Genomic DNA, 68,928 nt, shown 5'->3' on the forward strand with positions numbered 1-68,928 from the left:
TACGGTCCCTAAACTGATGGCTAGCACCATCTATAGGAAAATTCCGGTTACTTCTACACCTGGTATATCAGTAAGCAATATGTTTACAATCTGATTAACGACAGATTAACGACAGATTCGAACAGAATCTGTCAGCAGATCCATACTCAAGTGTCCATAATCTGCTGTTGATCTATCAACAGAGCTTGCTGACAAATTCTGACAGCAGATTAGCGGCAGAAAGCGTGCAGGATCTTGCAGTATATTCCATTCAAATACATTGAAACGACAGGTCCTACTCGATTTCTACCGACAGTCTGTCTTCATAGTTTGCCATCAGATCTTGTTACATTTCTGCTAGCAAACTGACAAAGTCTGCAGCAGACGTTGTGCAAAACTTGTTTTTGCAGCTTTGGCTATCTGGGATAATGTACATACAATGAAATATCAATATAGTATAATCAAGGAAATATATATTTCAATCAAATTATTATGACAAAGAATGATAACATTCTGTAAATATAGATAAACGTTTCAACGCTTGTGATTATTTTTACATTAGGTATGTTATATATCTTAACATTTTACAAAAGCATAAACTTACGTAGAAATATAAAAATCTGATGTACTAAATGCTGAATTAAATTTCCAGTAGAAAAACAAATTCGATTTTCAAAATAAAACAATTATATTTGTACCAAAAAAGTAATATAAAACTGAGAATGTTTGTTTATATGCTATTCCGCATCGAAAGCATGTTGAAACAAATGACGCGAATCTTTGCATGAAACACAGTTTCTTTCTCACTCACTCCCCTTCGTTCACTTCTTAACGTCAACTATTTTAACTAACATCTTTCTCAGGCGATAAAATAAAATAAAGAATACTAATCACGTTAAATTCATTTGAATCATCCTGTTCTTTAGAGGTTAAGAGTGTCAAAGTAGCATTACAATTTTGACTCTTACTATTTATATTTCTCTCATGGTTCCATTGAAATAATTCGGTGCATCATGTCTCTCTTACGATTCGTAGTTTCCTCGCGTTGTTGTTTCAATTCCATGAATGTAATCATTTAACACGCGATACCGACAATGAAGGCGCAAAGCTTCGTGGAAACATCGCGGAACAATGTAATTCCAACGTCAGAGACGTTGTGCTTGTCAACGCGCATTGATAATCGATTATTCATCCGTGTAACGTTATTCTGTTTGCTATCTTCGACAAGCAAAACAAAGTGAAAAATTTTATTTCGATTTACTGCCAGTAGATCCCTGACAACAAATAGGCGCGATATGTCCGTTCACAAAACGTTGCACGTTATGTTCTTGGCAGGTGGCTCGCGCTTTTGCCGAGGGGGTGGTTTTCCATTACCGGCGCATCCGCTTGGCCATGAAGCCGCGCGGCGACGGGGTAGGTGGCTGCGTTCGAAATGTCGGTCAAGGAGAGCCGCGCTCTTCGGATTCTCCCTTCAGTGTGACGCGCGACCTAATACCAGCAGGATCGACGCCGCCCTGTGTGAAGCTAAACGCGACGCGTAGAACAGCCATGCGAGAGACCGGAAAGTTGGAAGGATCGATTGAACCGAAAACCGCCGTGACAGCAGCAGAAGTCTAAGCGAACCGGCGAAAAATTGACAAGAACCTTGATGAGAGAATCCACGAGAAATTCGAACGATATTCCCAGTAAGGTTCTTTTCTTTTTGGAAAAAAATAGAGAGGGGAGAACAGGAAAGATCGACAAGGAACTGCTGAAGAATGGAATGAAAGAGGCAAAATTTTCGCGGCCGAAAATAGTCCGAAAATAGTGCGTTGGTCAATTTCGATTTACGAAAGGAAATAGTGCCGGGAAAGAGAAACTTAGGACGATATCAGATATCGCGATGTGAGTCGAAAATCACACTTTCGTCACGAACAGATGAATGCGAGACATCAAGGATCAAATCGATTGTGAGTAAGCTTAGAACGATAAGTGACATTGAAGAGCACAGGACGCGTGTGAATACGGGAAAGTGCGAGACAGTCGTTCTGAGAGTAAGAATCAAGCCAATTCGGCAGGGAGAATCATAGAGCTGCAAGATCTGAAAAGCCCTGTTGCGAATTAAATTTGGTCTACGAAACATCCAAAACATGACGACGTCGGCTACGAAAGTTGAAGGTAACTTTTTATCTGCGTCTCGTGCTGGCGCACCTGATTTATAATATTGAAAAGTAAATCGAGTCTCGCTAGGAAAGCACCTATTAAGGAATTACTAGTAATCAAAGAAAAGGCAATGAACCAATTACAGAAAAATGTTTCTCGCATTTCGTATTCTGAAATATTTGGATGTTCTTATATGTTTCAAGATTTTAGTAATCGGATAGCAATTCTCTTCAATTTTATTTAAAATTTTATTTCTTTAAATGAAATATATATATTGTGTGTGTGTGCTTTTCTATTTTTACGATATATATAGATAAATCATTTTTCGACGGAAGTCTTCCAATAATTCATTCAATAATTTCCATTAATGCTTAAATATTCATGTACTTCTTTTCGTTATGTAAAAGCTTGCATACTTATTGGCAGTATTTTTACAAATGTTGGATTTTTTTGAAAAGCATACGGGATTTACGGTAAATATCCATATTTCTTGTAAAAATTCAATAATTATCGGATATATTAATAAAGTCAACTTAGTAATTACCAAAACAGTAAAAGTCGCAAATTATTGTTAATCGAGGCAATCGGGAGATCGTTTATAATATTTCATTAATATACATATGAAATGAATGAATTAATATACATATGAAATATTGATGCCTCATAATGTATACTCGGTAATAAACGCGGTAATAAATAAGAGATTATAAAGTTTTTACGGATGAAGAAGACATCAAAATTTTTTAACAAATTTACTTTGGAAATAATTCTTTGTGGGAAATGCTACTTCCTTTTTTATACCGCTCTTGAAGTTCATATTTTTTTATTATTCATATAGGATGATTCATATAACTTGAGAAGTTTAAATATATAAAAAATAAAGAAAAATAGAAAGAAATATTTTAAACAAAAATTTTTGGGTTTGGAGGGCAGTATAAGTTAATGATCTTAACTTCGTTGTATATTTAATCAATAAAAGGTCATTTTAAGGTCAACTTCATTTTTTTATTGGAATAATGTAGTTATTTTAATACAAACTAATTTTTTCTTTTATTCTGCGTATAAAAGTAATAAATAAAAATCATTGTAAAATTAATATTTTTAGAGATATTTTACATTCTAATATTTTTCAATATAAAATATTAGGTCTAGTAAAAAGTAATCCATTATTTTTCCAATAGAGGGCTTTACTAATCTGTATCTCGCGTTGTATAAGTCCGATCGGATTACGCCAGATGGCGTTAGAAAGATAAGATTTCGTACTAAAAAAACCTCTCAGACAGTTTTGTAATTGCTTGACTCAGTATTGTTTGAGCGCGCGCCAAAGATGGACACCAGCAAAGAGAAAATACGCCATATTTTACAGTTTTTCTTCAATAAAGGCGAAAACGCAAGCCAGGCGGCTAAAAATGTGAATAGTGTTTATGGTCCTGATACTGTAAGAGCCAATCACGCGCAATTTTGGTTTCGACGATTCAGTTCCGGTAATTTTGATGTTAAAGATGCACCACACTCCGGGAGGCCAATTGTCGAAAATGTTGATAAAATAATGGAAATCGTCGAGTCCGACCGTCATGTAAACACCGTTTCGATTGCCAAGGAGCTAAACATTGCACAAAAAACCGTTTGAAACCATTTAAATGAGGCTGGATTCAAAAAGAAGCTCGATGTGTGGGTGCCATACGAGTTAACACAAAAAAACCTCATGGATCGAATTTTCATCTGTGAATCGCTGCTGAATCGCAACAAAATCGATCCATTTCTGAAGCGGATGGTTACTGGTGATGAAAAGTGGGTCAATTACGACAACGTCAAGCGAAAACGATCGTGGTCGAATCGCGATGAGCCGGCGCAAACGGTGGCCAAGCCAGGGTTGACGATCAGGAAGATTTTGCTGTGTATTTGGTGGGATTGGCAGGGAATTATCTACTATGAGCTGCTCCCCTACGGCCAAACTCTTAATTCGGACCTGTACTGTCAATAATTGGACCGTCTGAAGGAAGCAATCGCCCAGAAGCGGCCAGCCTTGGCCAATATGAGAGGAATTGTGTTCCATCAGGATAACGCCAGGCCACACTCATCGATAGTGACTCGCCAGAAGCTCCGGGAGCTTGGTTGGGAGGTTCTTTTGCATCCACCTTATAGTCCGGACCTGGCACCAAGTGATTACGACCTACGTATGTTCCTGTCTATGGCGAATTTTTTTGCTGGTGAAAAATTCGCCTCAAGAGAAGCTTGTGAAAATCGACTTTCCCAGTTTTTTGCCAATAGGGACGAGGGTTTCTATGAGAGAGGCATAATGAAATTACGTTCGAAATGGCAATAAGTTATCGAACAAAACGGTGCATATTTGACCTAAATCGGATCATTGTAAATATGATAAATAAAGCCTCCAATTTGATACAAAAATAATGGATTATTTTTTACTAGACCTTATATATGAAATATTGCATAAAATATTCACTTTTTCATAAAATTAGTTTGACATTTTTGTACATCGAATGGCAGGTGGAATTCATTGCTGTAAGTAAATATAAATAAATCTATCAAAAAATTAATTCTATTTTGCAAATGAATCAATGCACCAATGTGCAATGATAAATATCAATAATCTATTATTCTTATATTATTATACATATATTATACATAGAAAATCAAAGTGATGTTATCGAGAAATGAATACTTTATGAGATATTTTAGATTTTATTCTGGAAAATATAAGAATGAGAAGTAAAAAAGAAAATAAGTCTTATACAAAAAGCATTTCGTATACACATTTTACAGAAATTTATAAAGCAAATGGGTCACTGCATATCGTGTTATGGAACCTATAGAAGGGAGAAAAGCATTTAAAACATTTAAAACATTTAAAAAAGTATTTACTTATCGGTGATCTTATTCTAGTACTTTTATATACGAAATAAATAGGGAAATCTATTTGTTTAAAGAAATTATAATTTTATGAAAAGATAGGGTTGACCTTGAAATGATATTGAATTAGTAATTATTTAACGAAGTTAATGTGACGAACTTATACTTCCTTTCAAATATAACTTCTCTATAACTTTTATCCGAAATATTTCTTTCTATATTGTTTTATTTTTTATATATTTAGGCTTCTAGTGTTGAATGACTTATCCTTATATGTTATTATTTCATTGTTTTTTATTTATATTTTATTTGTATTCTTTCTATATTGCTGCTATATTACTAATCGCAATGATTCACCACATGTCGTGCGAAAAACATTTGGCGGAAAAAAAGCGTAAATTCTCTTTGTATGTTGGTCAGAAGTAATTTTTCTCTCGTGCATTTTTCCTTTTACTAGATAGTAATGACGGCAACAGACAAAACATTTCCAGCACAAATCGCTCCGCGCGGTCGCGAGAGCTAAGCTCTCGATTGTTAATTTACATGACGAAAAGTTTAAATCGCAAAATTAAAACGTCCCGCAGCCAATCGTGACAAAAATTTGGCTATTTAGGGAGAAGACGGGAAAATGACGGAAAAATGAGAGAGAATGACGCTACCTTAAGGAAAATACGATTCAGATATCACTCAATTTATTATGAAAAGGAAACAAAAGAAAAAATTTATTGTTTATGATTTGTTGCTTGGATCTTCTGATTTATGAAATAAAAAATTCCTGATAAAGTCTAGTCCACTAATAACTAAGAAAATTAACTGATGTTGTAATAGACAGAAGCAGAATGAGCAGAAATATATAATTTAAATGCATGAAAAACATTCCACTCCTATCCAATCAGATGGTCTTTTCAGTTATTAGTGGACAAAGCCTACTAGGAATACTGCTTAAAAAAGATGTGTTTGTAACAATTCTTTATAAGTGACATGGAGAACTATCGAAAACATTCACAATTAAAATAAATATTTAATTAGAGATATAGTATTTTTAACAAAAGATGTATAGGTCTTTTGATTTTTCTCCCTTCTTTAGGTTCCATAATACGATATGCAGTGACCCATTTGCTTTATAATTTTCTGTAAAATGTGTATACAAATGCTTCTTTTTATGTAAAACTTATTTTCTTTTTTTTTAACTTTTTGAAGTATAGCAAAATTTAATTATTTTAAAAACTAAATTTTTCTGTACAACATAATTTCTAATTCTTAGAAAGATTTCTTTTTGTATAGTTTTGTTCGAAAATAGAATAATTTAGCAGAATAAAATTTTTTTAGAGTTTCTTTTTTTATATTTTTGGTATTAATTTGTCATTCTGATTTATCGTATGTTTTTTGATATCATTATTTTTATAAGAAATATTATTCTAAAAAAATATTGACAATAATCATTTTTTCAGTAAAATTCGATTTTGAGTTCTTATATTTTCTGTAACTATTACAATGAAACGATAGGGAAGCGTGTGAAATTTTTAACCATTTTTAAAAAAGTAATTGATTTTTTTCAGATATTACGTCTTTTTTTTAAATACGACGATCGTTTGATAAATTTTGTAAATTTCCATGAGATGGCGTAATAATCTACTTGGTGACGTGACGCCTGGAAAGTTCCATTCTTCAAATTCCTCCAAGCCAAACTTCAGCTAGAAGTAACGCGTTGTTCACGTTCGGTAGTCATTTGAAGCGAGCGGTTTAGCAGTTGTCACAAAAATAGAAAAACACGATTTCCGTGATAAAATATTTTTATGTAAAGAAATGGACAGCAGTGCAGATCAAAGCCAAGTTAAACGAAGTTCATGGGAACTCTGCTCCTACGTTGAAGACTGTAGATTGTTGTATAAATTTAAAGGTGACTGAACCTGCGCTGAAGATGGAGTGCACTCCAGACAGCTAGTTGAGATCCCTACGTCGGTTATAAAATGGAAAAAATCCATGATATGATTATGGAAGATCGTTAAGTGAAGATACGTGAAATTGTTGAAATTGTAGATATCTTGATAGAACGAGTGCATAACATCCTGTAAAAAAAATTGCATATGAAATAGCTGTGTGCACAATGGGTGCATGATTGCTGTCAATCAAAACCATACGTGAAAGAACGTTTCAATGAAGTGTTTAACGACGTTTAAGCACAATTCGCAAGAATTTTGGCGTCGATTAGTGGACGAAACTTGAATCCACTACTACATTTCTGAGTCAAAGGAGCAGTCAAAGCAGTGGACAATATCTGGTGAAAATACACCAAAGAAGGAAAAAAGTAATTTATTGGCTGGAAAGATGATGGCTACTGTTTTTTTAGGCTTCCCAAGAAATTATCCTAATTGACTACTTGCAAAAGAATAAGACAATAACAGAAGAGTACTATGCAACATTATTGGATCGTTTGAAAAAAGAGTTGAAACATAAATAATTTTGTGGCCATAGACTTATTTACGACATAGAACGACATAGTCAAACACAGCATTTTAGTTGTATACGATTGTGTCGACTTGTGTCTTAGTTGGAAAGCATTGGATCGTGTACTGTGTTACACGGTGTCGTCTGTGAACATTGCTGGAAAACACTCATTGCTAAATGAAGTGGCCCACTATACATTCGAGCGGCTTTCTCTCTTGCACGCTCTTTAGTCTGATTTCACTGAAATTTTATCTGAATATTAATTGTGAACATCGTAAAACGGTATGAGATTTTTGTATTTATCTCAATCTATTTTACGCTCCTAATAGGCGTTAACACAAATGTTCTAAGAAAGGCACCCTGTACGATACTTCCCTTATAAATGCTTCACAACAATTGCAATCATCTTACTTTCAGAAGATCAAACTGCACGATTAAACACTCAGTTTGAAAACAGTGATGACAGTGATGATTAAGTTTCTCGTGACTAAGACTTACTTTTCACTGTTATTGTGTAGAATTAATACATACCAAAAGTGTTTTTATTTTTTTTCAATTAGTGATATTAGTTGCAATATTACACATTGTACACCATTTTATTTTTATTGTATATTTATAAACACTAGTAAATATTTATAAACAGCATTTTTAGTTTAATGTATTGTAACAATGCAGCGTTGCACCTTTCTCCCCACGGCCTGATCGAACATTAGTTGGGCCGTTACCAGTACTGCGTGCCACTTTAATCTCTCCAACATGCGAGCGTGCCGTATACCACGAGGCAACAGTGTACGCTACTATGTGACGCGCGCCGTTGCGTAGCAACGGCGCGACGACTGTCGCGCGAGATCCGACTATAAGCGCGCGTCGTCAGAGAGATAGACACCGATCCGCACCGGCAGTTCACTGTCGCACACCGAGCTCCCGTTCCTGACATGACGGTGAATTCGTCTTGATCTCCGTCTTAATCTATGCTCACTGAGATGGTGCATTCGCCATCTCACATAGAGATATAAGAATAGAGGGAACAAGCCTGTAAGTGGAAGTGATAGAGGTCAAGAGAGAGATGGATGCCGAGTGTCCTGTCTGTCTCTTTCTAGTCGAGCGCTGTGATTGGTTGTTACAATGAGCCGCCAAAACGACCACGCGACGTCAGGAGGGGAGAAAGCAGACTAAAATTTCGTTTTGTAAACATGCGTGCACATGTGTGTAGAATTAAAATTCGTTAAATATTCGAACGTTAACAAAATAATAATTGGACGCGATTTGTTTAAAAATGAGGCATTGTTTGAAATGCAAGGCGGAGTCTTATCCTGGATATAACCGCAGTTTTCACTCGTAAGAAAGTACAAACGTAACCTCAAATAATTATATGTTATTTTTTCCTACATTTAAAAATATATATATATATATATATACGTTCTGTGTATAAGTTTATATATAATTTAATCTAGTTTTGTATTTTATAGAATTTTCTATTTTATTATTGAAAATTTCATATATAATTCCGTATAATTATATCTAATTTTGTATAACTCCATATTTCTTTTATCTTATAATATGTAATTATATCAAATTTGTTATAATTATATAGAATTAGATAAAATCAGACATAATCGACTTTTCACCCTATTAGGAATTTCAAATATAATCAGATACGTATTTATATATGTTTGTATAATATTCAAATTAATATGGAGTTATAAACATCTGGATAAAATTGCGAATAATCGATAATATCATTAAATCTTATTATATGTAATTATATATAATTTTATATAATTACATATAATTAGATTAAACTCTTTTCCCAAATAGGAAATGAGTCTGCATTAATGAAATCTTGTAGAGAGATATAGAAAGAATAGAATGATTACGTCAATATTTATATGATGTAACAGTTTTCAGGTGGATATGTACCTCTATGTTATCGACGCTTATCAAGTTCATCATAGACTTTAGCATCCATCCCTTTAAAATTGAACCTCCTTCTTTTAATTAATGTAGCCCCAAAATAAGATCGAGAATGAAACACAAGGAGACGAAGTTATAAATTTTAGAAATGTTTATGATTAACCGTTAAAAAAATCCGCCTATACAGTGTTCACACCACATTTTATAATTACCTTGCATAAATAATGTCATATGAACGCTTTGTCAATAAAAATAATGTCGTGGTAATAAGAGAAGTATAAATACTTCATACTGTACTCTTATATTTATGCGTTATTATCATTGCTATACTAATATCTTTGTATGATATTACATAAAAATAAAGAATAAATAGATGCGATGTAAAAGTGCGAGCTCTTGAGAATTAAACGGAAAAGAACTTCAAAGATTTCTAAATATTCAGCCATAAAAAATTCAATTCATGAACCAATGTAAACTGGTAAGCTGACCGGTGTGCATGAAACAAAAGGTGGTTTTATTTGCTTAAGGAAAAAATAATTTTCACAATAATAATCAATTTAACGCGCATAAAATACGTTTCATTTCTCAAGTTCAGACCAGTGCTGTACAATCATTGGTAACTCGAGCTCTAATCACTTAACGACGGTAATATTACATGCATAACATACCCGTATACAACGAAACTCTCCGAGATTCACGCTGCTTCAGAAAGTAAACTGAGTCAGCCAAAATCGTTCGATACTAAAGGCGTGAAGGAGTCAGCTCGTTCATACGTTTCAGTATAGCCAGTACAAATAGCGAGAAACAGCGGCAAGGTTTGTCCACGCAGGAAGGCAATCATTAACATGTTAAATCCCGCAAGGGTCATTAATGAGCGACATTGTAATATTATCGCATTTTATTAAGTTATGGATAAAATATAATTAATTGCACCTACAAAGTACGCTGTATGACCAACAAAAAGCCAATAAAACATGATTTATATATTCTGAATTATATTTATTTATTGCAGTTTTAGTGATTTAATCATCAATTAGACGTTTGAATGATCAATAGAAATCAGCGCGGCACTCAACATGTTAAAAGCGCAAAGAGCGACCGCCGTTTCGAAAGTTCGCTACTTTGCTGAAACGTGTGAATGAGTTAATTCTTTTGCACTTTATGTATCGCTCGGCTAGCTCGGCTCATTTTTCCAAAATAGCATGAATTTCCGAGAGCTCTGTTTGGTTATGCGGATATACAGGGTGCGGCGAAAGGTTTGCCCGAGTTTGAAAAATCCGTTGCTCACCAGATGGCGTGAGTAGGTTGTTGGGCAGGGTCTCATTAGAAAGGTTGTTGTCAACCGTTTTCAGTTAACATCATGATTTGGACTGGAGAACATCGTGGATTCGCTGTGCGCTCTTTTTTGGAAAATGGCCGTTCAGTCATTGCGACGCAGAGAGCGACGCAGAGAGCAATGCGCTTGCGATTCCATATACTGAGCTGACACCAACCCAAGGCAATTCCATGAGAGACCTCTGCACTCACGAAAAGTCACTGTTTGGTGTGCCATATCCAAATTTGGGATCATTGGGCCTTATTTTTTTGAGGAAAATGGCCATACTGTTACAGTTACAGCTCAACGTTATGTTTTCATGCTGGAAAACTTTTTTGAGCCTAAATTGCAGGAGTTGAGTGAACAGACAAATCTGGGGGAGATTTGGTTTCAACAAGATGGAGCAACAGCGCATACAGCCCGCATTTCTATGGCGAAACTGAGGCAAATGTTCCCTACTCGACTCGTCTTTCTGAGGGGTGATTTGGGGTGGCCAGCAAGATCGCCCGATTTGAGCATTTGTGACTTTTTCTTGTGGGGGTATCTGAAAGAAAAAGTCTTCAAGCATCGTCCCCATACCCTACAAGAACTGAAAAGGAGAATCATCGAAGAGGTGAACGCCATTCCGATTCAGATGTGCCAAAACGCAGCCCGAAGCTTCCAAAATCGGCTACATCAGTGCATTGCTACTGGAGGCCGCCATCTTGCAGATATCGTTTTTAAACGTTAATGTAAAAAAACTGTTTGAAGTACCAAAGGTAATAAAAAAATTTCCAATCCTCTACATTTAATAGTATTTTATTGATTGCTCTCCAAAATGAGGGCATACTTTTCGCCGCACCCTGTATCATGCATGTAATAGTACTATCGCTTATGAAGCTTCCAAAATCGGCTACATCAGTGCATTGCTACTGGAGGCCGCCATCTTGCAGATATCGTTTTTAAACGTTAATGTAAAAAAACTGTTTGAAGTACCAAAGGTAATAAAAAAATTTCCAATCCTCTACATTTAATAGTATTTTATTGATTGCTCTCCAAAATGAGGGCATACTTTTCGCCGCACCCTGTATCATGCATGTAATAGTACTATCGCTTATTAAGTGGTAGGGGCTCGAATTACCCACGATTGTGCAATACTGGTTCGAACTTGAGATCTAAGTAAATCGCTCCATAACAAAATAAAACGTAATCGCATATCATATCGCGGCTTATAGCGAGACTCGATTTTCCGGTGTTATCACGCGATTAACGAATAGCGGGGTAACCCGGCGGCAGGTGCATCGGGTGCGTCACTTCGTTAATAATAAAATTTACTAATTGCATGATTGATTTATTATACAGATGCCAGGCATTACAGTAGGCTGCTGTCGCAAATTAAAAAACGCACTGCTCTCGTGCTACGAGGCGGATATGAGTAATCAGCTAGCGAGATAATTGCGAAACGGAGAAGATATTCGACGAGGAGTGGATCACGCAATCAAGGCAAGTAAATGATAATTGCCTTGAGCAGCAACGAACATTTGATCGACTGAAGCATCATAGCGAGTTTCTACTACGGCTTGGTGCACCGATCGATCGCGCGAAGGATAACAGCCCTTCTGTACTATAGCGTGAACTATTTAGGATACACGAATTTCCTTGACTCGATTCGCGGCTCACGTTATTAGCAACCTCGAAAGCGACGACAACGACAACGACGGCAGCTTGCTTACATCAGCCGCTCGGATTCCAACGCGAGCTTCGGTGATGCATCTAATTGTCGAGATCAGCAAATTGGATTTTCCCAGAGCCCGCCGCTTCTCACGATACCATCGACGCCCATCGACGCCCATTTCGTGAGTCCTCTTCGTTTTGTGAGGAAAAATAATATAAGAAACTATTACGTTGGTCGATACGATGAAAGAATCGTGAGACAAACACGAAATTTGAAAAAATGATTGAATTGCAAGGAAGGCGCAAATGCGATAAAGAATAATCTCATTTGTTATCCGATTAATGACAAATTAGCTTTCTTTTATTTGTCCCGGCGTATCAACCTTGAGTCTCTCCGATTCTCATAAAAAAAAAATGAAAGAGAAAAGGCGTTCGGATAAAAAACCGTCGCAGGAGTTTACGATGCCGCGCGTTTGACGAGAGAAACGCTCTTCTCTAATCCGCTTCGTGATTGCACCGAACGTACAATCTCGAGCCGAAGCCGAGGAACCTCTTCCGTGGATTTTTTCTGGTTGATCCGTCGGCGAACGCAATCTCGGTAGAGAGAACTCCAATTAAAATTATAACTGGCCAACTCAGCCATGCATGCCGTACGAAAATTGAATGCTAAGATAATCGTTTTCTCTCGCTGCCGAGAAAAGACGGAGACGCTTGGAGCTGCCGAGAGACATTATTGACGGCCATTTCTGGAGATTTCAGGCGACGGAGATCAAAAGTGGAGCTCAAGAACTCAAAAGCTCAAGAGAGAGAGAGAGAGAGAGAGAATCTTACGTCGTCGTTCGCTGCTTGAGTCCAGTTGTTTTGGCGACTACGACTTTCTTTTCTTGACAAATTAAATCTCGCGCAAGTGAAGCGCCTAAGAAAAAAGTCTGGAAGCGGATCGAGGACATTGGTCAAAGGGAGATTCACGTTTCCATTGCACTGTTAGAAATACTGTATTTCTCAAAGCCCACGGAACGCATTCGATTTTTGTGCCGCGAAATCGATAGACAAAGTCGATTCGTCTTGCACTATAATCAACTTAATCGTTATATATTGCCATGCTGAAACACAAAGCACGCCAATCACGTGCATTCATCAAACTAGAAAATATCGTAATTCCTTACAATAAACCGCACCGAAGAGCTCGTGCGAGTACTTAGGCAGGCGATAAGAACTGGGAAAAACTTGTCACTCAATCGAGAATGGAATCTTTTCGGGAACAGCAGTCACGAGATTTAATCGATGCGACACGAAATTCAGAAACCACACGAGTAACTCTAGTCGCATCATATTTATACTAGTAATTCCGCGTTTCTCCGTGACGAAGTTGTGAAATTTGTAAATTTGTAAAATTTACGACGGAGCAAGGAACAGTGGCAATAATTGAGAATAATTCTCTGTGCACAGAATAAAACGTGCAGCGCGCAACCGGGAAGGAAAAGAGTCAAAGCGCGCGCACGTAGCATCCGCATCTTCGTTTTCTCGAATAAAGAATACTATTTGCAGAATAGAGTGGAAAAGATAAAATCGTCAGGAGAGGAGGGGAGGGGGGGCTTGAAAAAAGAGATAAATAAATAAGAGCTGGTCATTAAAAAGCTATTCGTGATTTTTCGAGAACGGTGTCTGTGCAAGCTCAAAAGTGGAAACGTCGGGTAAGCGCGTCGAAGAGGACCCGTCGACTCGGAAGAGCGGTTTGTACAGTCTCGTGCGTCATCTGAGCAGTTGCAGCGCGATCGGACGTCGTGAGATTAGCACGTACGGTCGCAGTGGGAACAACGGGCCCAGCGGTGGGTCCGACAGCGACAGTAGTGGTAAGGATAACACGAGTACTAACTGCTTTGCGGCCGAGCAACGACCAGTAGTGGGGGCCGATAACACGGTGTCCGCATTTGGGACCTCATCGAGCCGCTGTAACCTTAGCCGACGTTCCAGTCGCGATCTAAGTGCATCGAAGTCGTCGTCGTCGTCGTCGTCCGCAACGACGGCGGCGGCGGCGGCAGTGCCGTGTCAGGATGCGACCAGCCACGGGGGCGACAATGGTGTCAGTGCGTCATCGGGTGATATCGGCACAACCGGCCAAGATTGGCGAAGACTAGTCGGCAGCATACGGCGCAAAGTTCGCCGCAAAACCGCCCAGAGCAGTTCCAGTATATCAGAAGCCGTTCTGCAAGAAACCAACCGCAATCCTGATGACTTTCTAAATGCCACCATGAGGATCTTCCTGGTGGTGTCGCCGCCGATTGGTCGCGTTCAGGTAAATGCCGCACGTTGTCAATAGCATTGCTGCGATTACGAGATGTATCCCGAAAGTAATAAAAGTAGTTTTTGTGCACATGTCAGAAGAGCCATGAAAAGAAAATGGCGGTCGAGGCAATTGGCGAGGGACCCTAGGTATACAATTTAACCTTTCTCAGTTCCATCTGAGCCTTTCTTGCGCTCGATATGTCAGCAAAGTAAGTTGTAATTTTTGTGTCTTGTACGGGCGAAAATGCAGCATAGTCTCGAGCAAAGTTACGCGATCAAATTCTGCATGAAACAGGGAAAATTTGCTTCCTAAACGTTTGAGAAAAAGAGTGCGCATCCGCTGTAAAACTGCAAACACGTGGATCCTTTACCGCGACAATGCGCCAAGTCACACATCATTGACTGTGAGAGAATTTTTAGCTCTAAAGAATATTTCAACGCTTCCCCACTCACCATATAGCCCTAACTTAACGATTTCTTTTTATTTCTTAAGCTCAAAACCCACCTCAAAGGACATCATTTTGGAACAGTTAAAAACGTCCAGTCAGCTGCGACGAAGGCTTTGAACATCTCACGTAAAGACTTCCTCCATTGCTATGAAAAGTTACAGTAACATTGGAATCGCTTTATTCGATCACAAGGAGCGTATTTTGAAGGAAATTAATTTTGATTAAATATATTATTTACAAAAAATTTTTTTTGAAACATTCTCATTTTTTGGGGGATAATACTTTTGGGACACACGTCGTATTATCAGGCAATGATTGAGCTTTGAGATAATGCATGAAATACGAAGAGGAGATTTGCAGAATCTCATGCGATGAATAATGAGGGACATGGAGGGAACACTATTGTAACTTTCGCTGGAGATCTAATCTCTTTCGTCATTCTGTTAGCTTCTCGTTAATCTCTTGAATATGATAGATGCATATACAGAATGTTACAGCTTCGTTCTGACAAACTAGAGATTCGGATAAGACTATAAAACCCAGATAGAACTATAAATAAGAATTATAGGAGCAGCTGAAGTATAAATGTTTGCCTTGAAAGCTTTCTTTCCTTAATCTTTTCGTGCCTGACTTTCATGGAGTGCACTTTAGTTAGCATTTAATTTACGTCTTACTAAGGGTTTTAGTGTCACTGATTATGGATTTGACATCAAAATTTTTTATTTCAAAATGATAGATCCAATATGGTGGACTAAAATGTAAAATTTTCTTGGATTTAAATGAAACTCATATTCCAAAAATTTTTGAGATCGCCGATTTTAAATATCAGTTGCTTCCATATGCCTGAAGAATCAAATACATGACTACGGTGCCGATTATGTTCAATCAAAAGAAAAGAAAGGAGAACGATTTGTTTATGCACAGCATATAAAGTTTCACTTTGTCTCATTCTATATTTTATATAATTTCATTAAATATTAATAGAATTGACTTGACCTTTTGTATTTATATTTTGTCAGCTACAATAGATCTAACATTGTGAATTTGAAAATTTCTATTTTAGATTCGTAATCAGCGACTAGAAGATTAGTTTCACTCGATTCCAACGAAATTTAGCATTTTAGTCCGCCATATTGTATCCGCTATTTTGAAATGAAATAACATTTTTCTATGTAACTCTTACATTTTCTTTTCAAATTGTGACGATGCAAATTTTTGCTCGTCACTTAGACTGTGGCCTGGCCGAGGATGAGCCGAAAACTCGCGCCTTCTCATAAGAGAAGGCGACCGAATGATATAATTTTGTCTGTTGTGCGCCATTTTGCACACGAAACGCGACCCGCAGCTATTATATTTTTTTTGAGTGTAAGGTCATCCACAAAAAGCCAGTGCATTAGACGTAAGAAGACTGGAGGAAATCAAAGTTGTCGGGAGGAGCCGAGGACGAACAAGGGTGAGGATTCTGGAGGAGCGGCTAGAGCGACATGCGGAAAGACGGGGAGATCTTCCTTTCCCGGACGGATGGCTGGTAACGGACAGTGAGGATGGTTACCTTGTGTTAAGAAAGGCGCAAGGCCTCGCGACCCAGTCGCAGATTATGCGAAGAAAGACTCCGGGGGAATCCTTTCGAACTACTACGAAGCCCAATCGTTGCCGAATATCGTCCCGGGAGGAACAAGGGCTAACCAAGCGTCGAATTAACAACTCCAGACGTAAGGCTCCCGCGAGCAACCTTGATACGCGTAATCTAGCCGGGAGAACCAATAGGATGCCGCATCGATTGGCACGACAGATCCTTGCGACGGCTGCCTCCTGCGTTAATTGACGATCTTTGCTCGTCACTGTGCAGCCCGACGACGAGCGAAGCAGACGTCCCATTCGAAAGCGAGCGAGCGAAGCTGCCGAAATATCGGGACGAGTCTTGAGGAGAGGCAAACTTCAGGCGATGAGTGAATGAGTAAGAGAATTATTATGCAGCCGCGGAGGGAAAATTATTAGAGATGCGTTGTAATTCCGAGTCAATTGCCGTCGCTTCTCGACGGCATAGGCGCGAGCAGTGGACCGGGAATTAGGACTCGTTTAGGGTCCATCGCGCCCTGAAGATCGGGACGCGTGAACATGCGAGATTTTGAGGCCACATCGCAGGGCAACGAGGGCCGTGTTCGAGAGGGTCTCGAATGTAGGAATTCCGGAAACTCGGGCGCGAGACTCGGTTGCCTTCTCTAGTTGCCGGTCGCACAGTCCTCGATAAATTATTGTCGGTGTTGTAAAATATATTATGTATTGAGCCGAATTATGAAACAGTATGTTTGTTTTTAGAAACTGCTTCTGGCGAACGAACTAGATCGGGTATTGTACATGATCGGAGCAGAAGCAGTAATTAGTGTCAGGAAAGACCCGGCTGGCGCCCAATGGAAAATCCGGTGAGATTCGCGAAACGAAGCCGGGCAAGAGAACTTCCGATTAACATGACGCGCGCTATCATAGCTGCCGTCAAGCGGCTTAGATCCGCCGCCTAAAAAGCATCTCGCGGAACATCTCAGGCGAGAGATCGCTTTCTTTTCATCACGTTGCAGGATCTCCCTTGGATTTGATTAGTTGCCTAAAATTGGAATTTAATCGAATTAAAGTATTGTTAATTACCGGTTACATTCGCTTCTGAATTTAGTTGCCTGTATTTGAAGGACTCAGGCTAATTAAAGAGTTATTATTTATATGTTAATTTTGTTTATAATTTATTATCTCTCCCGACTCCTCTCCGATGTGTCCGCGAGTATCGAGGAAGAACGTGAAAGAACCATGACGCTCTACCACGCGGAATAGCGAAGGATTCGATCCGCTAGTGTAAATTTGAGAACTGAGCTAGCTGAGGTGGATCCACTGCCGCGAAAGCGGGAGCGAAGATGTCCTGCAACCGCCACAGACAATCTTTTTTTGTTGCAGTTACGGTTGCCTGTGACAAAATTAATGGCGCCCAACGTGGCGCCAAAATAAACCCAAAAAGAACACGCTATCTTAATTTTTTTGGAAAATATGTATATTTTTCACTTTCACCCTATTTTACGAGTATTTAAACCTTTTGCGCTCGAGGCCTTTTTCGCTTGAGCGAACCAGCAACTCGAGAGGAGTTAGCTGCTCCCGCTTGTTTCGTGAGTTTTTTACAGTTAACTTAAAATGATTTCTAACACAATATAACACTTTAAACTTGTATATTTTAATATTTTACATATCTTCATAGTTCAAAGAAAGACATTTGTTAAACATTACATTCTATATTTTTTTCCATCTCTGTAGCCATTACCTCATAAGATTACACACAAAGGGCTAGGAATAGACTCGTGAAGCGATATTCGTTAAGCCAAATCTAAATAAACACCGTTATCGCTCGATTTGCCGCCTCGATCCGAGTGGTGCCTGAGAGGCACCGCTCGAGTTGTCACATCATATCCAGTGATGCCTGAGAGGCACCTCTCGAGCGCAAAGGGTTAACATGTATGCAGATTAATAGAAGAAATTTACAAGGGGTTTGATTTTTCTTTAAGAGTTTTATACTTCATCTCTAAAATGAGCCCAGAAAAAGTTGCTCTCTTTATTTTTGCGGAAGATAAAAATGTTTGAAGGACAGAGATATACAAGGTCCACTACTAAAATCCGGACAAAATTAAATTTGAATTTCCTATCTCATTTGACTTCCACGATAGGTTGTTGTTGGTATTCAAGCAAGTGAGATGTTTGTAGTAAGCGTGCATAACCTTAAAATGTCCGAACAGATAAAACTGAGTGCAGAGTATAAACAAACAGCGGTGATAATCGGAGACCTTCGCGCTGGGCATTTGCAGATCGAAATTATTCGGTTCTTCGGGTACCCGAAATCGACCGCATATGATGTTGCGACTCAATATAATAGCTAGGATGAATTCTCCGGCCTCTGTTCCTCTGTTCCTATTCTAGTGTAACCTAGGCGTCGTCTCCAGTGAGGGTCACGTCATGCCGCCACTTTTCTTTCAATAGAAATAAACCGTCACAAAAGAGGGTTTATTTACGTGTTTTGACGAGGGTAGTAGATCGATACCGTGGCCGCCGGGAAGCCGTACATATTCCAGCAAGACGGCGCGCCAGCGCACACAAGTCACTTAGTTCAAAACTGGCTGTCGGGTAATGTGGATATGTTTTGGTCCAAGGAATTCTGGCCTCCGAACAGATCAAATTTGAATCCATTGGACTACTAGGTGTAGAACGTTATTAAACGAGTGACCAACAAGTCGAGACATGACATCTCTCCAGGCCGCTATCAAGGCGGCATTCATCAATATGGACAAGGACGCGTTGCAGAGAATGTGCCAGAGCTTCAGGACAAGGATCGAAGCAGTCATCGAAGCAAAAGGGAGTTATATGGAATAATTTTACTCTAAAAGGATACTAGTGATGTACAAAAAGTTTTTTTGTAATTGTTACATTTTGACAAATAGAATTTTGTTTAAACAAATTGTTCATTTTGTCCGGATTTTAGTGAAAGATCCTGTACAGGGTGTCCCATTTTAAAGTTTCCACTAGATTATCTATTTAGGAAAGCATTTAAGAAAAAAATGTTTTGAATAGTTGTATAGTTTAAAGGGGGACATAAGATGTTGAGAACGATTTGACTTTGGATTGTTGTTTGAATGTTACGTGAAAGTTAGCTTCAATTTCCTAAATAGCATTTTCTACTTTCCATTCATTATTCTTATAGCTTATTTTGAGAACTTTTCAAAACACTATAAATAAATATTTTTTGGTTAAATACATTTTGAATTATGACTTGAAAACTATAGTACTGTCTGCATTAGCATTACCTAAGGTATACCACATGGAGGTTAATTTTGGCCATTTGATTTGTGCTAAAAATAGGGGTTTCCATTAATAAAATTGATTTGATGGTAACAATTACGATTTAAGATATAATGAACCTGCGGAGAAAATTGTTTAGCTTATTAATAAATTATGTGTCAATATGCTTCTGATGTTGAAATAACCTTGAAATTTGACTCTAAAATCAAGGACACTACTGAATGCTCCTGAACTAGTCAAAACACTTAGAAGATTATAATTAAACTTATCTTTTTAATTGCTTTTTTATTTTCACTTACTTTTTTTTATTCTTCTTAATAACCATTTAATTAGTCCCTATTTCTTTGATGGCATGATTAATGCTGAGAATTACTTACAGTTCCTAAAGGATATTTTTCCGATTCTGCTTGAAAATGTTGACTTGTGTACAAATAGAAAATGTCGTTCCAACATGATGGAGTAGGTCCTCACTATGCCAATATCGTCAAAATTTTCTTATCCAGAAATTTCCTAATAAATGGATTGGCAGAGGGGAGGGGGTGTCTAGTAAGTTGGCCAGCAAATCACCAGATCTACTTTGATTAACTTAAATTGGTTATTTCGTACTTGTGTTCAGTTTTAAAATAAAATTATTTTTCTTACTATTTAATATGGTATATATTATTAATTTTTTCTAATTGGATGTTCTCTTCCTTGTTGCAGGTGCGTTCGAGTTCTTTGACTTCACTGGATGTCTTGGACAGCAACATGTTGGACATGGAGGAACACCATCTAGGAAATGATCCTTCGCAACAGCAACTCCATCACTTGCATCATTATCATAAGAAATCCCATCAGCTGCAACACCACCCCCACTGCGTTGTCGAGTGCAGCCCTCGATTCCTTGTGCCGAACACAACGGCTGTCGAGGATGCGCATTCCAACCGTACGAAGCACAATCTCTCGCGATCTCAAGTAAGTAAAAGTGACGATAATCGCTTGGGCAGTATTAGCGTACTATGTTAGCGTGTTATATATTATCGTCTATTATTCGATGAATAACGTGCGTTTTTAACTGTGGCACTCTCGGGGACCGGGACTGTTCGGATTCGAACGCGAGACGTTGGTTGCCTCAATTTCGGGATAGCTTTTGCGAGACAATAATGCGAGTCATATTTTCGACACGTAAACAATGTTTATTAATTTAAACGTATATTACAACACGCAATGAGGTGAAAGTCACCTGATATACGTGATAGGCTTTCGGCCGGATATATACTGTGTGCAATCGAACTTAGAATTTTCTCAGAACCGATTCAGCACAGGTGTCTTGCATGAAAATCAGATTTTCTTCTTATTTCGCGCGGTGCCGAACAACTACGGTCTGTCGTTATGCATTCCGACACTTATCGCGAATACCCGGATAAAACCACAAAAGCATGTATAGCCGGGACAGTAGGTAAATAATAGATCTAAGATTAAGACGTTAATCGTTAAACATTAAGAACACGTTGATATATGAAGACAAGTACAATATTTTACACGATTAATTTCGGAGAAGAACCTAATATCTCGACCGGAGAATGCAAGTACCGTGCGATACGTCCGTTCGGCGAGAACCGAGAGTCCGTACGATTCGCAGAGCGCGGTTTTATTTCGCAACCTACGTTAATACAGAGAGAGCGATTTTTCTACGGAAGTACGGTGTCCTGATACTTGATGAAAAATGAGTTCCTGCGCAGGATTTCGATTGATTATAAAATCGATCTGAGTTGTGTGAATGCCAATCGGCCGGCACTTAAAAGTGCGCATGTCCCGCGTTGCGCAGAGACTTCTTTATCCGCAATAACCGCGGATACGCATGTCCTACGTTACGCGGGAGTCGGGATTATTATTTTTCTTGCTGGTTTTAACTTGCGCGAATGCGCCTATCTCGTATTTCTAACATCTATTAATTCGTCATTAGATCAATCCAAAAGCTTTTGAGATTAATTTGATTTTTTAGACAAAGGAGTTTTAATAAAGTAAAAAAATAAACTATTTTTACCTCCCCCCCCCCCCCCCNACTGTACTGTACATTTAAACATTTATCCGGGCAGAATTATAGCTTAAAGAAAATAAATATTCCATTTGTGGGCATCAATAGTTGATAAAAAAAATCGCATTTGGCACAAAAATTTATATTAAAATTCCTGCAGATTATGGAATGTTTACAGAGCTGTTATTTTGTGGTGATATATTTGCGTTGGAATTGCACAACTTGGATTTATAATAACTGCGATTGCGATTGCAATCATGACCTTTACATAGAAGCAATGTTCTATGTAGGTATTGCACATATTAGTGAAAATCTTCACCTAGAATATATAAAACGATTTTATAAATTGTGTAAACAACGTATGTTTAAGAGTCCCGAGATAATAAACTCGCGGTGTGCGCTATAAAGTGAACTAGGTAAAAGTGGTGATGTGTACTGTGTTAAAAAAAAATGGAAGAACTCGTGCAAACAGAATATGAACTATGGGAGCAGTCCACTTAAAGAGGATAACAAAAGCATGTATAGCCAGGACAGCAGGTAAATAAAAGATCTAAGATTCGAGCTCTTTTTTCCCTTTTTCTTATTCTCATTTGTGACTCCGTTTTTTACAGTTTATCAGCCGTTTTTTTTTAATATTTGTCAGCCGCTTTACCGTGCGAGACCTCGTTTATTTGTGCGAAAGCGGTAGGGGTGAATCGTCGCAAATCGGGCAGGTGAACGCATGGGTGATCGTTGCGGGCGAACGCGGAAAAGGTCGCGAGTGGGAGCGGACCGCCGCTGGTGGGGCCCTTTATCGATCACTGGAGGAATATCGATTGCTGGAAGAATATTGATCGCTGGAAGAATATCGACCGCTGGAGGGGGTAATGACGGTTGGTAATTCAATACATAATATTAGTCCCCAAACACGTAACATTAGCCCTCGCACCTACAAATTCCCTCCTCCCCTGCATAATGTCAGTCCCCGCGTCAACAAATTCCCCTTTTCCCCGCGTGGCGTCAGCCCTCGCATGTCTATAAACTCTTCCCTCTCCCGCGTGACGTCAGCCCTCACGCCCTGGGTACATCCCCTTTCCCCGCACTCCCCTCGAAGCACTTGAGTTAAAAACCGCCTATTATACCTATTGACACGTATAAAGATAGCGTATTCATGAATTCAATTGTTCTGGATGACAGTGTATACACGTTTGCTTCGTTTTTATTTCTTAATATATTCTAAGTAATACCTTTGACAACTTTTAGAGAAAATTTGGTGGAGTGGCAATTCCAGGAACATTATCAAAAAGAAGAATAATCATCAAAAGTGCAAAATCTTATGTAAGTCGTTCAAATTCAGAATGTAATAATTAATAAATAATGAGGTTTAGGATAACCATCGATAAGCGTCCTGTCGATGTGATACCTGCGATCGTTAAAAAACTCTTAAGTACGGTGTACAACAATGTAAAGATTGTAGCACCAGCGAGATTCAAGGTGAGTTACTCTGTACACGTGAGCAAATTTAAAATCATCTTCTATAAAGATTACACGTCCAATTAGATCACTGAGGGGTTTACGATCGACAAAGTATCAATCAGATAACTAATCCGGTGACTTAACTGCTCGAGAATTCTCGCAAACAACCGGTTACTAGAAGATTCTATGAATACAAATTGTATCGTTTTGCTAATCCCGATGTATAGCTCGTAGAAAAGGTGTTGTGGAGAAAGGATAATAAGATTTACGTGAAATTGTTGAGATTTGACAATTCGTACAACTTATGGATAAACAAAGATAATGTACTATTATCATTTATTTTAATTATCTTATACAAATTTTAAATTATATAAAAATTATTCTGTTGAAAAAATATACATATGTCTGTATAAGCTGTCTTATTGTGTTTTTAATTATAATGGTATTTTGTATCGCGCCCATGGTAACGTGTCAATCGAATCAGGTATACTGTTTGTCATCGTACGAACTTAGAGCGATTTTCGTTTCGGACACTGTATAGACTTTATGCAGTTTTGATCTTATACATGATTATCGACGACTCTTTTCGACTTCCTCTCTCAAGCATTACGTATAATTATCGAAAGTTATCATTCGCGTTATGACCTTACTCTTAATGCCTTGTACCTTTTTCGTATCTTTCTTACCGCCTATTCTCAGCGCGTACATTTTCGCTCTAAGTCCAACGAATTCCGTCATGATTGCTCCATTATTTTCATCCTGCATCAAACGCGGAACCTTCTTATTTACAAACAGTATACCATACGCGTTGTCAGCAGGATAATCACTTGATAATCGAATCTATAATCTAGCAACATCGCGTTTCATATGCTCGTAGATGTTGTTGCATTGAATATAATAATTAAATAGGCCATCGGTGTCGGTGTACATTATTTTACATTTCTCGCGATACAAAGGAGACATGTATTCATAATGAAATTCAAACAAACAAATCTTTGTTACGTCGAGAATACACATACTCACATAGATTGGCTTGTTGAGTTTCACCTCAAATTTTCGCAATTCAATTGCCATTGGGCAATCAAATTTTCGCAAAAGACGCTTCTACTATGAAAATTCAGTTTGGCGATCATTGCCTCAACACCATACCTACCATCCCATTTTGTTAAAATTTTCATTTCTACGTGATTTTGAACATTATCCATAATTTTGCCAAATATTGCGTTGTTCATCAATTTGTACAAATTTTTCTCAAAATTATTTGTTGCATGTGTTCTAAATTGTGTATTTAATTCAATATAATGGCACAGCCATGGAGATTGAGTGAATTGGATTACGTGGTGTATCTTTCTAATACGAAGACCGTGATGTGTGCACTGCTGCAGGTTGCGGTAATGAATAATACAAAGGTGAATCAAATATAAACCGAAATTACTTTTATACCCGCAGTGAGGCGAACGGAGAGAGGCCAGGCTTCTGAGCCTTATAGGTGGGGATGCCCTGAAGGAGATTCCCCCCTACGCGACCTCTCATTAGCGCTCCGTTAATCAATATCACAATGTCAGGGCGGGAGGTGCCCTCGCCCGTTGCAAAATTATAAAGCTTACTTTGTTAAATAAATATATATTTAAAATCGGAAACAATGGATATGTTATTTAATCTCGAGCATTGCATCGATCGTATGTTTATGGCTATATGAAAATACACATCTTTTTCATATGAAATTTAAGAAATTTGTAAACGTCTTGCAACAGAATAATATGACCGATATATATTACAAGTATAAAAATCACAAGTTTTACGCCGCCAAAACGATACGCGAGAGCGACGATTACGACAGCGAGTTTCTTGTCGACTGTGAACTGTTGGCATGTGCTTTAAAAGATATTGTACACGATGCTATTACAAATTTATAAAATTTTATAAAAATACTCTGTTATAATTTTAAAAAATGAATATTTTTCTTATACTTAGTATTCCTCCATATTATTTATACGTAAGCGCATCGAAAAATCATAATGTAATCATCTTAATAGAAATAGCCGTATCACAAAAATCTATATAACTAGGACAGTAGGTAAAATCTATGGTTCAAGCTCGTTTTGTCCCTTTTTAGTTTCAGATCATTTTTCCTATTCTTTCCTCACATACGTTCGAAAAGACATTATACGCAGAATTATACAAACGTAAAACATTTCGTAAATTGTATTATAAATGTTCGTAAGACGTTAAACAACTTTCAAAAACATGGTTATCGTTCTTTAACGTTTGTCAACCGTTCTCTGCTGTTCTCTGCTGTTCTTTACCGTTCGTCAGCTGTCTCTTTGCCGTTCTTTACCGTTTGTCAGTCGTTTATTCGCCATTTTTTTTTTTACGTTTGTCAACTGTTTTACCGTGCGAGGCTTCGTTTATTTGCGCGAGAGCAGTAGGGCGAATCGTCGCAAATCGGGCAGGTGAACGTGGATGGGGGGGACGATCGCTGTGGGCGAACGCTGAAAAGGTCGCGGGTGGGGGGCGGACTGTTCGGGGGATCGAACGTGGGCCGTCGGTGGGATCAGTTTACCGACCGATGGAAGAATATCGATCGCTGGAAGAATATCGACCGCTGGATAGGTTAACCATGGTAATACAATAATATAGACATACTATCGGAAATACATAAGTACATAACATCAGTCCCCGCGTGCGTGACGTCAGCACCCCCTCGTGACGTCAGCCCCCGCGCCTATAAATTCCCCCTTCCCCCGCATAATGTCAACCTCCGAGCGCCGACAAGGTCTCCCCTCCCCCGTGTGATGTCAGCCCCCCGCGGCCTGCAGTAACTTCCTCCCCGGCTAAGAATCCCTGTGCCAGCCTCCGAAGAAGATAGATTTTTCAAGTTAATACCTAAGCTGTCACCTGGGGTAGTCTTTCCTGAGATTGTTTTCTCCATTGCCAAGATAGATGCTAGTTCCGGTCCACCCCGGGTATTTTATTTCCTCGGTACCCTCCGGCAAAACCGACGAGTGTTCTTCGATCCTCCGCCTGGGGAGTCGCCCAATGAGGGACCAGCAACCCCGCACGGGGGAAATAACTAAAACACGAATTCTAGATTAGGCAGCTCGGCCTTATAACCCTCGCTATCCGAAAGAATGAAAGAATTTTCGGTTAACGCTACCCATTCCGGTTCATTTAAATACAAGAGCGTTCCGATCCCAGGAACGAGCAAATACTAATTTTTACGCGTTCCCCAACAAATATAATAAGATTACCAATACGGTCTCAACGATAATAATAGTACTTTTATTACGAAATAATAGTAATTTTATTACTACTGTCAGGTTGAAATTGTCGCGCACTCTCTCTTTCTCTCTCTCTCTCTCTCTCCCGCTTGCGCGAAAACAATTTATTTTGCGCAGATATACGCAGCACGTAAAATCGCCCGCTAATTTCTTCATTAGAAATCGTTCAATTGAATCAAAATTGAAAACCCTCGCAAATAATTTAATGCAACGTATATTTTGGGAAATTAAATGCAACATATATTTTAAATAAAAAATTTAACAAGGCTGAGTTAATATTCCAAACCGATAATTTTGCATCACACGTTTTCAGTTACAGGGTATCCAAACAGTATATATTTTCCTATTTTTACTGAAAACAATAAATGTAATCGTTTTTCGCCATTTTAATATGTTACAGATGTCTAGTAGCGAGTACTTCAGCGTCAACTTTGAAGTGGGAAAGGATGCAGCTCCTTTCGATCGTGAAGAATTTCTGCCAGCCACAAAAGGCATCTACCTAGCGTGAGTGAAATATTATCATATTTTTAATATTACACACATTCGCGCGTACGCGCGCCGCACAGAGTAATAAATTTCAAACAACATGTATAACCACCGAATGAACAATGAAACAATGAACAATGAAACAATGAAACGCTATATACAGTCCCTGGTCATATTATTAGACGCAACTTAATTTTTTATATTTCATTGACTTCAGAGGACCAACTTTATATTACGATTCATCTATCAATCAAGTTATATTAAGGAAATATTATTCTATAAAATTGTTGATGATTGAGTACTTTTTATGATATCATTTCACTTCACTATTACGATAACCTTGAATAAGTATGAATCCGTGCTAATTACATTGTTAATAATAATGATAATTGAATAATAATGGCGTTCTGTGACGTGTGTCAATTGAAATTTAGTTTTATTTTTACCTGTGACTTGAAATTTTAAATTCCTTGCTTACTTTTTTTAATTTATTATAAATAACTATTACAACTGAGTTACACTCATCTAGTAATTTCTCTCGCATATATCTGTTCACATTTGTAAGGGTGAAACCGAATGGTTAATCCCATCATCCTTTACTAAGCTAATTCTGCGCTTTAATTATTAATTAAAATTTTTAATTGTTTTCCTCTGTGTTCGACATTAAATCAATAGATTTAGTCCTTTTGAGCCTTCTCTTTATATTTTTATTATTGCTTATTCTGCGTAGTTTAATCTTTCAGAAAATGTGCAGCAGACTGGCAATTGAATGACACGTGATATATATTTTCTGACTCTACTGTCATCTATTTAAAAATCCGTAAAACTCTTTTTTTCAACCCAATACTTGTTCACATTAACCGTCAGATCGAGTATTCGCAACAATGCCCACTCGCTGTCGCGTACTTGGAATTCTTCCAAAGACGTTAAAATGGAATCGATCACGCACCCCTCGTACCACTCTTCTAAATCAGATGTGGAAAAGAGTTCACAGTTTCTCGTATTGATACTTTTGGCTGCGCATTTATTATCCGCGAGAAACTCACCATTAAACACCATGTTCATTTTGAGAGTCCTGTGTCTCTCCCTAACGTTTCACACATGTTTGATTACTATGTTCTTTACATCTCGCAGAAATCGTAGCCGTATCACAAAAGCATGTATAGCTGAGACAGCAGGTAAACGAAAAATCTAAAGTTCAATCTCCATTTATCCTTTTTTCTTTCAGGTCATTTTTTTTATTCTTACCTCACATACGTTCGAAAAGACGTTATACGCAGAATTATATAAACATAAGACCTTTCGTAAACTGTATTATAAACATACGTAAAATGTTAAACAACGTTCAAAAACATGGTTACCGTTCTTTAACGTTTGTCAATCATTCCTTTGCCGTTCTTTACTGTTTGTCAACCATTCTTTTGTCGTCCTTTACCGTTCATCAACCTTTCCTCTGCGATTCTTCACCGTTCGTCAACCGTTCCTTTGCCGTTTTTTTTTACGTTTGTCAGCCGTTTTACCGTGCGAAACCTTGTTTATTTGCGCGAGAGCGTTAGGGGCGGATTACCGCGGGCGATCAAACGTGGGACGTCGGTGGGGCCTGTTTACCGACCGCTGAAGGAATACCGATCGTTGAAAGAATATCAACCTCTTTGGAAGGGGGGGGGGGGGGAANAGTACATAACATCAGTTCTTGCGCGCGTGACGTCAGCCCCCTCGTGACATTAGCCCCCGCGCCTACCTTAGTAGCATATTCGTTTTCGAGAGAACGGGTTTGCTTATACGTCACCTAGCAGCGCCCTAGCAGCACTATTCCCGGGTGGTCGGGGAGCGTCAGGGCGCGGTGTTGTGCGCCCTTCGGGGTGGTAATAACGAAGACTCTCGGGCGCTTCGTTACAATACAGTCGATGACTTGCCGAAACGTGGCTTAATGCAAAAATTTACAAAAAAATATGATAAATGGATAGTAAACATGTTTTCGAAAAATCCTGCCTTGACACTGCATCAAGGACAAGCAAAATTGAGAGAGAAAAGTTTATATATTTTCTGTAAAACTATACGACGCCGTCTCCGTGCTCATGATATAAAATGGCGGAATACAGTGAAGAAATATTTGTTTGAAAAGCATATGAAAACACGACTCGCTTGGGCGCACGAGAATATCGATCGAGATTGGAGCAACGTAATTTTTACTGATGAAACTTCTTTTTGGGCATGTGTAATATCCCACCAACCTGGTCTACCCACACCAATAAAGTAGTACAGCAGACTGTTAAACACGCAGTAAAGGCACACTTTTGAGACTGCTTCTCAGAACAGGGATTTGGTAAACTATACGTGTTTACACGCAATCTGAATGCGGAGAAAATATTGAAAATCTATAAAAAGGTTTTATTACCGTCTACCAATCTTGGTTTATGAAAAAAAAATGAAGACTAGATCCTGCAGAAGGATAATGATCCGAAACACCGGAGCAGGCTCTGTACTGAATGGAAGGAGCAATCTGGGATAAATTAATTGGATTGGCCATCACAGTCGCCCGATGAAAATCATATCGAAAATGTTTAGGCATATATTAAACATAAGCTTTGGGGAAGACAAATATTCAGTTATCTCGTTAGATATGGAAATGCTTGTCGTATGAATACGCTGTCAACTTAGTACAAAATATGCCTCGGAGATGTCAGTTATCGATGCCGATGGTGACTGGATATATTAATAATATAATTGCATTTTAGCTCTAAGCAAATAGAATGTATTTATATATTTCAAAATTTTCCGAACTCAATTTTTTCATAAATTAGACCGACCAAGCTTTTATTAGACAAACTATATGTCGGATTTCGATTATCATTTACATCAACCGTTTACTTGGTCATAAGAAACGGCTAATAATTACAGGTTCAGCCTGAGACATATATTTACAACCTACAATGTAATTAAGTTTCGGGCCATTTAGGTTAACATGTGTGTATATGTGTGTAAAAATTACGAGCCCGAAACTCAATTACATTGAAGGTTTGTAAATATATGTCTCAGGCTGAACCTGTAATTATTAGCCGTTTCTTATGACCAAGTAAACGGTTGATGTAAATGATAATCGAAATCCGACATATAGTTTGTCTAATAAAAGCTTAGTCGGTCTAATTTATGAAAAAATTGAGTTAGGAAAATTTTGAAATATATAAATACATTCTATTTGATTAGAGCTAAAATGCAATTATATCATTAATGTATCCAGTCACCATCGGCATCGATAACTGACATCTCCGAATAGGGCCCTATTCGGTTGGTAAAACAGCGCCAACTGCACTAGAACCGGCCTTTGCAGGGTCCTACTCGGTCGGTAAAACAGCGCCAACTGCAGTAGAACCGGCCTTTGCAGGGCCCTATTCGGTTGGTAAAATAGCGCGAACTGCGCTAGAACCGCCCTTTGCAGGGTCCTATTCGGTCGGTAAAACAGCGCCAACTGCGCTAGAACCGGCTTTTGCAGGGCCCTACTCGGTCGGTAAAACAGCGCCAACTGTGCTAGAACCGGCCTTCCTCATCTGCTTGCCATTTCCAAGATTTTTGTCAAAAAGTCGACCACTCTTTTGCTAATCAATCTTTTTAATTTCATAACAAATCTTCCCTTTTTTCATTCTTTCTTTTTCTACCACAGTCTTTCGCCACGAGTACTCGTTGTTTCTAAATAACGGTAAATCCGATTTGGATTGCAGATAGCGTGCAGATGTCCGCGAGTGGACAGGTAAATCGTAAATCGTGATTTTCGACGAAGCTGCAATTTTACCCGAGAGCCAAACTTAATTGCGCCATCACGAATAAATAAACACGACGCTAAAATGCACAGCGTTGAATTCTCGCCTTGAATTGCGGACGGGAGGTTACAAGAATTCCGTTCTCTCATATATTTAATGTTTTTACAGGGATATGCTGAATTCCCTCTGCGAGCGTCGCGGTGTCGATTTATCTCGCGTCGACGTTCTGGATAGTTTTTCGACGCCGCTACCACTGCTAACGACAGATACTTCTATTCTCGGTGGAAAGCAACTACGAATAGTCGGTGAGTCCCAGTGAATATTTACTTGTGAAAGAATCACAATGAAATGATGAAACTGAAATTAATTATTGAACGAAAAATTTATATAATAGCGAATAGTCATAGAAGAGAAAGAAGATATTCTCCTAATTATTTTAATTTTTATCGAAAAGCCGTGAATATTTTTAAGGAACATCAATGTTTTGCTGAAAAAAATGTATAATACCTAAACAGTAGATGAGTAAGACGGGTTCTAACCCAGGTCTGCTGAGGAGAGCGCGATGCAGGAAGGGGGGGGGGGGGNGACACGTGGGTTGACGTCACGCGGGGAAGGAGAAAGCTTGTGGACGCGCGGGGGCTGACGTCACGCGGGGGAGGGAAGAGATTGTAAGCATGCAGGGGCCGACGTCACGAGGAGGGCCAACGTCACGAGAGGGGCTGATGTCACACGCACAGGGACTGATGTTACGTTCTGTATTACCGACAGTATGTCGGTATTACCATCTTTACCCCCTTCAGCGGTCGATATTCATCCAGCGATCGATATTCCTCCTCCTCCATCGGTCGGTAAACGGATCCCACCGGCGACCCACGTTCGATCACCCGCGGCGATCCACCCCCCAACCGCGATCCTTTCCGTGTTCGTCCGCAGCGATCACCCTCACCTATCCGCGTTTGCCGGCCCGATTCACAACGATCCGCCCCCTCCGCTCTCACGCAAATAAACAAAGCCCCGCACGGCAAAGGAACGACCGACGAACGATAAAAAACGGAAAAGGAACGGTTAACGAACGTTGTTTAATGTTTTACGTTTATAATACTGCTACGAAACGTCTTACGTTCATATAATTCTGCGTATAACGTCTTTTCGAACGTATGCTAGGTAAGAATAGGAAAATTAGCCAGAAAGAAAAAAGGGACAAAAGAGCTCGAACCTTATCGTTTATCTGCTGTCCCAGCTATGCGTATTGTTCTTGTGATACGGCTGTTTCTACTAAGATGGTTACGTTATGATTTTTTTCGATGCGATTACGTATATATATAATAAGGAAGAAGAGTAAGCATAAGAGAAATATTCATTTTCTTTTTAAATTATAACAGTTTATTTTTACCAAATTTTATTAATTTGCAATGAAATCATGCACAATATTTTTCAAAGCACATGCCAATAGTTCGCAGTCAATAAGAGACTCGCTATCGAAATCGTCGCTCTCGCGTATCGTATTAGGAGTACAAATTAGTTCGATCTGTTTTCAAAAGATGGCTCTGGCTATTATGAATGTTTCATAGTGACAACTGATTTCGGTGGTTTCAGAGAAGTTAAACATCTGTCAATAATATTCAGTTTATATCGCTTTGAGTTTCATACAAAACGCCTGTTTTTTTACTGTGTTGAACATGTCAAATTTTATGTTAACTAAACAGCATTTGCAGAAGGTTTTAGTTTTCTGCTTTAATTGGAAGAAAAGTGCAGCTGAAGCGCATCGAATGCTTGTAGAAGTTTATGGTGACAATGCTCCAACTGATAAATCATGTAGGGAATGGTTTCGACGTTTCAAGAATGGTGATTTCAGCGTTGAAGACAAGCCTCGCTCTGGACAGCCAAAAAAATTCGAAGACAAAGAATTGGAGGCATTACTCGATGAAGATCCGAGTCAAACGTAAGAGGAGCTTGCAGAATCATTGGGAGTTACGCAACAAGCAGTTTCCGTACAATTAAAATCCATGGGAATGATTCACAAGCAAGGCAATTGGGTGCCAAGTTATTCTTCTGCATGACAACGCTCGGCCTCATGTCGCAAAAGTCGTAAAAAATTATTTGGAAACGCTCAAATGGGATATTTTACCGCACCCGCCGTATTCGCCGGACATTGCTCCTTCTGATTACTGGTTGTTCCGACGGATGCAGCACGATTTGGCAGGTCACCGGTTCACTTCTTTCGCAGAAATCGAAAATTGGCTCCTAACTTGGATCGCCTCAAAAGACGAGACATTTTTTCGAGATGGAATTCGAAAATTACCTGAGAGGTGGAGAAAAGTAGTAGTCAGCGATGGGCAATACTTTGATTAATCTGTTCATCCATTTTGTTCTAAAATAAATGCATTTTTTACCACAAAAAATTGGACCGAACTAATTTGTACTCCCAATGTATATTTAGCGACGTAACACAATTCAAGATTCTTAGACTCGTATAACATATATCGATGATATTAGTCTGTTGTAAAACATTTACAAATTTGTTAAATTTCATATCAAAAAGATGCGTATTTTCACATAGTCATGAATACACGTTCCATGCAATTGTTACGTCCTGGAAGAGGATGTGCGCAACAAACATCTCTTACTCGCGCACTAGCGAGGCTTAAACGTACTGGTAGGTCTGCAGATCAGGTCAAGGTCCGGAGAGGCCCATTTACTCCGATCACAGAACGTACATTAAGTGGTCCTTTATTCAGGTCAAAGAACTTAATCTCTTTACCTGGGAACTGACCATATGAGAGTGTTGAGAGGGAAATTTTAAGTGAGTTAATTATTAAAGTCTGTAATAAAAAGTTGGAATAGCCATTTAAATTTTTTAAGGTCATCTTGACATGTCATTCCAAAATCATTTCAAGGCCATAGAGACATTGTCATCCAGTATAATTTTTTTAATGCTGCATGTTTTGTCTCGAACATTATTTCATAATTGTTTTGGAGACAATTATTTTGGAGATAATTAGCCGTTCCTGAAATTTTAAACTACCCTATATATCACACTGCAATATAATATATATTACAAAAATATATTATGATATATCGCGTTTTAATATCTCAGCAATATTACATACTGTGTTATAGTTTCATCAAAACAGTACTTACACAATTCCATGTTAATATATGGATATATAAAACATGTCCACATATATTCGACGTTGATAATACGAGGTCTGTTCAAAAAGTATCGCGAATTTTGAATTACCGCGGGTTACGTATATTCGATTTTCGATTTTTTTGTGGCGTTACGTTGGTACTCATATCCCTCACTTATGCCGACAAGTTCGGCCATTTTGAATATCCAGTTAATCTTCGACAGCTGTTTTGCTTGGACGTGTTTTGGCTCGTCTTCGATTTTTGCCTATTCCAAAAAATGGATCAAAGAATCTAACAAAATTAAGTGCGCGGACGCATTCCGAATGTTGACTGTGGCATATGGTGAAGCTACCTTGGACCGAAGCAACGTTTATCGGTGGTACAAAATGTTCTCAGAGGGCCGAGAAGATGTGAACGACGAAGAGCCAAGTTCGGTCAAATGTGAAGGTTTTGCTTACAGTTTTCTTCGACTGCAGGGGCGTGGTGCATCATGAGTTCTTGCCACAGGGTAGAACGGTCAATAAGGAATATTACCTACAAGTTATGCGCAATTTGCGCGAAGCAATCCGCCAGAAACGCCCGGATTTGTAGAAGAACAAAAATTGGTTTTTGCATCATGATAACGCCCTTGCTCACACATCGTTGCTTGTGCGCGAATTTTTGGCCAAAAACAACACACTAATGATGCCGCAGCCACCGTATTCCCCAGACCTGGCCCCCTGTGACTTTTTCTTGTTCCCGAAACTGAAGAGGCACATGAAAGGACGACGCTACGCTACGATTGAGGAGATAAAGACGGCATCGAAGGAGGAGCTGAACAAGATCACAAAAAATGATTTTTTGAAGTGCTTCGAGGATTGGAAAAAACGTTGGCACAAGTGTATAATATCTGATGGGGATTACTTTGAAGGAGACAAAATAGATATTCATGAATAAATAAATAATTTTTGAAAAAACACAAAATTCGCGATACTTTTTGAACAGACCTCGTATATGTATTGACGTAATATTATAATAGTAAAGTACCATTTTAATATCTAAAATCACGTCAATACGTTCCGTTTAAGTCACATAAACATCAGCATCATAATCACGTAATCATTCAAATCATTTTGACGTTGTCTTGTTAACTAGAATACGTCCATGATTTCCATTTTCTTGTTTCAGTTAAAGACGAAAGAACGAACTCTCGGACGTCGAGTCAAAAAGGGAGTCAAAACGTGTCGCTGCGAAAAATCAGTGGGGTAAGTAGAGCTCAGTCTTTCATGCAAGAGGTAGAGAAAACTGGAACTGATTCGCGAAAGGGATAAATATCTTGTGTATTTATTGTGTGAAAGAAACAATAAGAAAGAAATCGCAAAATATTCCTTTTAAAACAGATGTATTTTTTTTATAAATTTCGCTAAAATTGGGGGGGGGGGAAATATATATATATATATTTATATGGTGACCAGTCTCATTAATCAAAGGTGATTTTTCATCGATAGAGTTATCGGTGTCGAAGCGGTCGTTTCTTCAGCGTCTCCACCGAGGACTCGAGTGTCGACTCCGAGGTAGGCGCGTGTACGACGTTCGCTTCCAGCCGGAGTTCCACTGGGGCTACGGGACTCAAGGCCAACAAGCAGCGTTGGAGTGGGTTCTTTACCAACACCAAAGGTACCAAAATGGACCTTCTAACTGCCCAACTGGATGAATATAATAAACACGGTGTGCCGAAGGACATTTCTTTGCATTACGACTTGGCGATCAACGAAGAAGGTATGCTTCCAACATTCACCTCTCTCCTCCTTTTCTTCAATATATATTCTTCTCTGCTCTGTGCTTAAGTTTCCACCCGAAAATAAGCGACATAAGTTCGAAGAGTGCTGGAAATTCTTGGAAACCTTGTACTGAAATGCAAATTATTACGCAATTATATGTTCGGTTGAAATAATTAATCCCTAAACCTGTTTTATTAGCGAAATCTGCTTAAATTTTAACAACATATTTGTTATGTCCTGCGTACTTCACAGATAATGAACTTTTCTTTCTTTCCTCATTCTACCTCTTCGCTCTCTCTACATTGGGAAACAAATGCATTTGGCCGAGCGGCACCCTATAATAATAATAAGATTAGAAACCTAGCCCAAAGAAATCGACCGAATATGGAAAGACGTTGGTTCGTCATGAAACGTCACGAGTCAACATTTTCTCACGGGAGATAATGCACCGCCAGAGTCAGAAAGATTATACGATCCTAGAAAATCAAAGCGTCCAATATTCTATCTTCCTGTTATAAACTGGTGCAATTCATTATCATCTCCATATCTAAATCACGTGTTACGTCCTAGAAGAGGATGTACGCAACAAACATCGCTTACTCGCGCACTCGCGAGTCCTAAACGTACTGGTAGGTCTGCAGATCAGATCAGGTCAAGGTCCGGAGAGACCCATTTACTTTGATCACAGAACGTATGTTAGGTGGTCCTTTATTTAGGTCAAAGAACTTAATCTCTTTACCTGGGATGGGATGGATGAGAGGACCATATGAGAGTGTTGAGAGGGGAATTTAGATTTAAGTAACTGAAAGGAAGTGAATAAATAATTTTAACAACTTGGTTAAATTTAGGACATTTTGAATAAAACAGTTTATTAATTATTATTAATAATTATTATTAATTATTATTATAAATTATTAATTATTATTATTAATTATACTAATAACATAGTTTGGTTCTCACACGGATAAATAATAGTGGTAAATTGATGAGAAAAGTCATTGTAAAAGATACAATATTTAAATAATGAAAGGGTCAGCTAAAGTTAAACGATGAGATATATGTGTTAACATTAAACAAACTTTTATAAGTCTTTTATTGGAATAATGCAAATACAAGATGAAGATTAAAAATTGGCGAAATCTGTGCGGACCGGCTGGGACGAAATTGCGAATACGCGTGGACCGCAACGGGTTAATCATCTAATCTACTTATTTGTTTCCACTTATGCAATCTGAATGACGTATTCACTGCTCACTACAGAGACAATAGAAACGCATTGTTGTGATATTGTTTCAGCGCTATACAAGTTAGAGGACGACTGGCGCCACATTGTAGAGAATTCCGACCAACTCACGGAGAAGCAGCAACAGCAACAAACCGCTCTCTGGGAATTAATACAGACTGAAGTAGCCTACATTAAAACATTAATGGTCGTGACCGACGTAAGTGCGGCATCGTAAGTGATATTTTCCATTTTGTCCCGTATTTGAAGTCACATCAGCCCGATCGGTTCCATTCAAAGAGATTAGATCGGATCCAATCAAATTGATCAGGTGAATGATATCCTTTGATGCTCTTTTATGAGTAAATTTAATAAAAATATAAAATTACCAGGAAGAATGTTTAATTTTTTGTTTTCTTTGACAGTGAAGCAGTCATCTTTTACGACAAAAGTATACAAGTGTTGCAAAATCATAAAGAGATGTTAAAGTCGACGATATATTTGATAAATGTCAATAATATGAAAGCGATTTTAAAATTATTATGTTACATAACAATTACACAGTCATGCTAGAGTAAGCTAACCTATTTCGGAGCAGTACCTGTTTCAGAACACTAATTTTTCTGGTGTTAGCCGTCACGCAATGTCAAATTTTGATGTTGGTAGCAAAAAGCATCATACATAAATGTTGTAATATAAAGAAAAGTGCAGTTGATACACAGAAAACAATCGACAATAATATATGTTTATTACTGATAAGAGAAGTTCAAAGTGTAAAATTCAAGTGTAAAATTTTTAAAAATTTGAAACATTGCATAAGTATAGAGTGGATGGACCTAATCACGAAAACAATTTTTTTTAACGACTAATATTCGGTTTTAGAGACACAGTACCTTCTTAAATAAAATTTGTGTTAATGTTCCTAAGCGAATATCGCCGAAACAATGCGAAATATGAAAAAATGTTTCGAATCAAAGTTTTATAATTTTGAATGTACCTTTACAACAGCGTAATTAGATTTTTCGAAAATATTAAATTTTTCACGTCTTCCCTACAACTTATCTTTCTTTCTTAAATTCTTAAAATTTTCTCGTAACTAAATTAAAATTTATTTCATGCCAAATTCAACCATATATAATAAAATTGTATTCCGTAAACATATTTATAAGAAATAAGCTGAAAACACCCCTATTGGCATATTATCAATTTTGTCAGCTCGCTACTTAGCTATGACCACTATGACAGTTTCTGTTTCTCTTCCTCGCTCTGTAATTTTCCGCAATACAAGATAACGATGAAACAAATATTTGTAATAAACCTAATCACGTAAGTATTTTTTATATATTGGTTGTACAAGTATGACTTTACGGATTTTCAATGGATGACGAAAGTCGTACTACAAGCATTATGTTGAAGTTGGCAATACATATGCTTGAAAGATGTGTACGCATCTTTAAAACGTAGTACATGTCATTTGACTGAAGTATAAACAACTATTATTTTTATCGCATTGAAAATGTCGAATTTTCTATCAGAAAAACGCCATTTAAGGGAAGTTTTACTTCATTATTTTTTTCTAAAGAAAAGTGCAACTGAAAGTCATCATTTGCTTGTGGAAATTTACAAAAAATATGCTTCATCGGTAAGCATGTGTGAAAAATAGTTTAAACGATTCAGAAGCAATGATTTTGATTTGGATGATAAACAGCATAGAAAACTACCGAAGAAATTTGAAGATGCACAGTTGGAAGCATTATTTGACGAAGATGCATGTCAAACAGAAAAAAATTGCCAACAACATTAAATGTTACTCAACAATGCATTTCCTTATATCTGCATGCAATGGGAATTATTCAAAAGCAAGGAAGCTGAGTGCCACACAAATTAAAAGGAAGAGACATTAAAAGAAGAAAAACCATGTGCGAATTGTTGCTGCAACAACAAAAAAGAAAAAGTTTTTTACATCGAATTATTATTGGCGATGAAAAGTGGATTTACTACGACAATCCTAAATGCAAACCAGCATGAGTTACCGGACAGCATGAGAACCCGGTGAACCAGGTCCATCAACGCGAAAACGAAACATCCATGGCAGCAAGGTTATGTTGTGTATCTGGTGGGATATAAAGGGTGGTGTATTATAAGCTATTGCAACCGTCTGAAACTATCACTGGTGAACGGTACCGACTATAATTAATATGAATTGAACCGAGTTCTGAATGAAAAACGACCGGAATTGGAGACATAACGAGATAACTTTACAGCATGACAACGCCAGACCACATGTTCATGGATCCATCAAGAATTATCTAGAAGAAGTAAACTGGAAGATTCTACCTCACCCGCCATATTCATCAGACATTGCTCCCTCAGATTACTATGTGTTCCGGTCCATGGTGTCGGCCCTTTCTGGAGGGCGGTTCAGTTTTTATGAAGAAATTGAAAATTGGCTTGATAACTGGATCACTTCAAAACAACCAGACTTCTACCAGCGTGGAACTAAAGTTAGGCTTCCGATGGAGCATACTTTGAATAAAGTAAAAATGATTTTTGTGTTTCAAATCAATGCGTTTTTATAAAAAAATTCGTAAAGTCTTGTACACCCAAAATTACATATTTTATATATAATACAGTAGTCGAAGTATATCGTAAGAGAAAAATCAAAGTTATTGATTAAATAATTTCTGAACTTTGATAAAAAAAATTAAAGATAATCGTCTAGAATTATTCAATGCAATGAAATAAACGGATGCAGTAACGTATATGTAATATTTTCTGTTATGCGCATCATTATATTTATGAATGATATTGTGAAAATAAATAGATTGCGCCTAATACAGTACCAGATCGATTTACACATATATTATCTTATATTATCCGTAAGTAAATCCAGACAAATCAGAAAATATAAAAACATACATATGTGTGTATATACATATAAAAAAAAATATATATATATACATATATATACAAAAAATATATATATACATATATACATATACATATATACATATAAAATATATATNTATATATATATATATATATAAAGGATAAAATTAATTATATAGTCTTAATTACGCAGTAAATTTGTCTGAACCATTTTTTGTTACTTGTTTCGTTTTCAAGATATTCCGTTGTTTTCATTAAAATAGGACCATTCTCCTGGGAAAAAATGATTATGTATAATTATTTATATATAATCTGTATACATACTTGATATGATTTTCGTCGATAATTTTGTAATCTGGTAATATGGAGGCACAAAATAATAAAGTAGTGTGCATCTGTGAAGTATCCCACTGTGAAGTGCCGTACGCAAAGAATGGTGTTTCTTATCGAAAATAAATAATTTTTGTTTTTTATAAATTAGTTTTGCCGTATATTTATTAATAATTTTTTTGTTCACAGTTTTCTTTTCTTATTAATAACCCGGGAAAAAAAGGATCGTATATGAAATTTGTTCATATAAGACTACATATATCACATATGTTCACAACGAAAAAATACTGTTGTTTACAAATTATATGCAAATACAATAATCATAATCGAAGTAAATGCTTCTAACTACATGTGCTTCTGACAATACATGATATAAACATTTAATTAAATGACATAACATCATTTTTTTCGTATAGACATATATAATCACATATATAACCACATGTATGGGCAAAATTCACATATGATTTTATATAATTATATATAATCTTATATAATCATTTTTTTCCCGGAAAGTATATAACATGTAAGATAGATATTTCGGTAACTCGAATACGCCCTCGAATGCGCTCTGCTCCTCAACACTTATAGCAATTATTAAAAGCTTTTTGATCGAGCATGAACTCAAGAACCTTCACGTGAACATAAAGATTAATAATATTTTAAAATATAGATAATTAAACTTTATTCATAAAATCTTTTGTAAAAGATAATAAATATTAAATATTATATATTAAACGTAACATTTAAAATTTATCTTCATCATCAAAATTGGAGAAATATTTCCATATGTTTTTTTATAAAATGTGATGGTAATATAATAATAAAATTGTTTTACATACAATATATTTTAAAACATTTTATTTAACAATAAACCACAACCATATATAAAATATATAAAAAACTAATGTAGGATCTCATGCCTAAGTAATATAACTTTTCATATTATTTTCCATAAATATTTTATTTTTACAGAAATAAAATGTTATATTAATAAAATATCACTTATTTTATATAATTGTTACAATAATGGCATTGTTCAAAGTACTGTTCAAGACAAAAGTAACTTTTGCATCATGCATAACATGTAAAAGCCATTTTACCATCAAATACTGCATTTCGATATATATATTTTTCTTCTTTAAAATAACAATAATTGATTGGATTCTCAAATGTTTCAGGCCGTGTTGATGAACAACCACTTTTTTACTAACTATATTTAAATATGATGGGAAAAATGATTTATGGAGAACAAAGCAGTACGTGCGTTTCACGTGACCGAAAGGTATGAGAGTCACAAGTTTCATTACCATTATTGAAAACATACAGTCATGCCATCTAGGCCTGCCTAGAGGGCACTTCAATAAAAGTCCATCCAATGATATTGCAGTTTGCATGGCTAATGTTATTAGAACGACAATACAATATCTCTAAGTTCAAACTTACATTCCAATATCCCCTCTTGAGCACAATATCATGTTCGCATATACATTATTTTATAGCTTTAACGCAATACAACACACATTTTGTATCTATCATATCTATATTATAAGCTAATTAATCTTATAGTTTACGTTTATTTATTTGTGCCTATTAAACCTAATTGTTTCGCATGGAACTTAAACTTTGGTTTCGGTAATGCTTTTGTAAATATGTCAGCTGTCATTTCATTTATGTTTATGTGTTTTATGCATATGGCTTTATCATTTATAATTTCTCTAATAAAATGATATCTTACGTCTTTCCCTTGTCTTTTCAATATTTATATTTTGCTGCAAAATAACCGACTTTATTATATACGAAACATCTTTTCACTTATTTTATTTCTTTGCCTTGCTTTGCGCCTGTTTTCAAATAGAATGCTGCTTCTTGTTCGCCGTTACTACATCCTGAAATTGACTTTACTTCCTGTAGGAGCTTTTTTTTACTGCATCCGAGGTGATTCCCGTCCCTTAGCTCTCTAATCCCATCAACATCGATTTATACTCATCAGGTAAGCCAGAAAGCATAAGGGCTGCTATATCGTCCTTTATCTCGAAATTTAATTCCATCATTTTGAATGTTGCGCTCATTATTTGGTTAACGTAGATTTTTACTAAGCTGCAATTTTCCAATTTTATTGAAGTTAACTTTCTTAGCAGTCCTACCTTGAGCATAAATACTGTATCTTTGAATACGTTTTTTTTTATTTCGTCCAGGCATCTTTCAACATAATCGCATCCATGGTTGTAATTTTACTTCTCTACGTTCAGTATAATTTTTGCCCGAGCCTTGCTCATCTTCTTGGCGTCTTTCATATACTCTTCATCGCCTGTTACGTAATCCTATAAATCTCGTAGATACGTTTCCAAGGCGAGTTTCCACAAATTATAATTTTCACGCCTGAATAATCTTTCGATGCTATTCATAGTCACCACATTTTCCATTTTCGCGACACGTCTTCATGGGTGCAACTTTAATATTAACTGTTTCACTAATAATTGCAATATTTCCCGGGAATGATTACTGCACTATTTCCCTTTTTTTACTAGCAGTTGACCTTATGGGCGATTTCCTGGGCACATAACATGATTGGAAAAAAATGATTTATGGAGAAAAAACAGTGCATGTGTTTCACGTGACCGACATAACTGAAAGGCATGAGAGCCACAAATTTAATTACCATTATCCAAACATACAAACATGCCGTCTAGGACTGCCTGGAGGGCATTCCGATAAGAATTCGCCCAATGATGTTGCGGTCTGCATGGCTAATGTTATTAAAACGACAATAAAATATCCTTTAAGATCAAACTTACGTCTCAACAAAATAAATTCCGAAATCTTGGAGAAAAAAGTTGATTATGTGTCAAAGACTGTAATTTTATAATATTATTGCGTAAATATAAATTTATATCTTAGTTATATAAAATAACATTACCAGAAAAGATTTGAATAAAATTGTTCCAGATTCTATAACCGAAAACATCTAAAAGTTGTTGAAAACATCTAAAAGCAGTTATTTTTTGGTTAAAATATTTACTTGTTTGTCCTTCGGTAGAAGTTCTCTTAAGGCTCCTGCGTACTCAGCCAAGAACTCCACATTTACGGTGGTGTCATAGTCGTAGTGGTAGGAATCAGAACCTTGTCCATCGTATTTATCGTGTGGTAAAAGCGATTCCGTGCTAAGTCCAAGAGAATGGTTCCGTGCTAAGTCAAAGAGAGGGGGGAGTTAGACAGAACGGACAATAGTGATGTGATGTCGAGCCCGAGCTCGCCAGCGTATTCCTCATCTACTATGCACACAGACGCAGTCCGTTTGTGTGCATAATAAAAAAGAACGCTGGCGCACGCTAAGACAGACAAGTTTTATATCTGTCCTTGTCTCACCATCGACGAGCTGGCACGCACTAGCGGCAGTCTTATGAACCGTCTCGTCCCACTTCTCTATTTTTAAGTAATGTATTGCCTGAGGAGAAAAGTACTAGCAAACTGAGACTTGAAACAGAGATGTTAGATTGCAGCCTTTGGTAACATGAAACGTGCCACACAAACTCCGAGCGCACACGTACGCGGCGCGCACGCTTGTGCGTGGCACGCTTCATGCTACCAAAAGCCGCAATCTGGCATCCTTGGTTCGTATTATAATTTTTTTAAATAATTCGTGCCGTATTTTCGCAAACTCCGACTTTATTTTTCAATAAGATGAATATATTAATTAATCATTGAAATATTCTCCGTTCACATCGATGACTTTACTCCATTTATCGGGCAACTTTCGGATTCCATCGCGATAAAAACTTGGTGGCTTTGAAGCGATAAAGTCATTGACGAAGTTTCGAACGTCTTCAATTGAGTCAAAGTGTGTATCCGATAAGGAATGTTACATCGACCAAAACAAGTAGTAGCCTGAAGGGGCTATGTCTAGCGAATGTCTGGCTTTGTGAGGAAGACTTTCCCAGCCCAAGTTTAAGATGGTTTCCTTCATGGTTTCTGCTGTGTGCGGCTTAGCATTATCATGGAGTAAAATGACCTTACGATTGCTTTGTCCAGTAAATGACTGTTTTTCCTCAATTGCATCGCTCAAACAGATTAATTGTGGTTGATAGAGCTCTGTTTTAATTGTATGACTTGATTCGAGAAGCTCATAGCTCATAGTACGGCACACCCTTCTAGTCCCACCATATGCGAAGAAAAACCTTCTTGGCGAAACGTTTAGGTTGATATCGTTTTGCTGTTGATGTCGTCGGTTGACCAGGATCCTCCCATGATTTTTTGTATTTAGGATTATAATATATGATCGATTTTTCGTCGCTAGATTTTATGCAAAAAATCCTTTTTTTGCACTCTGGCAAGCAAAGAAATGCACGTTGTCAACCGACAATTTTTGTTGTCAACAGCCAGCTTATATGGAACTCATCTTCCTTCTTTGTGAATTTTTCCCAGCTGGTGCAATCAAACTGAAAGCGTTGGTTGCATCATTCTAAATTGCTCAGCAAGTTCTTTTTGTGTTTGAATCGGGTTCTCATCGAGTAGGGCCTGCGGCTCATCGTTTTTAAACTTGCGAGGCTGCTCAGCATATAGTTGATCATCAACGCTGAAATCACCGTCTCGAAAATAACTAAACCATTTTCTGCACGTTCTTTCATTCGTTGCACCTTTCTCGCAAGTGGAAAAAATTGACTGCCTCAGAAGCGTTTTTATTGAGATTAAACACAAAACGTATGCAGTAACGTGTGCAGTGTGAATGTATTCTCTATCGTAGTCCATGATATTTGCTACTGATTTTTAAGGTTATGTTCCTTAAATGTCAAACTACATGGTATATTTCAATCTTGAATGTCAATATTTTAAAATAGCAAATGGGCGTGATAATAACTTAAATTCAAATGATGTATATTTTTGTGCAAAGCGGCACGAATTAATTAATACACCTAATTAATATACCTAATATCTATCAAAAAAATAATTTATTATCGTTTCCTGCAATATTAACTCAAATTTTATTTATTTCTTGAAATCAGAAATAGTTGTATGTAAATCCGGAATTGTAAATTACCCATAATATACAGTTTGTTCTATAAGAAAGCATACGGTAGCATATCGAGAATATGCAACCTAAAAAAGACTTTAATATATTAAAGTAGATACAAAAAGATATTGCACAATTACTTAATAATGGGTCCAGTCGCCTCTTTGTCAATAATAGCTTGACATCTTCTTGGCATGCTTTCGACTAATTTTTGAGCATTTCAAGTAGTAAAGAGCGCCATAACTTTCTGATTCTGGTCCACAACTGCTTAAAAGTAAAGATAGATTTCCCTCTTAGTTTGTGCTTTATGTAAGACCACATATTCTCAATTGGATTCGCATCTGGGAACGATGCAGGCCAATCCATTGTAATGATGCAATTTTCAGCTTTCCATTCTTTGCAAAGGCGACTCTAATGTTAGAGGTCGTTATTTTCCTGAAGCACCCAATTGTTTCTATTTTTTCCATAAAATTTTTCAGTAGATGTTAACAAACATTTTTGATAAATATAGCGCATTTTTTTTAATGTTTAGGTTATTAGTAAACAAATAGAGGCAACCAAAACCACGCTTACAGAAACATCCCCAAACATGGATCTTAAACGGACGCTTAACTGTCCGCTGGATGATCTTATTACTTGGGACTGACCAGGCTTTTCGTATAGGTAAGCATGCCCTAAAAGAAGCTTCCTCCGTGAAGATAACGTTGTCCCAATTTTTACTCAAATTTTCATGAGCCCATGCCAGTCGTCTTATGACATGTTCTTATGCCAGAAGAGGCTTTTTAGTTGTGGAACGATATTTTATGTTCTATTCATATAAACGACGTCTTATGGTGTTTATTCCAGCATTTATACCCTTTTCACGAAGTTGGTCCCGAGCTTGGCGTAATGTTAACATAGAGTTTCGTTCAAACAGAAGAATGATCGTTTTGTCCTCTCTCGATGTCGACGCACGGGTTAAGCCTCTTCCTGGCAAGTCGTCAACATTCCTTACTCCTTTGTACTGTTTCACCCACTTTTGAGCGAATGGATTTGATTTTCTAATCACTTTTGAAGCCTGAACATACGTTAATTTTTATCCTTTTGCATGTAAAACTAAAAACCTCGTAACGTTTGAAATTTTGCACTGATCTTGAAAATGTTCACTCTAATCAAACCGTAACGTTGGAATGACGACAAAGCATATATTGTGCAAAAAGGTACACTCCAAGCTTTCCAACGTCATAAAGTAGATAGCACTATGGCCAACCGTTTTGTATTAAGGTCGTATACTTTCTTGTAGAACAGACTGTATGCCTGTCTCTTTCTTCGACTTTTATCAATTATATTTTGCTCTAAACTATTCGTATTTCTCTTTTATTGTAGAATAAAATCATTGTATAAAATATTCTTTAAAAATTAAGTGATCTTGTTTTCCAGTGTGACCCTAAATGTTATCAATATCCCTTCGTACAATATTTGCCTAATATCTCCCTAAATTTTATCGATTTAAGGTTGTTTCTTTTATTACATGTTTGTTATATTTGTTATGTTTATTATGTATAAATTCAAACTTTCCATTGATCAGTTTTTTACGGTAAGTTTTGGTCTGAAATAGGTACATGAACTTAATTCAGAACATCTTTAATCTCTCCCATAGTCTTTAAAAATGGGAAGAATATTATTTACTACATTTTCTAGATATCATAGTTTAATATTAGGTGTACAACTTAATTCTCGACCTCTATATTTAATCAACTACAGCATCTATTTAAATTAAAATTTTTTTTCCGCCGTATAGTTGTTTTAAAATATCACCCTTCAGCTTTTAAACGATATATAATAATTGACTATACTGCTGATATAATCTCAAAAGGAATATTGAAAGCGATATCATTCGAAAAGCAGTATCTGAAGCACTGCCTCCTTTTTGGATTCTGACTGAAGAAAAATGCCGCCGAGGTTAAAGAAATAATTTGCTCGAACTTAAGTGAAAAAATTGTGTCTTATAGCACGTGTAAAAAGTAGTTTCTAAAATTTATTAATTATCATTATTTTAGTTTTTGAGATATTTGTTTTCAATCCCACATATTTGCTAACCTCATTTACTTTAGATATCAAGTTAATAATTTCCTCTTCTGATTCTTCAAGGAATGTTGTATCATCCGCATAACGAAGGTTCGATATTTTTCTTCTTCCAGCACCAATTCCGCCCTCCCATTTGTATGTGGTCTTCCAGATGATCCATTCTCTGTACAGGTTGAACTTAAATTGTATATCTAATATACAAAGGTGATTTGATAAATAATTTGGTTTGCATATTAATAAAAGGCGACAGCGACATTTGTATATGTGATCGTAAAATGTCCTTCCTATGGATGAATTTCTATGGTCACAAGTCATTCTGACAGTAATTTGTTGTTTGACAGTTGCTTAAACAGAAGTGTTTCAAGTGACAATGAAAAATGGAATTCGTGGTATGATTCAATTCTTTTTTCTGGAAAGGAAAACAGCGAAGGGAATTTATAAGAGGATTTCCCCCACATTGGATGACTCATGCCCTTCTTATGAAAGGTTCGACTTTGGGTAAATGAATTCAAGCGTGACAGAACAAGCATCGAAGATGTACAACGTCCTGGAGCCTTGAAATCAGTTGTGACGCCAGAAATCATCGATAAAATCCATGATATGGATTTAACCGACAGACGAGTGAAAGCACGCGAGTTAGCAGAGGCCAAAGATATCTCAATTGAGTAGATTCACTTCATTTTGCATTATGAATTGCACATGAAAAAACTTAACGCAAGATGAATGTTGCGTTTGCTCACACCAGAACAAAAACAAATTCGCATACGAACATTAACCAACACTTTGCAAGTGTTTAAGAAGAATCCAACAGATTTTTTGCAACGTTTTGTAATCATAGACGAAACTTGGATTCACTATATCCCGGAAACGAAACAGTCGAAACAGTAGACCGCACGGATCGAACCGGTTCCGAAAAAGGCGAAATGCGTTCCATCCGCTAAAAAGATGATGACGTCAATTTTTTGAGATGCGAAAGGAATTCTCCCTATTGACTACCTCGAGAAGAGAAAAACCATTGCTGGAAAATACTATGCATCACTTTTGGACCGATTAAAGGCAGCAATCGCAAAAAAACATTTAGGAATTACCAAAAAAGGCACAATAACAATTTGAGGACTTCGAAGAAAACTACTTCCGCGAAAGAATCGCGAACCTGGAGAAACTTCGGGACAAGTGCGTTGGACTTTGAGGGGATTATATCGAAAAATAAACTATGTTACAAAACTCAAATTGTTATCTTTAATATCAAACCAAATAATTTATCAAACCATCCTCGTATGTAAGCTACGGATCGGAACTCAATTGTTCGAATTAGATGAACCTAATTTGAAACAAATGTTTCAATTGATTGCCTGTTATTTCAAAATAAAGCTTTCAAATATTGACTTATGCTCATTATGTAGGTAAAAAAGATAATCTTTTAAACTGTATATATCAAATTTATTTTGTAAGGTTTTATATAAAAATACAGCATTTTTTAAATCTGTTCCGAAATAAATTCGCTTATTCTACTCTTTGTATTTTTTATAGATCTTACGTAAATGTACGTTATAAATGTGAATACGATGAAAGTGCTCTCCTGTTTTATATCTAACAGAAAATCTAGCCAAGATATATAAAAATTTGTCTACAAACTTTCCATATCTTTTGAAGTCTCTAAATTTCATTAAAAATGTATAAAAATGTTTTTCGGAATTTTCCTGATCGAAATATTGACACTTTCGGTATGTACAAATTATACGATTTTTGTATCAATATCTATCCTAATTGATAGCTAAAGATATTAATTTGGAAATTTTGAATTGTTCTTGAATAATATTCCAATTCATTTTCGCGCGTACTTTTACTGTATAAAAACATGCATAATTCTATATAGCCAATACTAAGTAAACTTTGCAGTAAGAAATTAGTATTTTGCAGGCAAAGTTTTAAAATACGGCATCCTTTTAATCAATAAATAATTCCTTTCTATTGAATATAATAAAGTCAAATTCTATTGAAAAATTGAATTGGATTCTGATTGATCTATAAATGAAAAAATAATAAAAACTGAGAAAATAATCGAAATCTTTCAAAGGACATTCATTAAGATATTATTGGTACATCACGAATATCCAAAGAAAAATGATAGTTAAGGTTTTAATCTTTCTCAAGTTGATAATAATTTCTGATATCGCAGCTCTTCATGGCGTGCCTATGCGGCTTGCAGGCTTCGAATATCCTGAACGAGGTCGACAAGTCGAAGCTCTTCAGCAATATACCTAATATTTACGCCGCTAATCGCTACTTCTGGACGGAGCATCTGCTAACGATGCTAGACGCGTCGAGATCGAGCGGCCAGCCGCTTGATCCCCGCCACCTTCTGCAGGGCTTTGAAACTTTCGAGCAGACGTTTACACCTTATACGAGATATTGCGCCGAGCAGAGCAAGTGTCAACAATATTGTCGCGACCGACTGAACGATAACCAGCTTTTCACAGCGTATCTTGTGGTATGTATGTGTCTGATAATCGCCTCCGACCCGCTCCTAAACACGTCACGAAGCCTTATGGTATAGTTAACGTGTGTACTAAGGCTGTGTACTTAATAAACCGCGCAAATCCATAATGAATGATTAACAAATACGAAACTTAAAGTGTATATATATTTGAAGGATTAAGCAGAACAATTAAATTAGCAATAGAAGATAACCATAGACAAGTCCATCGTGTGATTACGATAATATTCGGTTAGAAGGAAAGTAATGTCGTATTTTTAACTCAAAATTGGAGGAAGTTTATTTATATTTAAAAAATAACCTCAATCAATAATATAACGGCTGTTAGTTTCTATAATCTTTTGCCATCTTTCGGGCAGTTGCATAGTTCCTCGCGTGTAAAGCTCGGGCGTTTTTTCAGCGAAGAACTGTTGAAGGTAATCGACTACTGGTTCTGCCCCTATCAACCATAAACCAATCGTGTTCTGCAATAAAATATACGTGAAAAGTAAATATTTCAAGAATGTGCAAAAATTCATGTACAACAATAAAGATTATTTGTTTGAAAAATAATATGTTTCCAATAAATGCAATAAAGTCGGGTTTAACTAAAATTGAGTCAAACTTTTGGACTAAACAGATAAAGGGAAATGACAGAAATTTAAAAATTAACAAAAATCTCTCGAAGATTACCTATTAAGATGCTGGCGATATACTTTGATCAACATTGCAGTGGTGCGAAACGCAGAAAGAGTGCAATCGACTAAAACTCTTGGACATACTTGTAAAGCCGATGCAAAGACTGACGAAGTATTCGCTCCTTCTCAAAGCCGTTCACAAGAATACCGAGAACGAAGATCAACGAATGGAACTAATCCACATGGTAAAGCGAGCTCCAGGTTATCTTCATTTTTCCGCGATAATACACACAATGAAGGAGGGACTCTTCGAGGCGAAAGGAAAAACCAAGTCCGTAATTCGTCAAGTTCACTCGAGACACAAAATTGAAATGGATCTTGTGAATCATAGACTTTCTTAGCCTATTCTCTTTTCTTCTTCCTCGGAGCGTCCTTCACACGTGAAATCCGTGTAGTCGATCAACTCAATGAATGACCATAGTGACGTACGAAATCTGAGAGTCTCGTTTTTTACGCGCAGATCAAGTCGGTGGACGATTTCGTGGCGTCTGTAAACGCGGCCCTGAAAAGAAGCGAGGAGACCGCACGATTAGCCAACGCAGCTTCCCGTCTCGAAAGTTACGACGTCGTAGAGTCCAAAGACGAAGAATTGGAGAAGCTGATCAAGATGCATAGTAGTTTCGATATCATCACGACACCAATACCCGGTTGCCCGAAGGACACCCTGAGAACATTGTTACGAGAAGGAGACTTGAAATTGAAAGATGCCACCACTAGCAAAGTATGTCGAGAATAAAACGTCTATTTGTTCAAATCGAAACATCTCCTGCCCTTTATGTGATAAACCAGGACGAAATGATGAAGAATAATTCTACAAATTATTCATAATCTGTGTCACAAAAATGTTTAATAAACATTAGTTTTCCGGATTTATAATAGATGTAATAAGTTTTAAGCCTTTAACTCTAAGTAAAATTACTAAATTGTAACATAATTTTTAGCAAACAAGGCGTTTCCAGCGTTACACATGGTGATTTTTAAGTTTTAAGCGTTATTATAACTTTTAATAGTACGGGAAACGCCTTTTATCAAAAATTACATTATGTTTTATTGTTTGGAACAAAAGAGGCTTGCTACACCTAGATGTAGATCCAGACTTAAATTTTCTCTATTTTCATCTTTTCTCTTTTCGGAATTATTGGCCCTCTTTGAAACACAGTACCACGCTCTTTCTTTGCTAATCTCTTTGTCTTTTCTAATATTTTACCCTGTTTTCCGCTGAAATATTAAAAAATGGCTAATGGTATCTTGCACCGCCGGATCTAAACTATTTCCTCATGATCATTGTTGACCACAAATAATCTGCCGATTTTTAATCTAAGTTGCACGAAGTTCGATTTTTCTGTTTCTTACCGCTGCTATGTCTAAGAAGAAACGGATAATCAGTTTTATCTCAATTTGTCCTGACCTTACGATCCAATTAAATATGAAGTTCGTTAATTGTCGTTTCCTTCAGATGGAAGTACACGTATTACTATTTACGGACATGTTGCTGATCTGCAAACCTTCGACGAAGAAAACATCATCAAGCGGCACAGTAGGAGGTCTCGGGTGTGGTTTGAAGATCATTAGGCAGCCGTATGTCGTTGACCGGATACGAATTTACGAACTCAAAGAACCGTCCAATCTGGGATTGGTTTATCTTAACGAGTACGGGGCGGCCTCGGCCGCTTTGGTCCTCAGCATCGGTGAACCAAAACTAGCCAAAGTAATTCGATTAAATGAGTTTATACTATATATAAATCACCACAAATCACAGCGAAGTTCGCCACACACAGTGATGCCAGTTTTAAGACGCATATATGCTGCAACGTGTGAAAACAAAAATCCAGACAAGAAAACAAGGTTTCAACCCGAAAACCAGCATTTCTCTACGTCGCGAAAGTTTCAAATATTGAGAAAGATAAGATCGGTTAAACTGCAGTTAAGAAAGAAAAAACAAAAGTTAAGCGACTTATATCAGTAAAATCGTCTATAGATCCTAGTATTTATCCGACAAACAAAGGTCTCCGGAATTAACAATATTTTTCCAGTCGTGGATAGAGTCCTTGAAGAAGGCCCAACAGCAATTTGCGTTAATGAAGACGCCATCGCTTGGCGAGACCGTAATGAACCTGACAACCGTAAATAGACAACCGAGCACGTTTTTGGGCAACGGCGACTTCGAAGCAGAGGAATGCGAGAGTATTCCGAGAACTCCGCGCGGCAGCAGCAGAACATCGCGCGTTAGCAGTCTCGCTCATAGCCACAGGTATATTTATCTGAATATTGAATCTGGATTTTTAATTATTCCTTTCTTCTAATTTTCTTCCTGTTATTCTTATTCTTTGTTCTTTTTAAGATAATTAGTCCGTGCAATATATGTTTTATGATGTCACCAAAGGAATCTTTTATATAAATATTTATAACCTTTTATATAAATGTACTATTTCTCAGGTAAAAAATGTTCTCTAATCTATTACTCTACTATAAAAATTTATTTTGCTATTTAAAAATGGCAAATGATTGAAGCGAAACTGAAATAAATATATACTGTTACGTCCTAGAAAAGAATGTATGCAACAGACACCATATACTCACGCACTCGCGAGATCCAACATACTTGCAGATCCGCAGATCAGGTCAAAATCCGGAAGGCCCCATTTACTCCGATTGCAGAACGCACTTTTGGTGTTCCTTTATTCAAATCCTTTATTTGGTGGTCCTTTATTTTGTCAAAGAACTTAATCTTTTTACTTGAGATAAGGCCATATGAGAGTGTTGGAAGGGAATTTGTAATTGAATTGAAAGGAAATGAATGAATAAATGTAACAAAAGTTAAATTTAAGACATTTTGAATAAGGGAGTTTATTAATTATACTAATAATTTACTTCTCACATGGATTAACAATAGTGATAAATTGATGAAAAAAGTCATTGTAAAAAATGCAATATTTAAAAGATTAATCAATTAACTCATTAAAGACGATGGAAAATATTGCTTATTACCAAACGGAATTTTATAAATCAGCGTTATCGGAATAAAATAATAATATCGGAATAATAAATAAAAGATGAAAATTAAAAGTAAAAGTAGTCCTTATAACAGATTTGGAAAATACGTTGGATGTGGGAGCAATTCATACCTCAATTTGTTCAATTTTGCCATTGCTTTTACGATTTGTGAGCTGGTGCATTGTCTTGATGAAAGAGAATATTTTCTTCACTAAATGAAGCCATTTTTTCTTAATTTCATCATTCAATCAACAATGATGCATAATATTCTCCTGTGATTGTTCTTCCCTTTTCAAAATAATCGATGAGGATTATCCCATATGCATTCCAAAACACAACGACCAGAATCTTTCCAGCCGATTGTTGAGTCTTTGGTCGCTTCGGAGCATTTCCACCCTTTGGAACCCATTGTGCCGACTGTTGCTTCGATTCAGATGTATAATGGTGGATCCATATTTCATCAACGTTTATGTATCGACGCAAAAATTCCTTTGATTTGCGTCTAAACATGTCCAAACAATGCTGAGAAGTGCGAACTCTCATACTCAAATGTTCGTATAGGATATTGAACACATTCAGATGAGATGCCAACAGATAATTCACGCAATTTCATTTTGGAGTCATCCAACACGATATCATGGATTTTTTCACTTATTTCTGGTGTAGTCACCTCATTTGGACGACCACTGCGTCGTGCATCCGATATGCTGGTGCGACCACGTTTAAACTCAGCAATCCAGTCATACATGGTTGCATTCAACGGAGCAGACTCTCCCAAAGTTTTCTGGAAGTCCTCAATCATTTCTTACAGTTGCAAGCTTTTTAAATGGAAATACTTAATCACTGCACGAATTTCAGTTTTTTTTTCAATTTTTACAAAATATCAGCGGTCATGTGCTTTCGGTGGCTATCACAAATATACCGATTGTCATAGCTCTCTGCTACTGTATAGTGAGAGGTTTGAAGGTTAGCACTACTGGAAATTCACGGCACATTGGAGGTGGCAACACCACTAATGTGTCATTCTAAAGACTTATCAATCAACCTGGTAATATATAGTTTTTCATTTCACAATCTTCCAAATACAATTTAGGAAGAATTAAATATAGAAATTAAAAATAGGACGCTAACCTCGAAAAGCGCATAAAAAGTATTATCTTTAGTTGCAAATATTTCAATTCGCGAATGATAAAATTTGTTCTATCTATGCAAATAGCATTTTCATTGATATGCAATTAAAATTTATAAGAATTCTTAAGGAACTAGTTTTACGGACCAATTACATTAAACTATCATTATTCGTTATTTAATGTATTTCTCCGTATTTTATCTTCACTCAATATGCTTTTAGCAGTAGCATGGAAATGGAAAGCGTGTCTCCTGGGAGCAACAATTTCCTACCAAACTACAACCCGAGCAGGAACGTTAACGTGGACACAAACGAACCGCCACGAGCATCGAGCGTGTCGTCGGAAGAAGGCGGCGGTGAATCTGGCTTCGGACACAATCACCGACCCTTACGGATAAGGTAAGAGCACAAGGTGAAAGCAGATAAAAGTAGGTAAGGATAAGACCACGGGTGTACGAATTGTGTCTCAGTCGCAGACAGATTGACAGTCCGTTTAAACTCTCTCTCTCTCTCTGTTTCGCTCGCTCGGTCTATTTACCAATTCCATGTCACAGGCGTTCGTTATTGACCAAATCGCCAACGCCGAACACCTTGAGCGTCCAAATGCCGGCATACTCGAGTCTGGGCCAATCGCTACCCAATCTCACGCTAGCCACCTCGCCACAAACCTCCACCGTGTCGCCGACGCCGCCGAATTCGTTACTCATTGTGCCGCAGATCACGAAGAACAAGGATGCTCTACTCTCACCAGGACACCGAGGTAGCAATTATCGACGCGGATCTCTGTGTCTACGTTTGTCGCATCCCACCGAGGTCGTTTTGATAGAAATTGTCTTACGCATCGATGACATGTAGACACTCACTAACAGTAATGCACGCCTATTAGATTATAGTATGCGTGAATCACTACCACGAGTTGTGGATCACCAAGTGCTTCTATTTCGACGTTATTAATGCCGAAATGCCTTGTTAAAAACAGAATGATCGCCCAGGATGACAAACATAAGAGAGAAACGTCATAATAATATTTTAAGACTTCCTTACAGAAAAGTATTATTAGTAATCGTTGGAAAAAGTAGTGTGTTAAATATAAACACTGTGATAAAAAGAAAAATAGTGATAATGGTTTATCACTGATCAATATTTCAGCGATTTTTTTGTGAATTATAGGAATTAATTATTGAAATTACAGAATATTACTTCCAGCAGAATTATATTGATGCAAACGAGGTAAAACTATTTAATGTTACATCATTTTATTTAAGAAAAAAGTGCCAATTAAATTTTTTACATTTTTTCATCTCATAATGTGACTTCGTGGTTTTAATCTTGAAGTCACACATTCATGTTCTAACTGTGGTCAGTGTTGCTTTACTTTAATCGAGTCTTATCCTGATCGAACAGAAACTTCAAATACCAATATGCTCTGACGATATCTTGAGAGGCTATGCTTATAATATATTCTTATATCGTTCACAAAATATTGTAATGACATAATACATTTAAAACAACGTAGAAACAATTGATATTAATACACAGAAATTAATATAATATGTATTGGTGAACCAATGGTGTCATTATTGTTTTTGCACTTTTAATTACAGATTATAGTAAATTTCAAAACAAACAACAAATTACTTTAAGAAATATATGTTATGAAACAATTCATATTAATCATCAGAAAATTTATACATATTTCTCTCGTTATCAAAAATTTTAAATTATTTTTATTAAAAGTGCAGATATTATTTCCAGAATACATTTATAATATTCGATAAATAAATAAAACATAGCGAACGAGTTCACAAAATTTCTTGAAAATGTACAGAAAACGAGATTATATTAAATTAAACGATATACTACACAATATACAAAAAATATAATCATAAACTCCAGTATTAATCACTGCCAACAGGTGTTATAAAAACAAATAGAATCAGCAAATGTTGTGTGTATATGCGTGTTTTTTTTTTTATATAAATTTATCCTCTCTGCCCTTCTTAAATGAAGTAATAAATTCCAGTATTAATTTATTTTGCTAGGTACTGATGACTCATGTGAAACAATGCTGAAGTACCGATAATTATTGGAACGGTATGTGTCGTTGCACAGCTTTTCTGCCATATGTTATACCTGCGCAACGATACATTTCCTAGCCGAATTATTTGCAGACATGTACAAAATATAGCCTCTGAACCTCTATTCTTGAAATGGTTACATTTACGTTAATGTCGTTATACAGCTATTTTATGATATGATTATACTTATGCAATGAAACTAACATATGGGCAATTATTTAAAAAGTAAGGCTTCTGGGCTCAATTGCTAATGTAGGTTTCAATCATTCGGTGCAACACTTCACATGAGTAATTAATTTCTGAAAAATTTTCGTACTAGTAATTTATCTCTAGAGATCTATAGTCGATTAGTGATGATCACTGCATAGAAAAAAATCTGGTTGTATTAACCAGAATGGAAACAACTAGATACGTTCTGGTTGAAGGAAACAGAATTTGTGGTTCTTATGACCCAAAAGTGATCTTTATAATCATAAATTTTATTTTCTTCGACCAAAATACATCTAGTTGTTCCCTTTTTGGTTAATATAACAAAACTTTTTTTTCGTGTGTCATCATTATCATTTAATTACTATACATTATTAGTATCTTTGTAATTTAAGTACAGTCACCAGGCGTTAGTAATAAAATTAGTGAAATACAGTAATTTATTATTAACCAGTCAATAACACTTTTCCGTAAAGGTTACTGATAGATTAGTTTGATGTATAGACTCTGTGAGACATAAAGATCTAATTAGAAAGAAATGCTTGATAAAGCTATTATACACGTAACTTTAGCGCGCAAAAACTCCAAATAAATACGCAGCGTTGATGGAAACTTGTATTTTATTTCTTCGAAGAAACAAACGCGAAAAAGATTTCTGTCGATAATTCATTAAACACCTATCTTCCGTCTATTTCGACCCTGATTATTGTCAATAGAATTCAAAGATCATTTAGTCGCAGACAGGAACCTGTAAAAAACAACATTACTTTTGGCGGATAGTCACGTATGGATGATGTGTCGTCAGGTATATCGTATCCGCCACCGTCGCCGCCACGAGGCGCCCTTAGAAGGGCATTCGCGTTACCGCAGTCCCGGAACCCGCCCTTAATCAAGGCGAGGCATGTGAACGCGTCCATGATGCAAACGGTGCAGCCAACCATGAGTTTCGACGCCGAAGCTATCGAGGAAAGACGAAGAAAGGAACCTTCGCAGAGAATACCATCTACCAGCAGCATCGCCGAGGAAAAGGTGCGACTTTTAATTACATAAGAATACGTGTGTCGAAAGCTGTTTCATATTAATTTATAAAGCACTATTACATTTCTTCTTGCTTAAACGTTTCTCCTTTAAAGCTCTCGTTTCTTCACCGCAGTCATTTTGATTAATGATGTTAGAAACGAGAAAATACGCGCCAAAATATCTTGCGAAATGCGTCAAAATAAAATCCCATACAGCATATATCACATAAATGTTGTAGTAATATTGAAATATATTGAAAATATTATGTATTGAGCGAGAAATAAACCTTCAAATCAACGTCAAATCGATATCGAAACCATCGAAATTACATCGAATCGACGTCGATTTTTACGTCTATAATAAACACTGTTTATTGCAGCAATATAACATGAAAATAACAAATAATAGCATATAATATAGCAATATAAATTATTTGTATGTGATATAATTGCAACATATCATGTGAACCACAAATATACATGTTCTTTTTGTAGGGAAAGCAGAGGAAGGTATAGGAGGCTATGCACGTGTTACATCGTGGAAGAGGATGTACGCAACAGACACTGGATACTTGCGCACACGCGAGGCGTAAACGTACTCGCAGATCTGCAGATCAAGGTCCGGAAAGGCCCATTTACTCCGGTTGCAGAACGTTCGTTATATGGTCCTTTATATAGGTCAAAGAACTTAATCTCTTTATGTGGGATAGGACCATATGTTGAAAGGGGAATTCTGATTGAAGTAATTGAAAGAAAATGAATGAATAAATGTAACAAACTTAGTTCAATTTAGAACATTTTGAATAAAAGAGTTTATTAATTATATTAATAACGTAATTTGCTTCTCACACGGATTAACAATAGCGATAAACTGATAAGAAAAGTCATTGTAAAAGATACAATATTTAAAAGATGAAACGGTTAGCTAAAGTTAAACAATGAAAATATAGCTTAATATCAGACGGACTTTTATAAATCAGCGTTATTGGAATAATACAAATAAAAGATAAAGATTAAAAGTAAAAATAATCCTTGTAACTTAATGTAATACTATCGGATTTGACGTAACGAGAATGTTTAACATATCGGTATGATGAAAATAACAACATTATGTAATACAAGAAAGATAATAATTTGCGACGTTCCTCCGCTCCGTTCGCGGTAAGTCCGGCGCGTATCTATCCGCGGCGGGAACGTCTTTCGGTACGGTGAGAGAGAATCGGTCACGGCCCTTGGATGGCTCGACGGATGTCCAGGTTCGTTTCAGAATTAGGAGAGAGTCTTCGTTTAACAATAACAATAGATTTATTTGTCGGTCTGGGTTACAACAGATGAGCGAATGTTGGTTTGATACTTTACACGGCTTGCAGCGTGTTGTTGATATTGATAGATGCGCGTGTGTTTTGACGGAACAGTTGATTTCGGAGTTTCACGGTGAGACGGCTGCGCGGTAAGACGGTGCGGTGTGTATGTCGCGCGAGTGATGGTCGGACGAGTCGCGGAGAACGGTGTTTTGACGCGTACGGCTGGTGTGGTCGCTGCTAGACGGTTTAAATCTCCGCGATACTTTCCGCGATGTCTTTTAATTGCCGCAGAGAGTGCAGTCGGTGGCCACGCGCAGGTGGTACAAGAAGCGGAGGCACTCTCTGAGCCCAGAGGCCCCACGGGGTCGGAACGGTATGACAATCAGGAGGTACCCGCGGTATCGGGCACCGTTTCTGCAGTGTCGTGTGTTTTCCGTGGAGACTATGACACCGATAGTTCGCAGAGAAGTGCGGCGCGATGAAAAGCGAACGGTCGGTACGCTCTTGGTGGCGTTTTCCTCGTCAGGAGAGTCGGGGCCGAGACTTGACCGAGAATGCTCGGTAGAGACGGCGAAGTCGCCACTCCGGACTTGTCGGGCCGGATGTCGTCGGTCGGAGGCCGGTGGAGACGATAATATCCCTTCCCAGGAGAGGATAGTGAGTGCGGCTGCGAACACGCAGCTGGGACGGCGTATGCACTGTCTCGGTTCCTCGACAAGTCAGGATGTGAGGGCGGCGAACACACCGCCTTGTACTCGTCTCGCGAACTCAATCGAGCGAACTGCTCCCACAGTTCACGTTCAATTCGCGCGAGTTCTCCCATTTTTCCACTGCGTTCTTCGGAATATTCTTTTAGTCAAAACACTTACTTCGTGCATATGGAGCACATATTGCATGGTATTATTTGAAATAGTGGATCTCTGCAATCATCATAAATATCATAAAAATATCTAGAAATCGGAATCAGCACAGGATCTGTCTCATTTGTAGAAATTGCCCTTGGTAACAATCAACTGATATTGCCTATTTCAATGTGGAGAACGCTGGTGAACGCTGGAGAAGGCTGATTCAAAAACGTGCAGACATCGAGCGACATATAAAGTCAACAGAATCTCATTTTTCACTGATACGGATTCGAGAATTAGCGGTGAAATTTTGTAAGATGCACGATGATAAAATTATAAAGCTTACTCTGTTAAATAAGTCTATGTATTTAAAATTGGAAACAATGAATATGTTATTTAATCTCGAGCATTGTATCGATCATATGTATTCATTGCTATGTGAAAATACGCATCTTGTTGATATGAAATTTAAAAAATTTGTAAACGTCTTGCAACAAAATAATATCACCGATATATGTTACGAATCTAAGAATCTCGAACTGTGTTACGCCGCTAAAACAACACGTGAGAGCAACAATTTCGACAGCGAGTTTCTTGTCGATTGCGAACTGTTGGCAAGTGCTTTGAAATATATTGTGCACGATGCTATGGCAAATTAATACAATTTGGTAAAAATAAACTGTTATAATTTAAAAAATGAATATTTCTCTTACACTTACCTTTCCTCCCTACCATATATAATATACGTAAACGCATTGAAAATCATAATGTAACCATCTTAATAGAAACAGCCGTATCATAAAAGCATATATAGCTAAGACAGCAGGTAAACGAAAAATCTAAGGTTCGAGCTCCTCTTGTCCCTTTTTTTTTTTAGGTAATTTTTCCTATTCCTACCTCACATTCGTTCGAAAAGACGTTATACGCAGAATTATATAAACGTAAGACGTCTCGTAAACTGTATTATAAACGTACGTAAAACGTTAAACAACGTTCAGAAAACATGGTTACCGTTCTTTAACATTTGTCAACCGTTTCTTTGCCGTTCTTTACCGTTTGTCAGCCGTTCCTTTGTCGTTCCTTACTGTTTGTCAACCGTGTTTTTACCATTTGTCACCCGTCTTACCGTGCAGGACCTTGTTTGTTTGCGCGAAAGCGGTGGAAGCGGACCGCCACGGGCGATCGAACGTGGTTGGCTGATGGAGCCCGACCGCTGAAGGAATATCAATCGCTGGAAGAATATCGACCGCTGAAGGAATATCAATCGCTGGAAGAATATCGACCGCTGGAGGAGGTAACGACGGTTAGTAATACAGTATATTAGTCCCCACACATGTGACGTTAGCTCCCGCGACTACAAATTTCCCCCTCCCCTACGTGACGTCAGCCACCGCGCCTTGCGGTATCTCCCTTCCCCGCACTCCCCTCGGAGCTCCAGTCTCAGAATCCACCTATTACATCCACTCCCCTCGAAGCCAAAAACTTTTGTCTAAAATATTTTTTGAAAAAACTTTCCGAAATATTCGCGTGTATTGAATAAAATAGTCTACCTTGTATATATATATGTATATATAGATGCGTGCATGCGTACGTGCGTATATTACTTGCGGTAAAATATTAAAAATATTATTTATGGTAAAAATATAAATAACAATATCAAGACAACAGCTATAAAAATTTAATTATAAATACATAAAAACTGCTTAAAGGACTTATTTTATAGGTATAAAAAGGAAGAAGAAAATTTCTGACACGTTTATTCTTCGTTAGTTACGGATAGAGATACGTTTGTATGTACAGAATAGTTTCGTGTACGAACAGTTAACATGCTAATTTACTATGTCAAGTCTCACTTTAATAGAATTTATCTTATTACATCAAGTTATTTTGCAATTTACGTACAGTTTTACACAATATATCTGTTACGACCGTTTTATTTCATCTGTGCATATTAATTATTATTACAAAAATGTAATTTTTATTTTCTTATTTTTTACTTTACCGGGAGTGATATTTCATATGTATATACACATACAATATGTTCATAACAGTGTGTAAAGAGAGAAGAATGATGCGCATATGTTGAACGGAATATACGTCCGCACACGATGCCATGTTTCTCATCCAGGGAAATTGTGGACGTAGCACGAACACGCACCAAATGAAAACATCGGCAGTACCAGAAAGTGGATGTAGCGAAATAGTTCCAACGTCAAAAGTGAATGCAGATTTAAGGGCAGGCGTATCAAACAGTCGCGTAAAACGATATCAAAGAACCCGCTCGGGCATGATCGCTCTTAGGTTTCTTTCTGCTATGGCAAATTCTGCAAAATGGTACATGACTTTCCTGTTCAGTTAAATCCTTCTAATAACATCTATTAGAATTGGGCACGAACTTTTGCACTTATCCAATATATTAAGTAAAACCATGGATTCCTTTTGCAAAACTTAATTTTATTTATTAAACTATATTTTCAAAGTGAGAAAATATAGCATATCATCTGCAGCTCAATCGTTTGACTTAAACACTGCTTGTGTAATCTTTGTCATTTTGAGTAATCAGTTCAATTTTTATATCTTCACTCATGATTTTTGATATTAACGATTCTCTCTCTCTCTCTCCTCTCTCTCCACCCTCCCCTCTCCCTCTCCCTCTCTTGCGGTATTTTTAAAGTACATTCATCATCAATACATACATAATTCACTCGCATTAATAGACACGATCTCTATACAATTGCATCTCATACGCAGTTGCAGAGATCAATAATCAAAACATGCGAAATAATACAATCGCAGACGTTCAAAACGTTTCAGAAACAAGGTTTCCTTTAGCAAACGTACACTTCATATATTTTACAAACAGTTCAACGTTTATAATAAAAATGTGAAAACACACAAATTCTTATCACAGCCACCAACGAGATACTATTAAAGATCGACAGGCTTACGTGGAGAATTCGTCTAACTTGAAAAATTCATTACGTACACTATAAAATACTTAGGGAACGAGTCTAAACTACAATTATCTCTATAACTATTGTATATTTATTCGGATATTTATATCAAAATTCTCACTGTAAGTATTTAATAGTATCTCAACCCGGTGTCACAGTCCAAAAATACTGTATATAAGTAAATAATTCGATTATTATCAAAACAGTCGTTAATTGAGAGAAGAACGTAATTGTTACTCTCGGATAGACGTTAATGTCTACTTGTAACAGTTAATTATATTATCTATCTAAATGAAAAGTTTTAATAGTTTTCAATAGTAAGTTATAATTTCGATACGCAAGCGTCTCGCGGTTATCAACAATCAGTCTATGATTTTCCGTTATCTAAACAGACACTATATGATCACTAAACCAGTATTGTATACATCGATCTCACCACAGCTTTTCCGTCGCGCGACAAGCAATTCTTCTACCGCAACATTGCCATTCCTTTCTTTCCTTTTTCGATGTTGGTCAACTCAGAGAAGTTACAATTACTATATTAACGGCCGTTTATGGAAAAAATTTTTTAAACCCGAAGTCGGACAAAGCAACAACAGTACGCCTAAACATGTTGCAACTGACAGAGCAACGACGAGTGATGGTAGACCATTGATGCTGTTTCTTACCGTCACTATAACGAGATGACGTTACCGGATCGACGCCGAATGACGGTTCGTGAATCGAAGTAGACAACGCGGCCGTCGACAGCGGCAACAAAGTCTGTATGTCCGAGGCCAAGCAGGATTTAGTAGCATGGTCGAGATAACAGTTACCAACGAAGAAAATCGTTCGTCCTATTAGAATGAAATTTGCCCGGCACAGTTCCTGAAACGAGACAACTTCGAGATATCAATGGATATCTTTAGTGGTACTATGGGTGGACATCCTGAGCACTTTCATCGTTTATTTTACCATTTCATGACGAGTATTCGCAATAAATAGAGCTTAATAATTTCTAGTTTCCAAGGAGCTTTCTTTATATATTTAACCAGAGTTTATAAACTATTAAAAAATATTTCATATATAATCATATATAAATATACATAACTATGCATAATTATACTAAAATCATCTACAATATTATGAAAAGAAAATTCTATGATATAAAAAAATCAAGATGACCTTTAAATTATATATTTCTCATATATACATATATACATATATATAGTCTATATATTACATATATTAAATTTACTCATAAATTTAACATAAATTAAACATTTAATACCTTTAACAATTTATTTATTTTTTGTTTAATCTTTGAATGTATAAATAGTAATGAAAAAATTAATTTTAATATTTTAATTTCAAATGAAGCGCTTGATACAAGCGCGATGTTTGATACAAAATGCATTTAACCACTTGAGTGGCACGCATGCAATACTGCACTCTTGCGTCAAAAGGAACTCACCTCGTTTCTTCGCTAGAAATATATTATTGAATTTAAAAAATTACTAATTTTATGTTTTCGATGTAAAGGTGTAACGATGTATGTTAATCTTTAAAAAGTTAAGTCAATAAAAAATCTAGAAGCGCATGTACTTCTAATTGATTAAAATATTAGACATTAAATTAAATTTCCTTACCTGGAAACTGCACGATGACAACAAATTCCAATTGTACGAACGACGACCTGAGATAGAAATCCGTCAGCAATCATTCGTCATATCTTGACACATCCTACCTTCGCTACGTTCGTCAGCTAATGCTTCGATAATCTCTAATAAGAGTTCGCGACTTAATTGTTTCAATCTAGGAAGCCTCGCAACCTGAACAAAAGCTTTTCGTAAATGAACATATTCATATTGGAATACTGATGACATCGATGTTGAACGTGTGCAGGATTTGAACATACCTTGCTAAAATGATGAACTATTAGGTTTAACGCGTACTTCTTCATATCGACTGCCTGCATTCTATCCGCCGCCTCTAAAATATCTATAACGTTCTCGGAGGTAACATTCGTCTCAAGATTCTGCTTACAAAACGCCTGCAGTCGATTATTCGTAAAACCATAGAACACCGGCGCAGTAAATAGATATAAGGAGTCTTCAGGCGGCATCGAAACGTCGGCATAATAAATGTACCTCAGCAAGGAGTGAAACGATTCCGATGATGGTATCATCTCACCAATTTGTATCTGCGTAAGTTGCATTTATATTATTTTTATATCTGCCGACACCTAGTTTCAGCAAATTTAACACGTTCACTGTCACAGTAACATTAGCGAACTTTATTCTCAATGCTATTTTTAACAAATTAGCGTATTTTAATATATTAATTAAGGAGATTTCAAAGACAATGATGTACCTAACAAGCTTCGATAACGTAGAGGCGATGCTCAAAAATATTTAAATCTCCAGAATCACTTCCTGCACGTAGAATCATCTATACCATCGGCTCCACATAACATAAATTTTTTACAAGTTTGCGACGCGTTTGTGCCTTTTCGACAATAAAAAAGCATAATGACGAAAATGTTCTTGATTTCCTGGCACATTTAAAATGTTACAAGAAACTTTAAAGTTCACTGATCATAATAAGATTGTATTAAACTGACAAGTGAAATATCACTTTTAAAGCAAAAAATAATATTTACACGCGTGAAGTTTGTAACAATACGAAAAAGCGAGCGTTCTGCCACCAAGCGGAGAAGTCGGAACAAATATATCTTACAACCTAATAGATCGCGTGTAACTTCTAGCGTCATACACGATGAGGTAATAAGACAAGTAGATCTTTTTAAACTCTACAACTTTTACCTGAAACATTTTTCTGAAAATTGCATTGTTTACGAGATATTCGACTGTATCTAAACTTTTGACCCACCCTGTATATCGATAAAAATATCGAGGGAGAGAAGGAGGAAGATAACCGTAAATAATAAAATTGTGTAAGAAAAATGTCATTCCTTGCCTATAACATCATAAATCCAATTTGGTCGTGGCGACTACTCAGGAAAATCTTAATTTATTATATTTATTATTCAGCGAAACTCACTTATCCCTACAAAAACCTACGCAATTAACTCATAGTTACGTAGTGGTGTTTGAATCAGAGAATTATTTTTGCACATTAAGTAACTTATATTTGATAATTAACGTGGCAAAGGCTGATCCAGGCAAACTAATCGCATAATGTCGCATAAAATAATGCATCTGTATAAATAAAGCAAGCAATTATAATCCGTGCAATAAAAGAATGTTCTTTATATCAGACACACGATTAATCGATTTCCTTGTGTATAAGCATTATATAACTATGCAAGTTTGTCTGGACAAGCTTTTATGTTAATCAAGATATCTGTACTCACATTCACCATGTTATTTTCAGGCATGAAGGATCGAAACATGGCCTCGAAATAACTGCATCGCGCTGCAAGAACAGCCTTGTGCGCCGGTATCGGATGGCCGTCCAGTATCAGCCTGATGTCGCAGAATTCCAGACCGATGTTGTTCAAGAACGCCTTCATATCTTGTTCCAGACTGGTTCCTGGCAAACGAGCTTCGTAATGAGTTACGAAATTCCTCTTACGATAAGGGAAAACCACGAGAGAACGCGCAAATAAAAATTGTGTAAGACACGTACCGACACCAGTTTCGTACTCGTATTTGGTAAAATTCCTTGACTGCGGCGTCTCGTGCCGTCTGATAATCTCCACCATCAGTGGCTGATCCAGAGTCTCAAATTCCTGACTCATCACGATCTGATGATAATTGCTCTCTTTTACAACAAAACTTAGGCAAAATTCCTTTATGAAATATAGCTTCAAGTTCACGGCGTTATGCAGCGCCACCAAAACGTTCGCGTGACTTATGGTCGCTTCGAGATAACTGATGCACAGCTGTTCTAAGCGTTCCATATTAAATTGCACGGCAAGACGATACACATCCATCATGAGAAGCACGATGCGATTGCTTTGCGGATCTTCAACCTTACCGCTAAACGTTTCATCCGTTCTTTTGGTAGGATCGATGCGATCGGTGTAGATGTAGTTCAGTACCATCTCGAAAGCTTCCGGTACAGCATCTTTTAGTTTTACCTATAACAGAACGTTCAAAAATTATATAGAATTAAGAAATATATCTTACATCTCGATCATTTTCTTGAGAAAAAATTAAAATATACTATATATCTTCATTTCGACATGAATGTAACTTTTTGTAAAAAAAAGCTATGCAGCGATAACTCTGTAGGCTGTATAATATAATAAATCACGATATAAATTATAAATTGTGGAAAATTCGCGAAAAATCACGAAAAAAAATTAGTAATATTTTAAATAATGTACATATATAGAATGAAGAATGTGTAAAGCATGACGTGTAAATGCCTTCAAATATTGACGCAGAAAGGAATTTTATCAGGCAAAATTAAAATCTTTTAAAGATTACATCTGTAGATATATTTATTTTTCTCCATACACATGCATCAAGAATTAAATTTGTTTTGATACATACGATAATTGCATATATTTAAAAACATATAGTTCCATTTAAACAAAAACTAAATAACCTAGAAATATCCTTGATGCATTTATAGAGAAAAAATAAATATATCCAAAAGATGTAATCCTTAAAATACTTGGCCTGATAAAAACATTTACTTTTTTCTGCCATTAATATTTTTTGGAGATATTCACCTGACACGCTTTACATGCTTCATTCATGTCTATTAAGTTAGTCCCACAATCATCGAAAAAAAAATTATAATATACATGAAAATTAAGTGCTAATTAGATGCTAATTTAGTGCCAGAAAAAAAATTTGCTCCAGGCGAGAAATGAAAAAATAATGGGAGAGGGGGATTGCTTAACGTTAATCTAGCACCCCCCCAAATTGAAAAAAAACATATAAACAAAAAGAAAATCGAAAAAAGAAATAGAATAAAATGAATGGCTAATTAAGTGCTCCAAGAATATAATAAGATATATCATAAAAATCAAACTGTTTATTAGAAAAAAAGAATTGAGCCATTATGTCCTAAGTACAAGACAACTTAAAAAATTAGGTGCACGCTCGATATTGGTGTAAAATTGTTCGTCTTGTTATATATTTAAAAAAAAAAATCTAATCACGGAATTAGGTGCTCCTTCCATTTTGCAGAATTTTGCAATAGAAGTTACTAACCCGTTAAAGTGTCATTCAAGTATAACTTTGCGAAAAAATTAGATGCTCTTATCATTTTAGTGTCAAATTACTCGTCTTTTTATATACGTTCCAGATATCTAATTCGGCGATTAGATTTTTTTTTCTGGCACTAAATTAGCATCTAATTAGCACTTAATTTTCATATATATTATAACTTTATTTTCGATGATGGGAGGCTAACTTAAGACATACTTTACTCTGTATATAGAAAAATTAATCTACGAGTATATTTCTTACCAGGAGACGGCACGATGTTGAGGTGATCGATTATGACCAAACTCGATAAGAATATAATACATCCCCAACAACCAACCAAGTAATATGGCGCACTATTAAAAAATTAACGAAAAAATCAAAGTTGTAAATTTTGCTGTCTTAAGTTCCTTAGTATTAAGTCATCCGAAAAGTTTTGAGAATCCCTATTATCTATCGCGCTTAAGACCAGTTTGCTCGGCAGTACGTGGGCCGAGTCTGATAAGTGATATATATATATATATATATATATATACAGGGTGTCCCAGACCACCCGTCTCACCCGATTTTTTCGTAAACGCGACATTTTAAAGAAAAATGTTTCAGACAAAAGTTTTGTGACTTCGAGGGGCACATAAGATGGTGTCATTGGTTTGACCTAGGATAGTCGTTTGAAGATCACGTGAACGTCACCTTTAATTTCTTAAATGGAAACCCCCATTTTTCAATGCATATTCTTGTAGCTTACCTCGAGAGCTTTCCAAAAC

At 36.8% G+C, this 68,928-nt stretch overlaps 2 protein-coding genes across 7 annotated transcripts in view; one reads left to right on the forward strand and one right to left on the reverse strand.

Annotated features, from left to right (window-relative positions):
• The first annotated feature begins 1,466 nt into the window (after positions 1-1,466).
• On the forward strand, positions 1,467-58,645 carry LOC106748737 (pleckstrin homology domain-containing family G member 5). 5 transcript variants are annotated; one of them, XM_014627571.1, is made up of 17 exons: positions 1,467-2,136; positions 12,011-12,151; positions 20,587-20,838; positions 27,038-27,141; positions 31,050-31,186; positions 35,181-35,257; positions 35,501-35,771; positions 37,070-37,215; positions 49,472-49,783; positions 50,502-50,651; positions 50,927-51,187; positions 51,923-52,174; positions 52,500-52,717; positions 54,812-54,988; positions 55,144-55,352; positions 57,680-57,903; positions 58,389-58,645. In XM_014627571.1, exons 3-17 carry the CDS (start codon positions 20,632-20,634, stop codon positions 58,407-58,409), a joined length of 2,766 nt encoding a protein of 921 aa, XP_014483057.1. In that variant the 5' UTR covers positions 1,467-2,136; positions 12,011-12,151; positions 20,587-20,631; the 3' UTR covers positions 58,410-58,645. The 5 variants fall into 5 exon arrangements, with proteins under 5 accessions (XP_014483057.1, XP_014483056.1, XP_014483058.1 ...); XM_014627570.1 differs by lacking the exons at positions 1,467-2,136; positions 12,011-12,151 and adding an exon at positions 12,168-14,618; XM_014627568.1 differs by lacking the exons at positions 1,467-2,136; positions 12,011-12,151 and adding an exon at positions 19,165-20,430.
• A 3,158-nt stretch (positions 58,646-61,803) lies between these two features.
• LOC106748753 (leucine-zipper-like transcriptional regulator 1) overlaps positions 61,804-68,928 on the reverse strand; it is a 12,522-nt gene continuing 5,397 nt past the window's right edge. The window contains exons 7-11 of one of the 2 annotated variants that reach the window (XM_014627598.1): positions 66,627-67,080; positions 66,352-66,530; positions 64,894-65,178; positions 64,625-64,807; positions 61,804-63,863 (exon numbers count right to left, since the gene is read on the reverse strand). In XM_014627598.1, coding sequence (XP_014483084.1) covers positions 64,688-64,807; positions 64,894-65,178; positions 66,352-66,530; positions 66,627-67,080 — 1,038 coding nt within the window. In that variant the 3' untranslated portion in view covers positions 61,804-63,863; positions 64,625-64,687. Of the gene's footprint in view, positions 63,864-64,275; positions 64,462-64,624; positions 64,808-64,893; positions 65,179-66,351; positions 66,531-66,626; positions 67,081-68,928 lie in introns of those variants that run through there. The other variant, XM_014627599.1, reaches the window with a different exon arrangement.

Source organism: Dinoponera quadriceps, unplaced genomic scaffold (assembly GCF_001313825.1).
Source record: "Dinoponera quadriceps isolate SergipeBrazil2010 unplaced genomic scaffold, ASM131382v1 scaffold3127, whole genome shotgun sequence".
Classification (NCBI taxonomy): domain Eukaryota; kingdom Metazoa; phylum Arthropoda; class Insecta; order Hymenoptera; family Formicidae; genus Dinoponera; species Dinoponera quadriceps.

What these genes read in the sequence shown, in the direction of transcription:
- LOC106748737 (XM_014627568.1), top strand. Translation starts at nt 20,323, where the DNA reads ATGTCGTTCCAACATGATGGAGTAGGTCCTCACTATGCCAATATCGTC. An exon ending in CAGAGGGGAGGGGGTGTCTA is followed by an intron (nt 20,431 to 20,586) that starts GTAAGTTGGCCA and finishes TCCTTGTTGCAG; the next exon opens with GTGCGTTCGAGTTCTTTGAC. An exon ending in TTTTCACAGCGTATCTTGTG is followed by an intron (nt 49,784 to 50,501) that starts GTATGTATGTGT and finishes TCAACATTGCAG; the next exon opens with TGGTGCGAAACGCAGAAAGA.